Here is a 72,089-nt window from a genome sequence, read left to right as displayed (position 1 = left end):
ACACGTCATACAACCCGCCTTGCCTACCCTACAAGGTTCCATCCATAAAAAGTGCTGGAACTCCGTTCTGGGCGTTCTATGACAAAAAAAGTCCTGGCTATGACCAATATGACAGGTGTATGGGATTGCAGCGCTACCTTGGCTTATAAAGCCTTTAGAAGAGTAAATTCTTTGAACCACTATTTATTGCTGAAGCACTTCATTGCTGAAGCACATTTTCTTCATTGGGTATATTTTATGTATCTAATTTCAAAGGAGAGTGTTTTCCATAATAAAATTCACTCTGGAATACTATTCCTAAAAAGATATGTTTTAAAATCTACTTTACGCACTTAAGAATTAAGTCTCCTTAGAGTTAAACTATTATTCATCCAAACATATTGTGCTATATTATTATTTTACAGAATCATTATTTTTACAGAATCATAATAGAACTAAGGAGAAATTTCCTGACAGTTAGAAGAATTAAGCAGTGGAACAACCTGCCTCCAGAAGTTGTGAATGCTCCAACACTGGAAGTTTTTAAGAAGAGACCGGACAGCCATTTGTCTGAAATGGTATAGGGTTTCCTGCCTGAGCAGGGGGTTGGACTAGAAGACCTACAAGGTCCCTTCCAACTCTATTATTGTTATTGTTATTGTAATTTACTTATTTTGAGCACTATCCAAAATCTTATTTGACAAAGGCAGCAATTAATCCATATGCTAATGCATAAAGATGAAATAAAATGGACACTGCAAATCTGTAATAAAATAACATTATAAGCCATCTTAGTTGGCTAACAAGTAAACTAAGGAGATATTTGGTGTGACTATGGCTAAATAAATGATAATAGTATTACTGAATTATAGTATTGGCTATACAGTTTACCATGAGTAATGGGATCATTGTTTTTCAAACAGTTTGTAAACATAGAATATAATTCATAAAAATAATAGATCTAGGATAGTTATCTTTTTCTGAGGAGGAGAATATTTCCTCTAAAATATATAAATGTTTTGAAAGATTATGATTGTACAAAATACAATGAATTATTTTTAGGGTCCTACAAAATATCCTTATGTGCCTTAACTGAATAATTTGATTTGATAGATATATTTGGTAATATTAAATATACAAACATACTTTATGTCAGCTTTAAGATTCTGTAAAAATCAAAGTAGGAATTTTAGTTTCTTTGACAAAATTCCTATGAATGAATAAACCAAGTTGTTAATTACAGTTTTCTTGTTTTCAGCTATTTTCTTAATGATTTTTTTTCTTATCCACAATACATTACTGAACATATTAACTTGGCCTCATAAGATTTCTGTTCTATCATATGCTGGCAGAATAGTTCTTCAATTACATTATAATAATGTACTGTAATATGTTTTTATGTTTTCAAAAAGGCAAATCTCCAAATCTTGCAAATATTAGGAATGTTGCTTGTTACTTCTGCATATAAAAGTATCTTGTGTCCTGGCTTTTTTTCTACATTCTGGGAGATGGTGGGGAAAAGAAATATAATACTTGGCTCCCAGTGCTGTACTAACATTAGTCACATGAAATGGCATCTTCAGTAAAAAAAACAACAACATGATGATACAGGATGAGGTTCACAATGCCACCTAAGGATTGCTTTGCTTTCTTTGTTTAATTTTAGCAGGATTTCAGGGAATGCTGCAGAGGTAAGCACATAAGAACTAGAGAAAAAGAATAGAGACAGAAATGTGTCACAATCTTAAAAACTATAGAGACTTGGAGGAAGGAAGAAATCTGCTCCCGTAGCTTGTTATGCACTATTATATGTTCATGTCAGGCGCAAGCAACCAGAACCACTTGCGAATTGTCTCAAGGAGAAGAGTTTTTTTTGTTAGACACCTATGTTACACAAATCTCGCCTAACTGTCTGCGTTCTCTTAGGAACAGTCAGATAGGGTTTCTGGGATTCTGTGGAAGGTCAGACCTCCCGCTTTCTGCAATGCAAGGACTCTAAACTCGACCCTTCTTGACAGTTCCTATTCCTTGAATTTCTGGGTTCAGATAATGATTGCTTATTTCTCAACAATAGATTATTTACTGGTCTAAGTGACTTCTGGCATTCATTTAGAAGATAAGATTAAATGATGTTGAAGTCATCAAATTTTGAAGGCTATACTGCAGAAGATACTGTATAATGTTTCTACTTTTGCATCCAAAGTATTGAGGGGTACAATTTGTAGTATTGAACTGTAATACTGATTTCAGTTCAGATTTTGGTTTATATGAACAATGTCCAAGTTAAACACTCTTTCATCAATATGGAGAGAAAGGAAAGGTGTTTCTTTTTTTCTTTCAGTCCCGGGAATGTTTTTTTTTCCCTTTCCCCCCAATATTCCAATTCTTATTTCAAGGTTTTTTTAAGAGAAATCGAATGGTTTCCTGCTCTTAGCCCTCTATACTTCCATTTAATAAAGGTAGCAACAGAAAGTATGGCACATTTATCCTACTGCTCCACTACTTGACTTTCATTAGTTGTAAGAAATGGACTCCCTAGTCTTTTAAAACTGTACTTCTATCTCTTTCAGATAGAAGAGAAAGAATTGGACCCATGTTCTTTCCTTTCTTGCTTAATATTAAGAAAATTACACATAATCTCCAGAGTAAGGTTCTAGTTAGCTTTGCTCTTTTATATTGTTTATGTTTTACATTTTCATAACAAAATCAGAATTGATTCCTTGCCATTTCAGTATGAACCCTGGCATAAATCAAAGCCTGGTTCCTTGCTTCTCTCAAAGTGGGAGGTCTTATCCTCTATAACCTTCAAAACAAAGTTAACTGTCCATCTTGGCAGTGCTTTTGTTGACATTAGGTTGCAACTGAGACCTTTGGCAGGGGTCTAGCCACGTTTGCACAAAATGGTAAGACAAATTGTTATGGGCCATGGTGACTGAGAATAAGTGAGCTATCTGCACTGCATGCAGCTTGTTCATTCTATAAGTGATAGCATCATATTTCATCTGAACTGTGGAACCTGACTGCAAACTCTTTTTATATGCCAAAACCACAATTGATTATTTGTACTTTATTAATCATAGCTTCATGACCCATAAAATAATGACTATTCGGGAACTTTATAACATTGTTTATAAATCTTGCAGGAAATGAAAATGAACACATGTTTTTCCTAACTTGGTCACACTAATCCAATAATCTCTCTGGATGAGGGACCTGATCTGGTGTGTGTAACTGAGACCTGGGTGGGCTTAGAGATAAAAGTGTTTCCCTCTTGGAAATAAGCCCACTTAGGTTTTGGGTTTTGCATCATTTGAAACACCATTGGAGGGAGTATAATTGGTACCCCCAAACAGCTGGAGCTCTTATAGAGGCTCTGATCAGCAGATGTAAGATTCTCTGGCTGAAGCTGGGCCTTTGAAAATTGTTAAGAGTTACTTCTGCCATACTGACTACTGTGCTGCACAGCATCATCCCTGCTTAAGCTGCTAGATTTGGTTGCTGGGCTGGTGGTGGAAACCATGAAGTTGATGATTCTTGGGGGGGGCTGCTTTGTGGGGATGTTGAGTATGGTGTGGCTCAGGAATTCATGGCCTTCATGACAATCATAGACCTGTCTCGAATAATGAAGGACTCAGTGCACACTGGAGATTGCACATTTGATCTAGGTTTTCCTTGGGATAATTGTAATGTGATCTCAATTTGGAGGATATGGCTATCAGTCCACTGTCACAGGCAAATCAGTCTTTGATCACCCTCTGGTTCAAAGGTGCACCCATCCCTGAAAAGAGATAAAGTCTGCTCAATTGGCCTGTCTCAAACAATGTTTCAGACTCTCATATTTCTAGACCAGTTGCAAGTTTTGAAGTGGGGGAGGGGCAATGTGTTTTGTCATCTTCCTCTCCAGTCAGTAGGGGGAGATTATACCCATGATCCTCATTTGTGGGGTGCCTCAAGGTTTACACTTTCCCCCTTTCTGTTTAGTATCTACATGAAACTGCTGAGTGAGGTCATCTATTAATTTAGAGTTTGGTATCATCAGTGTTTGGATAATACCCAACCATAAATCTCAACCCTGGGCTGTGTAGGTGAAGCTTCCAATGTTCTGGCTCAGTGTCTGGAGGAGGTTTGAGTCTGGAAGGGGAAAAACAGATTTTGGCTCAATAATCCTGTTGGAGACCCCCAGCTTTGGGATGTTTTCCCTATTGGTTTTGGATGGTACAAGACCACTGCACGTCCCTGTTCAAGATTGGTGTACAACTTGGGGATCTTCTCGGACTTGCAGCAACTGATCACAAAGCAGGTGGCAGTTGTGGCCAGAAGAGTCTTTGCATTGATTTGTCTTATGTACCAATTGCACCCTTTCCTCAACCTAGAGGCCATTCAGATGGTCATTCATGGTTTTGTCAACCACATCTACATGGAGGGAAGTATGTAGTGGGGTGCCCCAGGGCTCTGGTCTGGGCCCAGTGCTCTTCAACATCTTCATCAACGATTTGGACGAGGGGATAGATGGGGAAATCATCAAATTTGCAGATGATACCAAGCTGGCAGGAATAGCCAACACTCCAGAAGACAGGCCTAGGATACAGGAGGACTTGGACAGACTTGAACACTGGGTGCTATCTAACAAAATGAAATTCAATGGTGAAAAAAGTAAGGTTCTACATTTAGGCAAGAAAAACCAAATGTACAGGTATAGTATAGGGGGTACCTTGCTCAATAGTATTAACTGTGAGAGGGACCTCGGAGTCCTAGTGGACAATCACTTAAATATGAGCCAGCAGTATGCTGCAGCTGCCAAAAAGGCCAACACAGTGCTGGGCTGCATTAACAGAGGGATAGAATCAAGATCCCGTGAAGTATTAATACCACTTTACAATGCCTTAGTAAGGCCACACTTGGAATACTGCATCCAGTTTTGGTCACCATGATGTAAAAAAGATGTTGAGACTCTAGAAAGAGTACAGAGAAGAGCAACAAAGATGATCAGGGGACTGGAAGCTAAAGCATATAAGGAAAGGCTGCTGTAATTGGGTATGTCTAGTATGAAGAGAAGGACGAGGGGGGACATGATAGCAGTATTCCAATATCTCAGGGGCTGCCACAAAGAAGAGGGAGTCAAGCTATTTTCCAAGGCGCCTGAATGCAGGACAAGAAGCAACGGATGGAAACTATTCAAGGAGAGAAGCAACCTAGAACTAAGCAGAAACTTCCTGACAGTTAGAACAATTAACCAGTGGAACAACCTGCCTCCAGAAGTTGTGAATGCTCCAACACTGGAAGTTTTAAAGAAGAGACTGGACAGCCATTTGTCTGAAATGGTATAGGGTTTCCTGCCTGAGCAGGGGGTTGGACTAGATGACCTCCAAGGTCCCTTCCAACTTTATTATTATTATTATTACTATTTCAATGAGCTCTAGATGGTTTCTTAAACACTATTAAGTGGAATGTTTATGTTGATCAACTGATGATTGCTTTTTAGTGTAGGATTCAAAGGAACATGTTCATGAAAGCATTACTTCATTCTGCCATTTCTGTTATATTATTGCCAAACTTAGTGAAAACTAAGTAGATCACAAGCTTGTATATAAAACAATAGGAAAAATACAATTTAAAAAAACAGAGTTGCAATGACTATTCATTCTGTTATTAACTGTAATTGTATGAACTAGTTAAAATGTTATAGTCCAAGTATCAAATACTTAAATAAATTTGTCTTGAATAAATTAGTATGTTTGGCAGAAATAAATACTACATAACTTCAATTCCAACAAGAGCATGCTAGATTCTTGAAAATGGTTGTGTGGAGTCTGTCATCTACGACTGAAAGTGAAAGTGCAGGAAACTCCCAAGTGGCCACCTAAAGCACTGAAATATTGACAACCACTGTCTATGTTGCTTCCTGCATCTGTCTGGTTAGAACACACAAGATTCATGGGAACTGCTTTCCGGAAGATGACTCCCTTGATATATTCTCTCTTTTCAAAAGTAGAAATGCCCCTAAATGTTTTTTCTGCTTCTGTTTTCTCTGAAAACTCTGCATTCTCTGGGTATTCCAAAAGGTTATAATTTCTCTAGAACAGACATGTCAAACTCGCAACATCACGTGACATTGCGCAACGTATCAGGATGGTTTTGCCATTGCCGGCAATGGGATGGGTGTGGGTTCTGCATGATGCGTCCGGCCCATGGGCCGACAGTTTGACACCCCTGCTCTAGAACTTACCATTTGCTAATCATTTCCATAGAATATTTTCATTTTGCAAAATGATTTCAGTCCTTTTTTTTTTTTTTAAGCATTAAGATTCCTGGGAAAGTAAGGAAGGGCATGCTCCAGAATCCAGCACTAAATTACTTTATAGCCCTGTTCCCATATAAGCTTAAGTGAGACAATGTGTTTTAAGTGTTGTGGAAACACCAAAAAGGGGACGTTTGACCTAGTAAATTAACCTCTACTGCACGGGTGTTAAACTCGCTGTGACGTGTCGCGACTCTTTTTGCATTGCTGGAGCTGGGGTGGGCATGGCCTCCACATGATGCAACCGGCCCATGGGCCAGCAGTTTGACCCAGACTTGCATAGAGTTAAAGTAACTCCACCAAGTCAAGCATATTATGGGAGCACCTAAAAAGTAATTAATTAACCTGTCTTCTTGGTCTACCAAAGAAAAAAGACTGCAGAGAAAAAAGACTGAAACAGACTCATTACAGAAATCATTGCAAAGTTTTGTCAGCACAATATAAATCTTCTAAACCAATGTTATTCAACCTTGGTAACTTTAAAATGCATCTACTTCAACTCCCAGAATTCCCCAGCCAGCCACGGCCAGTAGGCATGGACTAATTCTGTCAATAAACCTTACAACACTTTGCTAGCACAAGGGTTCAAGATACTAAAAATAGAGAAAGAGGGTGGTGATGTATTCTCAAAATGGTGGGTTTTGACCATGTTAATGTGATTATAAACCACTCAGTCATTTCACACAACCAGCTGAGCAACATATACATTTTCTGGATGAATAAATATATAAATAATGTGCTGCCAGAATAAACAATGAAGAACTCATTTTGGAAGAACTGTCAGGTGTCATTCTTGGTTTCAGTCCTGTCATTTTGGATCATGAATTTGGATCATGAATCTGTATCTGAAATATCTGTATCTGGATCATGAATCTGTATTTTCCTCTCTGGTTATTGAAAAGTACACAGCATACATGAGAGTTCAGTCTACATCTCAATAATTCAAAAAATTTAGTATTTGCAATTCTGCTAGTTATATCAGAGGTTTTGGGACATATTATCTTTTTTGAAACATTATTTTTACTGTCTTTGATTGTGCCACACATTTTTTTGAAAAAGAGAACTGACCATCTTCTTTTGCTGGTAGCTAGGAAAAAAGTGAAGGCCAGTGTCATACTTTCATTTTAGAAGGAACCTGAGTGTGAACAATTATGTTCTTTGAAAGATTAATTCATATGTTAAAGATAACTAAAAGACAACTTTATATACATTTATCCTTTTAATATAAAATCAAAGCATTTTATATTTTTTTTCAGTCAAGCAACACAGTGGAGTTTTTCAATGAGAAATAAATGAGTTACAAGATTTAAAAAGTACTTGAATGGTAGAACATTGTTTAATTAACTTTATGTAATCCCAGAAGCTGTAGTGTCAAGCATTGTTAAACCACCTGGACATTTCTGAAGTTAACGTCAGCCTTTGAGAAAAAAAAGCAGGCAAAGTATTCATATTTGAGGAGAAAGTATCTGCTTCTCCTTCCTGCAATGGCATCTGGACAATTAAATTTATAACTTACTACTTACTACCAATATTAATTTCCTTATAATATTACATAAAGCAACCATTCTGCCTGGAGTCCCATAAGAAACTTCCTGAATAAGTGAAGACTCCCAGTTATGGTTCCCATAATCATTCTTAAATAGACACGTTGGAGGTACAATGTTTTATAAAAACTGGAACCAAAGTCCTGATGCACAGTATCTGCAAGTAGTTGAATCTTGGTGTAAAATCTTTCCTTTCTTTTCCTGATATAGATGATGGGAGCTGCCTATAAATGATGAGAGAATGGGACCCATCCTGATGGCTTTTAGGAGAACAGATAAGACAGACTTATATAGTTCTAAGAATGTAGGTACCAGAGTGAAGTGATAGTTGTACAGCACAATAGTTTTTATGCATTTGGATTGGGTTTTTTTTAAAAAAATCTTGATTTAATTGACTTCAATTGACTTAATTGACTTAATTGCCAAACATTTTTAAAGTAGCAATACAAATATTGTCAATATAACTAAAAAACAAATCCTGCAAATACTGAGAGATATTCCCAGGGATACATATTTATTTATTTATTACTGTAAATAAGCACTGAAAATGGAAAATGACATCTCAGGAACCTTGGCTGAGATTAAATCCTGCAGTTATTATCACAGAGAGGTAAAGCAGACAACTGATATCAAGGAGACACTCTAGGTGTGATTTTCATAATCCAGAACCAATTACATTTAAAAAGCATTAAAAATTAGTTTCTATTTCTAATTATTATACTGCTTACCACTAGATTAGTTTCTTATTATATTACTAATTTGATTTGCATACCGGTGAATTTTTGGTGAGTCTTCAGTGAAGAGTTCTGCAGATGATTTATCTATTATTTGCTTGTATGGTGAGCACTGTCTTTCTTGGAAGGACTCCTTGTTCTTGTAAGTTGAAGAGGGAATGATATAAGTCACCATACCACAACTTTATATTGCAAAGTTATTATTACGCTACATTCTCTGACTCTGGAAGAAGGGATCCTACCCAGAAACTTATTTTAAAAAGAGAGGGAAAGAAAGACGAAATAATCTCAACTTTCCTTACCTGGTGCCTCTCAGATGCATTAGACTTCAACTCTAATCATGACCATGCTGAATTAAGGATAATCAAAGAGCCCCCTCTTTGAGGGACATGGGGAGTTAGAAATACGACACATAAACAAACAAATAAATAAAAGAATGGGTAATTAATCACAGAACATATAAACAATGGGGATAACACTTAATATGATAACACATTATGAAAAAGTAGCAAAACCAGTATAACTTCTGCCTCATTGTTCTGTATTCACAACTGGGAAAAGGTGAAGAGCACATGGGTTACCTAGAGATAGTTGATAATAACTCTTAAAGTTGTTAGAACAATGGTTTGAAGTGTGATTCACCAAAAGATAGAAAATAAAAAGAATTTGCCTTTTTTATTCATTTAGAACAGAGATCTTCATAGAAAGGGACATAATTTATTATCACATCACATTTCATAAATTCCATTAAAGTGATTTGATGTGCTAGCATCATTTTAATGTATTAAACACAGATGTTACTTGAATTGACAAGATTATACAACTCCAGGTTCCCTGCATTTTCATTTCCATTTCTTTTCAAACTAACATCTAAAATGCAGCTTTTCTCCATGTTTCAGGGCTTGAGTCAAAACTATAGCCCAATTTTTATATAACAGTGATACTAGAGCAAAACAGTCTTTTTATTTTTTATATTGGAGATGAAAATAATTATGCTACTGCTTATCATGAATAATATCTAAGAAGGCCATGCTAAACATTCAAACGTGTTGCTTTACAACAAGCATTCAACCATCACTTTTTTTCTATTAAAACAGCCACATCCTTTGGAAAACTGAAAATATTCTCCAGTTGTCTATTCATTCGCATATGCACAAAAAAACACTTCTGCTGGACCCATCAGTGAAGCACAAAGCTATGCAAGGGCATGTATATGGAGACAATTTTTGAAACAGCCATGAAAGTTTTGTGAAAAAACTTTAACTCTACGGAGTTCTGTTATTCTAACATGCTTTATGAATCATCATTGTTCTTACTAACATTAATCACCTCCAGTTATTAAATGCAACGTCAAGTGATTGCAACTTTCAACTTACTGCTGGCTTCCCCATTGATTTTGCTTCTTGGAAGCAGACAGTGAAGGTTGTAAATGATTCACATGGCCATGAGACACTGCAACTTTCATAATTGTACACTGTTACCAAATGCCCAACTTGTGATTACAGGACTACTGGCATACTATGATGGGCACAACTTCGAGGACTGGCTATAAATCACTCTTTTCAGCATTGTCATGACTCCTAATGGTAACTGAAAAATAGTCAGTAAGTGAGGACTATCTATATATGATGCTGTTGGGGGCCTTTTTATTGAACAATAAATATAAGTAAATATATTCTGAGAAAAAGGAAGAGGAAATATGCTATTAAAAACAACAGGAACTCAAACAAGAACTTTGTATGAGGTCAGGACAAATGCTTGCCTTGGTTCCTTTGTAATAGAAGCAGGAACAGCCATGCTGATAGTTAACCTCTTATGAGGTGAACTGGACAGGTGGAGACTATGAAATTGGTTGTACTAGTCTGAAAGCCCAGGTTATGCATCCTCTCATATCATCATAACACAGCTTATGGTTTTGCACCATATCAGCTTAAGTACTGCGAAATTACTTCCACTCATTATAGAGACATCAGCAAGTGGCATCACCTGGTAAAGAGCTCGGTATTGTTTGCCATAATGCAGTGAAGATAAAAAAAATGCTGTCATTTACTGGTATTATTTAACATAAGCTTTAGACAATGCTCTGCTTTCACCTCAGCACACAGTGTGGAGTTAAAATAGCTGGAACTATATGAGTTTATTTTTATCAGCCTTTTAATATAAGGATGAATGACCAATTCAAAGTAATTAGAGATCAAAAACTGCAATAACAAGAGGAAGAAACAAAATTAATAAAAATAGAAGCTACTGGCAGAAGCAATTAAGACTGCGTAAAGTTTTGATCTAAGTGGCTTTCAATATCATTGACCATCCATTATATCCCTCTGGCCCAAATATTGTAAATAGAAATGGGAGGCATGGTTCTGAGGTGATTCTCCTCCTTCCTCTGTGATCAGAAGCAGAGTGATTGAGCCTGAAGCCCCTGTTTGCGGGCTAAGGAAGATGATCTTGACAGAAATAGGCCACATCAGTTCCCAAAGTGACAAGAAGGAAAAGATGAATCAAGTCCAAAACCAAAAGAAGGTATAACAAGTGACTCAAGCAGACACCTGTCGTGGTATATGGGGAAGATCTGTCTTCCGACAGGTGGAAAAGCCACAACCTAGACAATGGATCAGTCAAGCAGCAACTGAATCTGCCTATGGAATGTGAACAGGGCAAATGACCCAGAGGGGACTTCCAGACTTGCAAGATTGATGTCAGAAGAAGCACACCCAGAAATATTACCTTTAACTTTATTGTAAGGTTACATTAACATAATCTTGAAAGTCTGAAAATACATTTCCTCGCCTTTCACTTTTATGTCCGAGAAACTAGGGAGGGTCTTTTCTGAGATGTTTAGCATGTCAAAATTCCTTCTGCAGACTCAACTGCTGCTTGTCTAACAGTTGTCTAGTCTGCAGCTTTCAACTTGTCTCCCAAGTTCATTCCCACATACCATTACAGTACATTGCCTCCCTAATACAAATCACTATGTGAACTTTATTAATTTAAATTAATTAATTACAACATTAAGTTTTATTCCAAGATTCTTCTATTCTATTTTAACTCACTGGAAATCTAGGAACCTGGAGACTTGGAAAAACAGGTTTCCAAGCAGATTATCTATTTCTGGAAGCTACTTTGGACTCTGTGTTCATGTTCTCAGAAACTGCATTCCTCCTCTGTAGTTATTGGTTACTTTAGCTTATTAGAACTGTTTCATAAATTCATAAATTGTTTGATCAATGAAATAATGTTCTGTATTGACTGCTATATTGTAACTGCTTTGTAGGTTTGTGTAGGCACATAACACGAAAAGATAGAAAATGGCTGAAAACCTGACACATGTTTCTGTTTACTAGTATTGTACTACAGTTTACTAATATTATTATTGTTATTACTGAGTAACTTCAAGAACTCTGTTTTGGGCTTCAGAGACTTGCAAATTTGCTACAGGAGAGACCAACATTGTTTTTTACAGGATTTTTATTGTCCAATTTTCCTGTTTCACACAAAGAATTCTAATGTAGCTAGGGGACACAAATCTTCCTCATTAGCTTGCTCATATTTTCAGTACATTATTGTATTTTAATAGAAACAACATTACAAACACAATGGAAAACTGTTAAGAGAGAAGATTGAGTAGTGCCTCAAATCTGTTACGAATTATCTGCCTAGAAGCACCTTTGCATATAAAAGACATGTTCGTGTCATTACACGTTTCACTATGAGATACAAGCTGTCTACGCAAGGCAGGGGTTTTGTGCCAAAGTTTTCCATGAACCAGTAAGTTTTGGGAAGGTCTTTCAAGGGAAAGATGTAAGAGAAAAGTAGAGATTTAAAAAGTTAGATCTTTGTTCTCGTGTGCACGCACATGTGTGCCTTAGCATGTGGTGGCAAGAACTCAGCATTATAGGATGAGATTCAGTACCTGCTCAGTAGGTTACAGCATGTGAACTCAGAAAACTGGGTTGTGTTTAGCAATGGCAATGCTAATTGTGTGTTGAGCAAACCAGAACCAAAATGAAGCCATGTTTTTGCCCCCACCCCCATAACTTACATACCCCATGAAAGCTGTGTGTGTTGGATGAGAAGGACTATTCCAAACAGCAGCAGCATAAAGGAAAAAAATAATTAAAAATGTGAAGGCTGTAAGATTGGGGTGATACAGTACTGTATAATGCTGACTTGTTTATTGAACTGACCCATTTTTTGAATTCGATCAAAGCAAACAGGCTGAGCTCCTGCAACAATCTAAAACAAAACGAAACAAAACAACTTAAAAGTATTCAAGGATTCGAATGCAGCAACCAGCCCTTCAAAACCAGCCCTTCAAAAACCCCACCGGGCTAAGCGTACCGTACTACTAAGCCAATTCTGAAGACCAAAGAATTTGTGACAGAAACGCGGGCTGTAGTCAAAGACTCCTGAGGCTGAAAGAAAGTACATTCATTGGGTTGGAGGTGGGGCCCTTTTTGCTACAAAAGTGAATGTGAGAGTGTACGGTTCCGGACGGGGAAGTGCGTGTGTGCGCGGTCGATTCACTGTTTGTGGGCCGAAGGTATAGTGTGCGAGTTGGGTTGGCGCGCTTTGGAGAGGGGCTGATGGGGAAGTTGTGCCTCTCGTCCGGGGTGAAGTTGGCACACGCGGCGCTCCTAAAGAAGGGAAAGGGGGTGGCGGGCGGTTGCTCGCAGCCTGCTAGAGGCTCCCACCACTTCTCTATCTCTACGAAGCACAGCAGAGGCTGTGCCTAGGGGAGCTTCGGCTAGTCACACCGGCCCCCACTTTCGGGCGGCAACGGAGGCGGGTCTGGTCGTGGGAGAGAGGAGGGAGGCGGGTCGCGAAGGCAGGAAGGGCTGTGGCTGGAACCAAGGCTGTGACGGGGGCAGGGCTGTGGGACCGAGCGAGGCCCGGAAAGAAAGGAGGATCCTGACTGCGGAACCGGGCTGGGCCGTGCCGGCCCAGGTAAGAGACCGGAGTTGTGGGTGCAGGAAGTGAAAAGGGCGACGAAAAACATACCCGCGCCGCGGCCGGGACACCATGCCGCTTCCATATAGTGGAAATCAAATATCCTGCGAAGGAGATGGGTGTATATTTCCTTTTCCCCACTCAATAAATTAAAAGATGTGTATGCCCCTTTATGAGCCGAACCCGAAAAGGCCGTTTAGCCCAATAGTAATATTTTAGTTCAGGCACGTGCAAAGCGCTTTATGTTTACCTGGGAACAGTTAACCCGCGCGCGCGCGCGGCGAACCCGTGTTTCCTTGTATGTGTATGTCACTTAGATACGTATGGCTTTAATCTTAACGTGATTGGCTCCCTGTGTGTATACGCAAATGGTGGTAAATACTTGCCACTGAGTGACACGTGCAGGGGTTGAATGTTATGTGTGTTATGAACGAGATAAGGGTTGCCCTGTTTTCTTGTGGAAGTTATTTGAGTCGACAGAATTAACGGGGTGCAGTTTTCACAAAGCAGCTGTATATCTCCGATTCTACACGTAAAGGTCTAACACACCACCAATGCGACAGGAAAAATGTTGTTTATCAAATTGACGAATCACTTTCTAAAGAAGTGACGGTAGCCTAGGGCGATTTGAGGGAAGGTGCTTTCAGGGTTCCATTTACAAACACACACTCGGCGCCCCCTTTCCAAAGAGAGAAGGAAAAAGCTATTCAGCCCCCAACTGGAGGCAGAGACAAATTTCCATGGCGTTTTTAAAATATAACGTGGGCATAATGCTGGATTTAGTGGCACAAATTGGCCGGACTGCTGTCTATCTTCTAGCCCGTCTGTAGAGGCAACCCCATCTATAAGAACTAAATTGCATAAGCTCAAAACTATTATTTTGTTTTTGCATTGAAAATAGGTTGCTATGTAACCTTTGGCTCAAGATAAATTCTTGGGCTTATGAACTTTTTAAATCTTAGGTTGGGTGAAGATTACAGCTTTTGTTAGTTTAGTTTACTTTTTGTTGTTGTCTGTTTTTCCTGTTGAGCTGTAAACAGAATATGTAGGCTAGAGAAAGGGAATCTTTACCTTTCAGTTCCAGAAGCAATAAATCTGCATGCAGACTCCCTTCTCTCCCTCTTCCCCAAGTTGTTATGGTCAGTTTCAATTTCAAAGCAGTGTCATTTGGGCAAGTGTTAAGGAATGGGCCTTCTGTCCTGCCTGCCTAAGGATTTGGTGTCTGCCTTTTGCTGTGGCTTTTGATAGTTAAGGTGCTAGCTAATTCAAGAAGCAAGAATTATTTCTCAAATTCTTAAATTCAGCCACTGAAATCTTTTGCTGCTTGTTAAGTTAAAATAATTGCACTTAGGTGTTGACATCACTATATTTCTTTTCACTGTGACATATGATGTGGCCTCTACTGAACAACATACAACTTTCTTAATTATTTTTATTTATTTATCAAATTTATATGTTGCTTATCTCACGGTGTGAGGTAACACTAAGCACATTACACATTTCTTTTCTTTTTTTAAAAAAGTCTGCTTTTAAAACCTGAATTGAAACAATAATGAAATAAATAATAACTTTCCCAGTGTTCTTGCAAGATTTATTTTCACAGGACCAAATGTGAGCATGATTTAATTTGCAGTGTTTGTCTATTTTTTTCTCATATAGTTTATTTAAATGTATACACTGCTTTCCAAACAGTATTTACAGATAGTTTATTCTGGTCCATCCTTAGAGGCAAAGTTATCAGTAAAAGTAATAGTTAGATAATTAACTATTTTGAAAGCCTAAACAAATAAAATGTATTGTCTGATTCAAAAAAGTCCACGTGACAGAAGTTCACTTTCATAAATAGTGCCACATTCATCTGACCTGCCAAGAAGTTCTTTCGCATGGAGGAGAGTGCTTAGATTTGATCCATGGATTTGGCAAAATGGAGGAATCCCAATTCTTTGGGTATGTAGGTCTAAGAAAATGTAAGGGCTTATGGGAAGTCCTTACATTTTGAACAAAAGGATAAAAACCAGAGAAGGATAACCTCATAATCTGTTTTATACAATTTTGCTAATATAAGCTTTAGATAAAATTTATTGTTGCTGTGTTTCTTTTATTTTGTATTATTATTTTCATACGGTAAGGTCTATGTGTATTTTAATTTCTGTAATTTCATATGGTTATTTTGGTTTGGTTTGGTTTTTATCTCCACTTAGGAATTTTTTAACAATGATAAGTAGCATTTTTGTACAAAAAAAATCGCTCCCATTTAGTAAATTTGTTGCTATATCCTATAGCTATATTTGTAGCTACAGTATATCCTAAATCAGACATATCTATGTCTACATCTATATCTATCTCCATTTCTATATCTATATAGATATAGAGTATTCATCTTCAAAGGCCACTAAAATACTGTGGGAAGTCATCCAGTGCTAATTTCCTTGACTAATTCAGGTCTTATTTATTATTTATTTTTAGCAAGTTTTCATATTATTTTGCAATGCCCTGAGTAGTTTTAGGTGAGGAAAAGGTTATTTGGGCAGTCTCTGACAGGGAAATGCAAACTTTGGGGTCTGGAACATATTTGCAATTATAACGGGTTGTGTTATATAAAATGGCCACAACGAAATACTTGCCTATTAACAAAATGGAGTCTGAACATAGTCAGTCACAAATGCCAATTTACTGGAAGTCCAACTAGCCCTCTAGGATAATTTCTATCATCCCATTGGCACCTTTGTGAAGTACCAAATACTTTGTGGCAAATAAATAAAATGCTAGAGGCTGATGATTTCCTTTGTAGTATGCCAGTTTCCTGTTTATGTTTTTTAAATTATTTTTAATGCAATTGGACATTCTGAAAGAAATAAAAATGGGCAACCTTCAAATTCTCTACAACTCTTTGTGAGACCAATTATAAGGAAAAAAAGGAAATTTAAAAAATTATACCAGAAGTTCAAGTTGTGAAGTATGAAATTTAAAGTCATTCCCAACATAAAGACTATGGACTGAATATAGGTATAGATTTAGTATTAAATTATATTCAGCATCAGGCTAAAAGAGATGGATATACCTATCTACCCTGAAAATAAATACTTTCATGCCCAGTCCATCACCTGAAATAGCTGATGTACACAAACATCTGCCTCACATTCCAGATACTGGAACATCTAAAATAATATGGTTGATATGCTTCTTCCTTCCCTTCTTCTGCCTATCACAATAGTGGGCATTTTGGTATTATGTCAGTGCTTTATGGCTGAAGATTTTGTATGCAAGTATTGAATGAAAAATAGATTTTCTGTTCCCTTATACTGGCAATTCTTGAGGAACATTTCAATCTACAGCATACTTTCAGCAGCTGTTCTTAGATAAAACAGATATTTCCATTAGTTGGTAAGTTGATTCCTCCTGCTATTAAGTGAATAATTTACAAATACTGTTTCCTTATATAAATGTGTGCACATTTTCTTTCTTGTTTCTTTTGCAAAGTGTCCTTTAGATTTTTAACTGCATTATTTTTATAAGCACAGATAGTACACTTTTAGCTACATAACTAATTCAATGTCAGTCAGCGCAGCATATGCCATTGAGGTATCCTTATACTGTATCATCCTGTAATCATTGTAAATTCCTTTTAAAAAAAGCAGGAAAATAGAACCATAAAATTATTTTTTTAATATAGGATATTTTGTGTTGTAGGGTTATATTGTTTTCCCCCTAGAGAATAAATCAAAGAGTATTAGAAAAATAATCAAGTTTATCCTATGTTTGATTATAGGGCAGTTTCATGTCAGTTGCCTTATGTCTTATGTCAAGTAAAAGTACTTTTGATTACTTTTATAATTAGATTTATTTCTAGGAAAAGGGAAATAATTCAGCCTTGAGAAAGAGTTCATCAGTGTTGCCTTGTCTTGCCCCAAGTGTAAAGAGAGGGACTTTAACTCATAGTAGGACACCTTTGTTCATATTTGGGCACATGTGAAGACCTAACGTTCTTGAGAACTCTATAATGTTGGGAAATACAGTAAAAAGATTATCAGCAGCAAGTGGGTAGACTCAAATACAGTAGCAATGGATGCATTGTTGGGACCAAGTTGGGGACTGGAGAAAATTTGTATGACTAAGAATTGACACTGACTTGATAGTACATAATTAATCAATCAGTCAAGACAATTTCAGAAGGCCAGATCTCATTGTAGGAGGTCTAGAAAAAAACCCCATTCTTCAATGGAAAAATGAAATCAGAGAACTTCCTTTTTCTGTTCTCTCCTCCAGGCTCTACATATTCAGTTCCTCCAATCTCTCCTAATATATTTTGTCTCATATCTTGCACCATTTGTGTTGCCCATCTCTCGACTCACTCAGTCTTATCAATATCTTTTTTTAAGTGAGACCTCCAGAACAGGACACAGGATTCAAATGGGGTCTATAAAAGCCCTGTATAGCAGGATTATGACCTCTTTTTTTTCCCCTGCTGGTGATCCCTCTAGGGATCTATCCCATAATTTTGTTTGCCTTCACAGATGCCTGGCCACACTGTTTGCTTTTTTTGCAGCCATCTGCCATGAGCACACCTAAATCTTTTTCTTCTGCTGTTCTATCCAATACTGCACCCCCAATACTGTGCTCGGCCAGAGGATTCTTTTTCCCTAAGTTACACTTAAAAACATTAAACTGCAGTTTCCACATTTTGACCAATTTCCCAGCAATGCCATGAAATGAATACCTCCAGGAACATCATACACACCTTTATTATTACACACCTTTGTGTCATCAGCAAAAACCTTACCTAGAAATCCTTCTGTTATATTACTTACAAACACATTAAACAGGACAGGACCTAGGCCTGGGCCTTGTGGTACACTTCTTATGACTGGTTTCTGTTCAGACAGTGCCCCATTAACAATCAACTTCCTATCCTTTGAACCACCCAATGGTTAAGCCCTAGCCTGTACAATGAACTCATCATGTGGAACTGTATCAAATGCTTTGCTAAAACCCAAATCTACAGCACCAATTTCATCCAAACATTGGTGACATAATTAAAAAAAAAATCAGGTTGATGTGACATGATCTGCCCTCAGTAAGAGCAATCTGTTTTGTGTCTTTTTTGGGGGGGGGCAGGTGATTGTGGGGGTTATGTGGCTTTTAGTCTTCTCCATCACTTATCCTTCAATACAGTTTCTAATTTTCAGCTATTCTGAAAAGTAATGTCCTTACCCTTTCGAGTATCTGCTAGTAGACTGGAGGCTAAAACATATAAGGAACGGCTGCTGGAATTGGGTATGTCTAGTTTAACGAAGAGAAGGACGAGGGGGGACATGATAGCAGTGTTCCAATATCTCAGGGGCTGCCACAAAGAAGAGGGAGTCAAGCTATTCTCCAAGGCGCCTGAAGGCAGGACGAGAAGCAATGGGTGGAAGCTAACCAAAGAGAGAAGCAACCTAGAACTAAGGAGAAACTTCCTGACAGTTAGAACAATTAACCAGTGGAACAATCTGCCTCCAGAAGCGGTGAATGCGCCAACACTGGAAGTTTTTAAGAAGAAACTGGACAGCCATTTGTCCGAAATGGTATAGGGTTTCCTGCCTGAGCAGGAGGTTGGACTAGATGACCTCCAAGGTCCCTTCCAACTTTATCATTATTATCATTATTATTATTATCTTTTCATATAACTTTCCAGCACTGTTTCCTTCACCCCAGATTTTTCTTTGAAGTTCCTTCGAAGACCTCAGTAAGGATGTAGAGATCCGTATAAATATTGTTCTTCAAAGATTTTTAATGGATTGACAACCACCCCATGCAAACTGAGATTCTTTTACAATACAGAATGTTTACAGTCGCCTTACATCGCAATACATATCTGAAAAAGCCTTTGCTTCATGCATATTTCTTTCTCTTTTTTTCTTATGTACATTTCCCAGTGCAGCCCTTTAAAGCATAAAATTAAATGTCTAACAGCCTTTTGAGGATACTCTCTGGTCATCTTCATCAACTTATGTCTCTCCTAAAGAGAAACACAGAATATGCAAAACATCAGTAAAGATAGTCCTCAGTTTACCATCAGTTGCTTAATAACAATTCAAAGTTATCTCAGACTTTAAAAAGTTACCTCTGACCTGTTCTTGAAGTTACGACTCCCCTACCCCCCAGCTATGTGATTGCATTAAGAGTTCTTGGCAACTCACATTTAAAACCAGTTGTAGTGTCCCGGATTTGTTCAATGACCATGTGATTCATTTAATGACCATGTGGTTCACTTCACTATACTGACTTGCTTTACAACCATTTTTACAACAATCATAAAGTTAACTCTGCTTACATGGTGCTTTGGCATATGACTGCATTAACTTACAATGTATAATTCCAGGCTCCATTGTGGCCATAAGTCAAGAACTAACTGTAATTACTACTTGAAGATACTCTCAGTCACCTTGCCCATAAAAATATAAATAAACTCCTTTTTTTTAAAAAAAATAGCTAATCCATTTGGTGAGAACTTTAAAAAACATACACTGTTATTTTTTAAGCAGATTTTTGACAAGAGATATAAACATGTTGGTGGGTTGTTCTATGTTCCTGTTTTGCTCTGGAGAAGCTCATTTTAGTGTATGAGACAAATCCAATTGCATGAAAATTTGTGACAGATTAAGTTTCAGTTTTAGCCACATTTCTTGGCCACACCTTCACACATTTGTTGATTCTCAGTTAATAGAATGGATGAATAGAGGAACTAATTTAGTGAGTGACAACTGGAGAAATCCAACAATATCAGCAAGAGTTGCTGTTTTTGCATTATTTTATTATTATTACTACTGTAATAATAACAAACTCTGTTGCGTAATACTCACTGGAGTAAGTCATAATGTAGTTTATTTTGATTGAGCGTGATCTGTGAAACTAGTTGCAGATTAACTCTGTTATGATATTTTTTTAAAAAAAACTTTTTTCTATGTCTTACTTTCTACTTTTGTTCTTGTTTGATATATTCATTACGATGATAATTTCTTCATCATTAAATTACTAGCGTGTAATATAAATGCCATATACATTTCATGAATATATATGACATTTATATTATATACTAATGTAATTCCTAAAACATACAAGTTGTGTCCTGGATTGTGTCAAGATGCAACTACAGCATCTGCCTGCAGCACCTTAAAGCAGCTGTGCCTTTTCTTGGAAACATCTGGCTGCTTTAAAAGGATTGCAGAAAGGTACTGTAGTAGTGGTCTTGCATAATCCAAAACATCTGTTTGAACTTGGACCTGAAGCTGTGTGCAGCCCTGATAGCTAATGCTGTAGTTAATGAAGGCAAACATACATTATAAAATCAAATATGAAAAGTGGGGGTAGAAGAAGATAAAATGTAATGTAATATATGTAAATTATAAATATATAAGAATAGTTTTAGCAACTATTAGGCTGTTCAGTCTGCACTTACTAAAAATAAATTCCCCTTTTCCTATTCTGTCTAGTTTGTGTTAAATATATTCCCAATACATGTTCCAATCATTTAAACAATAAATTGTACTTTTAGTTACATGTTTAAAAAGACACCTTAAGTATTAGGGAAATTATAACAATTTATTGTCACATGCAGTGGCAAATTACATACTTTTTCAGTCCTTTTCTTCATTGTTGTAATCCTGGTAAAGTTTACATCCATGCACCCCAGAGAGAAACTAATGCCAATGCAATTATTTTTGTCAGAATAAGAGCATGGGATGAAAAAATAAACCACCTGATGTAGTTTCTAATTATAATCTCTGTATTCATGTCTGTTATTTACAGTTTAAAAACTGTACATAGTGTCATAGTACAAAGTTGATGGCAGGAAGAATTTGGTTCTTAAAACTAATTGTAAAAATGAAAACAAATGGAAAAATGGAAAAAAAAATCAAGAGCGAGGCCTGTTCTTAAAGGATGACAACTCCTGTGATATTTCCCTATGTAAGAACCTTTCCTGTACAAGGTCCCTCTCCCTTCACACATTTTATACAGGGTTCAAATGATGCTGCTTCTACTGCTAAAATTAATATGTCCCTTTTCTTTTACAGAAAACAAAACTGACTCTGTTAAGGAAGAAAAGATAAATCAGACTACATTGCACAATTATTGATCACAAATGGGTGACAAATTTGAGGAGACCTTATCATTTGATAATGTCTCAGCCTTTATGGCATGTTAGCACGCAGTATTGGGTAAGGTATCAGATTGCATTTCTTTTATGCCAACAAATATGACAAATGGTTGTCTTTCTGTATTGGGTAAATATTTGTGACTATTACTTCATTATGCAATAACTCGAGAAATTGTGTAATATGTGGGTTTGCAAGCTGGAAAACGTACATTTTTATTTTATTTTTTCCTTTTTCTTTGAAGGAGTGAAATATTAAACCAGCAGCCAAGCCAAACATGCACATTAAAAAAATAAGAAACCATAAAAATACATGCATAAGCACAATTGGAGATACAGTGTCCTCTTTTAAAAGGCATTCTAATTTGTTATTTTTCTGCAAGAAGTGCTGTGAAGAATTACACATTATTACTACTCTTGTGCAGTTTTTCTTTTTAAACAATTTTTGCCAATTATGAGATGAAGTTATTATAAGCCAATGTATCAATTAAGAATGATTGAAAGAATGTGCAAAGTAGCCTGCTCTTTGGATGACGATAAAAAATAAAGCACTAAAAAAAATCTTTGTTGGAAAAGTAACAGCTTTGCTTTGATAAGTTCTCCAGCTCCTTTTATTTAAAAATATTCTGTTAGTTGTTCTCATGTTTCATGTGCCCAGCCAGCTGCTAGATCATTACATTTGAGAGGTTTTGTTGGCTAAGTACATTATTGTGCAGGAAGAGGTATTTGGAAATGGAGTGCCAAAGCTTCGTGATTTAGCAAAGTAGCAGGGCAGCTTGTTCAAGACAACGGGTGGACATACAGCATGAGCGTATGTAGAACATACTGCAGTAATATGAAAGACATAGGGGCAAGTCTTGCTGGAAGCAAATCTCCTGTGGAAACTTGGGTGCTTTTTGAGTCTTGTTGCTTGCCTGTGTAGACATTTGTTTCCAGACTAGGTAACATCTTCAGTGCTAGAAAGAAGCAAGTTTGTTCTCTGTTTATATGCAGTAGCTTGACCTGTCTGGGTTGATGGGCAGTTATTTTCTCCTTGGTAGTTCCTTAATTAAAGTATTGTTTACTGCTTGATCGTTGGTCTGGTGTTAATCCTGATATTAATCCATGATTATCTGGATGTTGATTGCAGGTGAAGAGATGTTCTGGCCTGTTTGTTTCCCTTTTAGCTTTTTATTGTTTCTTTTGAATGGTGTGTACATGTTGTTTATCTCTATGTGCCTGTTGATTGCTGATTTGTCTGAGTGCCAAGCTTACAGGAATTTCCCTGCATTTTTAATTTAGCTTGGTCTAGGATTCTCATGGTTTCCCAACTGAAACTATGATTAAGATTGTCCACATGTTGTGAAATTAAGGTGTTTTTCATTGTGTCTTCTGACCACTGGTTAGTGTTTGAGAATGCATTCTGCTAGTTTTCAGCCAATCTGTCTTGTATAGTGGCTCTTACAATAGTTACACTATTGTACATGACTCCTCTTTTTTCTTCTTGGGCTACTAAGTCTTTTGGTGTATTCAAGATACTTTGGAGGGATTTAGTTGGTTTGTGCACTACAAAGATACAATGGTTGTAATAGTTTGTTAATTATTTCTGAGATTTTTTTTGATGTGTGGCAGTATTATTCTTTTCATAGTTTGCATTGGTTGTGCTGTAGTAAGTTGACAAAAACTAAGGAAGTTTTTGATAAAGTTGTATGGATATCCATTTTGTTATTCATGGCTCATTTTTTATATCTTTTGACATTGTGTTGAAAGAAGTGCTTAGAGCCAGGTGTCCCAAAATCTTAAATTTCTTCATTGATTTTGGCATGCAGTTTTGTTTTTATCTTTAGGACACTTTAACATAATTTTTCAGGTTTCAGTCAGCTTTCTTACCTTTTAATCTGTGCTTGTGTGTGTATGTGTGTGTGTGTGTGTGTGTGTGTGTATCTGTATATCTCACTAGCGTCTTAATGGTATGTAACTTCCTTCCTTTGTTTTTAGCCCCCCCCCTTCATTTTTTCCTCTTTCCTCCTTGCCAGTTCTCCCCCCCCCCTCTTCTCAGCTGATCTATATTCCACATCATTCACATAAATATATTTTAGGGATTCTTCCTCCTTTTTTTCCATCTATCTCCAGGTCCTTTTTAAAGATTTTTGTTCTAATCTTAGCACATCTCAAAGGCTGCTGATGCATTTTCTGGTGCTATATATTGCTGTTTTCACTCTCTTCTGACATTTGAAAATAAAATATCATGTCACAGATTTGATATATTTTTGCCCCTTTTCCTTGCTCCTCATAATACCTGAAGTGGAGCTGTTGCACATTTCTAAAAACTAAAATTTGTTTGATAATTATAGGTGGGTTCTGTCTTTCCTGAAAATAAGAGCTGTTTCTATCCCATGAACTATGTACAGTAGTTATATTAATGAGACAGCTAATTCATTGAGGCCAAACAGTAGTTCATTTTTTTCAAAAGGCAAAAGTTTTATACAATTTCTGGGTTAATACATTAATATTTTTTAAAGAATGATAATACATACATATATGCATGTATACATGTACTGCTGTCTAAGCACACTATAACATATACAAAATCATAATAAGAATTATTATACTTCTTCCTGGGCAATCATCCAGTCATTTGATGAGACAGATAAGGCACTGGTTATCATAAAAGGGAGTAGTTGATATCCTACCGCAGTATGATTGTCATGATTTTCTTCATAAAGCCATGAAGGAGCCAAGATTTGTTAAATTATTGCATGTATAGAATACAATCATTACCAGATAATCATAGATATTTATGATACTGGTGAGTTATTCTATTCCTATTGCTGCTGAACTGTGATTGCCTTTAGATAGCAGAAAAGAAATCTGTAGCCTGTCCATTCATGAAATTCATTCTGGCCTTATATTTGAAGTTTCATGTGCTCTTCCAACTTTCCATGCATTTTTAGGATGTGATATTACATCCTTAATGCTGGTTATAGAGAGAAAACTGGTCTTGAGGAATTCTTTGCCAGAACGAATCGATGCTGTACCAAGCTAGGCATGTGCCTCATTTAACATTCCAGGATTACTATTTATCTAGTCATCATATTATTGTATAATGTATTATGATTACTGTTCTGTTTCCTATGTAAAGGCATTGAGACGAGGCAGGAGTAACAACAGTCTTCTCTTTATTTGCTCTCCAACAGAACTAACACAAAATGGCACAGATTCCTTTTATACCCCTTTGCAGGGACAATGTCAACCAATCAATGCAATGGATTCTCCCACCTTGCACATGCGCAGTAGGCTGGAGACAGCCTGTCTGGTCCCAGGCATCCATGTGGTCTGCCCAGGCCTCTCTGCAGCTTCCTGCACCTGCTGAGTCACTCAGCAGGCCCAGGACATAACACCCCTCCCCCCTTATTTCAAAACATAGTACTTAATATTTTACAATACTACAAATGTAATACCTTGTCACTTCTTTATTCACAACACAATGATACTTACTATTGTGCATTACTATAAATCGAACACTTGTTCTTTTGAGTGTGTTCTGATTTCTAAGTACCCATTAAACCTGCCCACCTCCTGACAGGAATCTTACATAGTCCTGTAAGTGCTTGGGTGGACCTCTGGCTCGCTCTGACCTTCTTGGAGCTGTTGTGATTGCCTGGCCTGCAAGCTTGCCTGCCAGGCTTGGCAGACCAGGACTTTGATGCCCCCTAGACTCAGGCGACCCTCCATCCTGCTGACTGGCCGGATCCTGTAAACCCAGACCAGAGTTCCTTGGTGCGGTGGAATTCCCCAAGTCCACAATGTACCCCTCTTGGGAGCACTGTCCCGTGAGCCCAAAACCAGCAGATGGAATGGCCTGAACAGCCGGTTGTGAGCAATGTCCCATGGACCCAGTGCCAGTGCCACAGTCAGGAGCTGCCTCATTGGCACAACCCTCTACTGGTGCCTGTGAAGTTCCGCTTTCACAGAGAGACTGCGGTCCACAATCGTAATCATGGTCCTCCTCCCCCCCGAGAGCAGTCAGGATCGGAAGTGTGGCTTGGAAGCCTCCAGCGCAGTTGGTCGATGTGTCGACATAACACATGACCATCATCCAAGGCCACTTCGTATGACAGCAACCCAGTGACTTTGCAAACCACTGCTGTCACCCAGAGATGTCCAGGTCCATAGTTCCTTGTCCAGACCGGATCACCCACCTGTAGTCTTCTAGGTGCCCGTGGCTGTGACACCTGTGAAGCCACCCGGTCTGGGTGCAAGCTGTCTATTTTTGTAATGAGTCTGCGACCCCAGCGGAGTTCAGCTGGGCTTTTTCCAGTGGCTGTGCAAGGTGTGGTGCGGTAGCAAAGAAGAAAGTCAGCTAACCTGTGATGCCAGCTTCCATGAGTGATCTTCTTTAAAGCATCTTTGGTTGTGCGCACCATACGCTCAGCCTGGCTGATGGATGCTGGATGAAACGGTGCGGATGTGGCATGACGGATCATGTTGGCCTGTAGAAAAGCCTGAAACTCAGAAGAAGTGAATTGGGGTCCGTTGTCGGAGACAAGGACATCTGGAAGCCCATGAGAGGCGAAGATCCCTCTCAACACCTGGATGGTCCTGGCAGTAGTAGTGGAGGAGACTGGAACGACCTCTAGCCACTTGGAATGGCTGTCCACGAGGAGAAGGAAGAATTGCTCCTGAAAGGGGCCAGCGTAGTCGATATGAACCCTCGACCAAGGGGCATGTGTCTCCTCCCACCTATGTACAGGAGCCTGAGGCATTTCAGGCCTAGACTGTTGGCAAACACTGCACCCGTGGATCTGGGCCTCAATCTCTTTATCAAGCCCACGCCACCAAAGATGGCTGCGCGCAAACGCCTTCATCCAGACTATTCCCAGATGTCCCTCATGCAGAGAGAGCAAGACTCTAGTCCTCAATGAGGCTGGGATCACTACCCGCTAGCCCATAGGACACACCCCTTGAAGGTGGATAGCTCATGTTTCCTCTTCCAGAAACTTTGGAACTCTGTGCCAGGACACGTGTCAAGCCATCCTGACAATACCCATGTTAACACATGTGCTAGCATGTGATCAGTGGCTGTTTCTGCAGCCACATTCCTAGCATTGAGGGGAGACTCAGGCAGATCCTGAATGGAAAGTATGTGATTAGCTGAAGCAGAATCTGACTCTACTAGCTGTAGAGTAGTCTGCTAAGGCCATCTGCATGGCCCATTTCTTTGCCTGGTTTGTGAACCAGTGAGTAGTCATATGCAGAAAGGAAAATTGACCATCTCAGCATTCTAGGAGAGATGATGTGTGGGGTTTGCTTGTTGGTTATAAACAATCCCAGCAGTGGCTTATGGTCTGTGAAGACCATGAAATGGCAACCATATAAAAAGTCATGGAACTTTTTTATGCCCGCTACTATGGCCAAGGCTTCTCTGTCAATCTGCGCGTAATTATGCTCAGCAGATGAGAGAGTCCTAGAATAGTAGGCTACAGGGACTTGTGTCCCATCAGCCTTTAAGTGACTTAACACAGCCCCAATCCCATAAGGGGATGCATCACAGGCTATGTGCACAGGCAGTTGCTCATTGAAATGCGCTAGAACCGCATTTGAAGACAGCAAGGCCTTGACCTCTGCAAAACTCCTTTCATGGACTTTTGTCCACTGCCATGGAGCCTGTTTGTCCAAGAGCTGGTGTAACGGCTCAGCCACAGCCTTGTTAGGGAAGAATGAATGATAAAATTTAACAGTCCCAGAAAAGCCTGTAATTCGCTCTTTGACTTGGGACTTGGGGCCTGCTGAATTGCTTTGAGCTTAGATTCAGCAGGATGGATGCCTTCAGCATCAATAAGGAACCCCAGAAACTCTGTGGAAGTGACTCCAATTTTACATTTGTCTTGCTTTAGCTTCAGCCCCGCTTGGCGGAAACGCAGCAAGACGGCCCTGAGCCTGTCAGCCAGATTTTCAGATGATTCCCCAGCGATGAGGACACCATCAAAGTAAGGGCAAACTCCTGGAATATTGCGGAGTGTTTGCTCCATCACACTTTGGAAAATGCCCGGGGCTACGTTAACCCCAAACTGCAGCCTTTTAACCTTAAATGCGCCCCGGTGCATTACAATTGTTTGGGCCTCTGCCGTTGCCTCATCAACTGGTAGTTGTTGATAGGCCTGAGCCAAGTCAAGCCTGGCGAAGACTCGGCCTCCTTTGAGGGATGCCAGAATGTGGCTCACCACAGGCACCGGATACGAATGCTGCTGCAATGCTTTGTTAAGTGTACACTTATAGTCCATTGGACTTCTCCATTGGCCTTCAGTGGCGTACCTATGGGAGTTTCCCATGGACTACTGTCCACGGGTTCTAGAATCCTCTGCTGAAGCAACTTGTCCAGCTCTGCGTTAATTTTGTTCAACGCGAAGGGCACCCAACAAGGCTTAATCCTAATGGGGGCAACGGATGGGTCTAACCGTAAAGCAATGGGAGGCCCCTTGTACGATTCAAGTTCTGGACTGAACACATCAGCAAACTCCTTGCAAACTACTGCATTTGCAAGCTGTGAAGTCCGGTCACTTGAATTTCAGGGGCCTCGAACCAATCGAGTCCAATGAGACTCATGCGGTCATCCCCGACCACAACTATGTCCAACAACCCCTCAAAGTTCCTACGCTGCACCTTGAGCGTGGCCTCCCCCTTCACACTGACTTGGGAATTCTGGAAGTCAGTAAGAATTAAATTCGACGGCCTGAGTTTGACTCGCTGGCCACTTCTGCAACAAATTTTCTTGAAAGTGTCCTGAGATATGATCAATAAAGCGGATCCTGTGTCCAACTCCATCGAAAGGGGAACCCCCTGCAACTTGATGTCAATGTGAAGCTTCTTTCTTAGCGGCCTGTGGGCCCCAGTTTTAAAATGCTTCTACGGGACGCACAAACACCCACCCTATTCTGGCTGGGAACCCTGGTATCTTTCTGAAGCAATTCTTCTGAAGACCGGTCCTTCTGGCGACCCAAACAGACGGTGGCAATGTGGCCTTGCCTGCCACATGCACGGCAAATGGCGGAGTGGAAACGGCAATCGGAGTGCTTGTGGCATCCCCCACATCCGAAACACCAAGGGAATGAAGTTGCCTTGTTGCGCTCTTGGGGCCTTCTTTCTGCTGGCTGCTGCAATCGGTCAACCTCCATCTCTGTATCCTGTTCAGATACCTCTTGAGCGACCTCTTGATGGACTGAGCTCGATGTTGGAGGGTTCTTGGCAAGTCGCAGGGCCTTCACAGCTCCGCCTGCTGCTTCATCAGCTGAAATCTCTCTCAGGGCGTCCTGGAAGGAAACATCTTCCCTTGCGAAGATCTTCTGTTGCAGCTCACGACTTCTCAGTCCACAGACTAAACGATCCTGAAGCCTTTCTTCCAGGTCCTTGAATTCTCATGGCCTAGCTCAGTGTTTCTCAACCTTGACAATTTTAAGGCATGTGGACTTCAACTCCCAGAATTCCACAGCCAGCAATGCTGGCTGTGGAATTCTGGGAGTTGAAGTCCACATGCCTTAAAATTGTCAAGGTTGAGAAACACTAGCCTAGCTGCTTGTCGCAACGCAGCAATAAAGTCCGCAGCAGACTCTCCAGGATGCTGGTCCTTCTGCTCGAATGCGTGTCGCCATGCAATCACCGAAAGCTTTGGTTCAAAGTGTTCTCGCAACATCCTCTTTACCTCAGCATAAGCGATGGATTCAAGAGGTGCTGGGGCGACCAGATTCTCAGCAATATCGAAAGTCTCTTGCCCACAGACACACAGTAGCGTAGCAGCTTTAAGACCGTCCTCCCGAACTTGGTTTGCCCGAAAGTAGTTCTCTACCCGGGCCACATAAGAACTCCAACGTTCCGGATGAGCTGTGTCAAATTCTGACAGACAGCCTAGCTTGGACATTGTTACTTCCCGGCGGCCTCGTCAACGCCTCGTGCTGCAAGACTTGAGAAGGGGTCCCTTTCTGTCGAGCTCTCCTCCAGCATTCTCGTACTGGCAGGCAGAGTCGCACTCCTCGGACGCCGAACTTCCCAGCGCTTCAGGCCTTCCATGGTGAGTCAGCCTATCTTCTTTTTGTTGTTTCCCTTGCAGCAGATCCCACCCTCATTGCCAATGTTCTGTTTCTGATGTAAAGGCATTGAGATGAGGCAGGAGTAACAACAGTCTTCTCTTTATTTACTCTCCAACAGAACTAACACAAAATGGCGCGGATTCCTTTTATACCCCTTTCCAGGGACAGTGTCAACCAATCAATGCAATAGATTCTCCCACCTTGCGCATGCGCAAGAGACAGCCTGTCTGGTCCCGGGCATCCACGTGGTCTGCCCAGGCCTCTCTGCAGCTTCCTGCACCTGCTGAGTCACTCAGCAGGCCCAAGACATAACAATTACTACTAGAAAGAAATTGATGACAAAATATATTCTACTGGAGTGATTATAGTAGGGTCTGTTCCCAAGTCTTTTTGTTTCTAAGAAGTTGAGGTTTGATTCAGAGGGATGATATAAGCTCTTTTGGATGATATTCCCTTTAGCTTTTCATACAAGGTATGTTCTGCATCTTATGGCCAAGCAGAAGGGATGCAAATGAAAGAGCTATACAAATTGTCCTCGAGTTAGGATTGATCACGTAGCAACTATCCAAAGTTACAACATCCCCCCAAGGTACTTATGACTTGGTTCCAAAGTTCTGATGCCTCCCCACCCGTGATCACAAAACTGCAGTTTGGGTGCTCAGCAACTGGCCCAAATTAATGCAACATCCCACAGTCATATGACGTGGTTTACGATTTTTTTTTTTTACCAAAACCCAGCATTTACTTTTGGGTTTTGGCAAAAATGCCCATAGTGAACAATGGCTTTGCTTAACGACTGTAGACTCGCTTAATGACTATGGTATTTTCATAATGACTTCTGCAATAAAGGTCATAAAATCTGCTCAGTCTTTTTTATGACAGTCACAATTTAGAATCATAATGGGCTAGCTCTGTTATGGTCATAAGTCGAGGGGTATTTGTATTGCACTTTTTCTTGAGGGAGAAAATTGTTCCAACATGTATCTGAATCTATCTAAATTAGCTGTGATATCTGTTTAGTTTAAAAAAATAACATACCTTATAACAACATATGTCTTAATTTCTAGTTGGTATCTGGGAATGTATAGTATTATACTTAGCTAAATGTCAGGCACAAAGGATCAGGACTATACATTAAATTGCAGTTCAGAAGATTTATTGCTCACGTCTATACATAATAATATAGTCAACTAAAGTTCAGTACTAAATTGATGCCAAATAAGGATCAATGGAATTCAAGAGGTTTCGACTTTTCTGGTAATGTAATGACTCTAACCAATGACATGCTTAACCCCATACCTCAGTTCTGCCTGCTCTTCTCCTACACTAACAGACATTTTGTCTGAAATGTTTATAAACATACATATGTACAATTTGTAACTCTTTTGGTATAGTGTATATGCACTACTGTGAGAAAGTAATGAAGATATTTGATTTAGTCAGTAATTCCAAACACACACACACACACACACACACACACACACACACACCACAGGTGCAAATCTTAGTTCTCCAACATTGGAAAATTAGTTAATTCTTTGTAGATTCCAGAGTGCTACTATTATTTCAAATTATTGCAGGAAACAACTGCTCTACTGTTAATCTTGAATATCTCATAATGAGAGAGATATTGGCCTATTAAAATCTAGGATTGTCAGTAGAACAACTTTATACATAATTATGAGATCCAATTTATTTGATAGTTCTCAGGCCAATTTGACTTGGCAGCCAAAATACATTTTCATTTATAATTGTATATTCCTTAAAGAATGTTAATTTTTCTCTTAGAATACAGATGCACTGCAAAGATAGCAACTTTTTTTAATGGTTTTGTAGTTTCCTTCCAAATTTATTGTAATAAAAGTAACTAGTTTTTAAGGACTCCAAAGATTTGGCTGGCTTGTTCAACTCATCATTTGACACTCAGTACTAACCTTTTTTCTATGTATTCCACTATTCCCTAATCTAAAATCTGTTTTGCTGATATATTTTAAAGTCTCTCTTTAGTTAAGCTCACCTTCTGGCAACTTCAGTGACATGGCCTTGTGATAGTCTTGGCAACAGTATGGAAGTACTTTATATTACCTTCTTCCAGGTAATTTTTTTTGTCTGAATTGCTTACAGCCTAGAATTGACTAACCCAACTCTGATTAGCTTCTGAGTCATTTAGGTCATTTAGGTGCCGCAACCTACTTATTACTGCATTCTGCTTTAAAATATTAATACTCCTTTCCACACAGTTTTTTTTGAAATGATGATGATGATGATGATGATGATGATAAACATGCACACCCACAAAATCTTCAAATTGGACTTATTCCAAATATAAATTTTTCATATGATTTCTATCTCCAATCTTCCAGCCTTTAAAACTGGAAAAGAACAACTTCTAAATAAAATGAGGAATCAAGTCCTTGCCAAAGATATGAAAAGGGCCAAATAATAACTTTCCATTGTATCATAATGTTTTTTAACAAGCGTAACTTGAAGTCTTAAAAGAAACTGACTTCAAAATACTGGCCCATTAATATAATTGAAAATCTGGAAATTAAACCCCAAAGAAAATTGGAAGATTTGCCAATCCCTTTAAAAACTTAATATTTTACCTCTTGCTTAAAATAATAATTAACAGGGAGTCCCTCTCCCCTTTCTCTCCCTCTCTCTCAGTCTTAATGTTATATTTGTCTTCTCACGAGGCTATTACAATTTTCAGGTATCTATTTATATCAGTATGACTCTGTTAAACAATTTATATTGTTTAAGCAAAGAAGTTTTGTTTACTTAATAATTATTCCAAGGTAATTAAGAAAGGTTATACAATAAACCAAATCCCCTTAGAAATTTCTCAGGTAGTCTAGATCCAATTGAAAGCACAAACTAGTTACTAGTTACTAAAACAAGCATAGGTAGATTTTTAATGTTGTGCGCCCCTTGGAGTCACCGTGCATGAGTTGGATAGTCATATAAAATGACAGACAGACAGACAGACAGACAGACAGATAGATAGATAGATAGATAGATAGATAGATAGATAGATAGATAGATAGCCAGCAGAAGAAAATGGAAGAGACGGAATTATAGTTCCTGCACTTCAGATGGAAATGATTAATACTTGACATTCAGTAGTATGACAACAGATTGGGAGGAGGTATCTCAGTATGTGACAGTATGTGACTCTGAATTGAGTCATTGCAAAATTCAGAATAAAGTACTAGGACTTTAAAGGTCTTAAATTGCCTGCCATCTTTGCTAAAGTTTCTTTAGTATGTAATATACACATACTTTTAGAATTGTTATGGAATTTCTATAGTTTTTCAATTAGGTATTCATGCCATATGATTTTTTTTCATTTGTGAATAATATTTAACTAGTATGCTATATTTAGACTTCAGCATTATATTTGTATTCTCAATGCTATCCCTTTTACTGTTCTAGAGTAAAGCTGGTAATCACCCAGCTTTAACAAAATCCATATTTTAGATATGTTTTATTTTCCTTTAACATATCATTCCATGCCCAAAGTATAATTCTTCACTATTAGATGGATATTAATAGCATGCTTTTTCCCCTTCCCCTGGAACAGAATCTACACTAACAGATATTTTGTAAATAATTGTGATGGCAGGACTTGTCTTTATTGTACTTGCTCAGTAGGGTTTGACAGTGAGTAGAGTACAGTATATTTGTTACAATGCTAATATGAGGAACATGCTAGTGTGTAGTATTCTAAATTGGGAGAAGTAAGTGGCGTGTTAAAGGTCATGTGTATTTTGCAACCTATGTCAATCTGGACTCCAATTACTAACCTGTCACTTTTCTGTATCTGTTAGTAGGCTATGTACTTCGGCAGACAAATATTCACCCCAGTCATTTATGTATTATCTTCACAAGATCATTGCTACATGTTAAGTAACAGCAAATTTCTAGAACAAAAACATCCCATCTTCATCATTTTCCTACATATAAGCCCTTTCCTGCAGGACAATTCACAGTCCATTGACTTCCTAATAAGTGTTTATAGCAGTCTGAATTCAGAGGAGAAAATTTGATTTGGAGCAAACAGGGGTGCTAATGTGCCATCTGTTAGCAACTCCTAAAAGCACTCATGAACATTTTCCCTTCAAGTCTGAGGTACAGCACAGAGTTACTTCCTAATATCTAAATTTCTAAGAAGGTACCTTAATATTGTGTCCAGTAACACTTTTAACATTCCTTGGCATCTGCCCTTTTCTGCTCTATTTAATATTTAATATTCTCTTTAAAAAAAGTGTTGGCAGGTATTGTGAAGCAGAACCCTGGCCTCAAACATAGTATGCACTATAAGTATGTTTCTGGGTATCACATAGATTCTAAAAGCATCCTTAGAGAATAACATTGTGGTTAACTTTAGCCCAGCAGCTGGCTTGCCTTCTGACACAGGGACGCTTTGTGAATGACAATACTGATCATAGCAGTGATGTTGCAATAGTACCTATACACTGTAATCTGCTCTCAGATTTTCAGATATGTCTACTGATCACCAATAGTTCTGAAATCCTAATTTGACTTGCCTCCATAAAAATTCTTCTGATTCAAACCCTAACTCTGCTGAATCAAGAAATTATTTTTATTTTTCACTTTCTCTCTCTCACTTGCACCCCATCCATCTCTGATATGTGAATGGTGTGGCTAATTTAACCTTGCTTGCAAACACATCTGCAGTCTGAAATTGCTTATATAGTGGTATCTTGCTACTCAACTGCTTTGAAACGCATCGAATTTGGTACTCAACACATTTTGAGATGAACATTTTGTCCTGTTACTCATTGTTTGTTTGGTACTTGAACTTGTCAATATCTGCTGCCTTGCAACTCACTATTTTATTCCTTATGGGAAAAATACATTTGGTACTTGTTTTTGGTACTAATTGCGCCTCCCAGAGACAATTAACTATTAGTACCAAGGTACCACTGTACAAGAACTGTACAGTCATACAGTTTAGAAACTTTATATATATATATATGTATGTATGTATATGTATATGTATAATACAAAATAAAAATGCGAACACCAGGAGAATATACGACAATTAAAAGTTTAGTAAAAACCTTAAAAACCTTTATGAGCCTAATGAGGCGAAACGTCCCCATGGTGGTTTGACACGGAAACGCAGCACAAATAAGGATAGAAGGATAGTTAAAGGGGTTAATGAGGATGTTACAATGATTGGTTATCATGGCCCTGTCACGAGATCTAGGGCCCGGATGCAGGCATCGGCTTATTTATAAATGCGTTTCCCATTGATTAACTTTGTGCCCTGAGGATGTCGGAAGGATCCGATGAAAGCTTGGCCCCTATGATTGTATGCTTTTAAAGGTTTTTAAGGTTTTTACTAAACTTTTAATTGTCGTATATTCTCCTGGTGTTCGCATTTTTATTTTGTATTATGGATATTCCCAGGAGTCATTCGTTTGTCTTCTATGTATATGTATATATATATGTATGTATACACGTATGTATATACATATATACATATGTACATACATATATACATACATACATACATACATATAATCTGTGATAAAATTAGTGGAAAAACCGACATTTTAACATAGAAAAGCATTGGGAGAATGTGCTGTAGGAGTTGATATATGTTGCAGTGATTGTGCAAACTGCCGTTCTAGATTTGCCCAAGCATGATATATTGATCATTTGTATGTGGAAATATACTGAGAAAATATACTAGAAGTACTGAGATCTCTCTGATTTCTTTACATATACTATGGGTATCAGTGCATTGAATTTCAGTCTTGAGTGTTCTAAATGAACAACACAAAGGCATTTAGGATTTGGAAGAGAAGCAGCTAAGAGGATGTTTCTTCTTTTGTCTTCTGTTGTTGTCAAAACACTGGTGTGTTATGAATTTGAACATTTATACCAGATATTGTACAACTTTTTTTTAAAAAAAGTTGTTAGTTTGGGCCTTTGCCTTGCTACAGCCTATGAGTTCCCAGATAAATTTCTGTGGAGTACAGGGCAAGCCCCTTTATTCTAAATTATTTGGCTACTTACTTTTGCTACTGTTGCTATCAATTTTAAGTTCTGATGCTTCAAGGAAAATGACAGTGTTCCAGGTACACCAAAGATTCATTCACAGGCACTTGGTCTGGTTGGGAGTTTCTGGTTCAAAGACTTGACTAACAATTCCCTTGCCCCATAGGTATAATAGTGGGTTTTCATATTCATAAGCTTTTTTTCAGAATTTTTTTTTCATGTCTGGACTTGGCAGTAAGTATTATTGTGATATATGTAGGAAACATTTTTTTTCTGTTACCGGGTAAAGGAATTACTTTGAGGTAGTGATTTCTAAGCTAAATGGCAGTTCCTTGAATCCTAACTTCATGTGTTTTCAAATATTGTGTAGTTTGTTGAAAGAGACAAAAGGATATTCAGGTATTTGAATCTTTTGGTCTAGGGCAGAGGTAGGCAACCTCGGCTCTTTTATGACTCATGGACTTCAACTCCCAGAATTCCTGAGTCAGCATAGCTGACTCAGGAATTCTGGGAGTTGAAGTCCATGAGTCATAAAAGAGCCGAGGTTGCCTACCTCTGGTCTAGAGTTATCCAATCATGCTGTATTTATAAGTAGGACAAAATACAGTACTGCCTGATACTTTCTAGTGTTCTCCAAATTTGATTTTTGGTACTGGTTTCAGTTCAATTTTTAATTTCATCCTCAGATTTTGAAATTTAGAAATGTTGCACTTTTACTTTTCTAACTCCAACCTTGTCCAGTCTTTTTCTAGCCTTTGTTGTAGGACAGAAATAGGCCAGCCACTTCTGGAAGAGGTCAAAGAAAGACAATTTGGTAAGAGAATAGGGCTTTAATAAATGCTTGCTTGCTTGTGTCAGGACAGCTATAAGCATCTGTCAATTGACAGAAGGTGTGTCACCTTTTAACTGTTTCTTCCTGTAAGGGAAGTGTTGGAGGCGGCAACTTCTTACAAGCACCACTTCCTGTACGATATGGCTAGAGTCAGACTGCTGATAAAACAGGTTCTCCCATCTGACTGACCCAGGCAGTAAAATAACATGTATCCTACATTCATTGGCAAAAGCATAAATACCCACACCACAATTTAATATACTAGAAGGCTTATTCCCTGTTTATTTTAATCTGCCATTTGACATTTGTACCTTTGGCAAAACAGGTTGGCTTTACAATTCTGTTTCTCATGGTACACTAAAGCCAATAATACCGCTTTAATTTGATCTTGGTTTATAATCTGACAAAATGACCCCTCTCCTTTTAATTGCATGCATGCATGCAGTATTTTAAATCCTGTTTATAACCACTGCTTTCAACAAACTCTTCAATATCTTAGGTGCGGAATATGTTTTTATTTTAAACATTTTGTGTGGGAGTCAGTATTTTCATATTTCTTTTCCCCAGTTGATAAGCATTTTGCTTGTTTTCCCAATAAATTTATATTCAATTCCCAAATAGTTATCTTGTTTTGAAAATTAAATAAGCTGTGACCTTCCTTGGTGGCCAAACATGCCTGCTTATGCAAGCTCTGCACTTATTATCTCCCCTTTTTACATCCTTTCTTCTTCAGCATTTCTTCTATGTCTGTACAAATGTTAAGGACGGATTTTAAAGGGCAGGTTATTTTATTTGGGACAGGGGTAGGGAGTTGTGTGTTCTGACAATCTTGAACCTCCCAATTCTCCTTTTCCTCTTATATAAGAAGTTGAAGGGGTTTGAAGGAGGGCAGCAACTATGGGGTTTTCTTGATAACTTTGGCATTACATTGCAAAACCTAACCAAATTTAACATTATTTGGTTTGAAAATAGATGCAGGGGAATCACTTCTCACATTATTTGTATCCCACAATTATGAGGATGGGCATAGTCTAATACCTTTCTGCCATCTCACTTCTCTCTCTCCACCTTATATGTGTCCACACTCAAAGCAGGATGCTGCATAAGCCATATGCTGATTGTGCAATAAGTCCAGTCAAAAGTGTTGGGGGTGGGGGATGGGGACAACAAAATGGGCTGAAGCAGTGGTGGCGAACCTATGGCACGGGTGCCAGAGGCGGCACTCAGAGCCCTCTCTGTGGGCACACGTGCCGTCACCCCAGTCCTAGGCCTTCAGCTGGGTTTTATAAAATCTTTTCACTTTAGGCCTCCACCGCCGTGTGCAAAAAAAAAAAAAAAAGATTCAATCAATCAATTTCAACTTCTCAAAAAAAGTTCTTGCAAAGTTGAAATTGGTTGATTGAACTTTTTAGTCCCACCCAGTCTGCCGTTACCATCGCAGCCACGCCCACCCAATGGGACACGCCCACCAGGAACTCGACGATGCATAAGTGGGTTTTGGGTTGCAGTTTGGGCACTTGGTCTCTAAAAGGTTCGCCATCACTGGGCTGAAGCCTTTTGCTTGTATGGCATGGTTGGGATAAGATACATAAAGCAGCTAATAAAAGGTTGCAAATTCCCCGGGGTCTATAGCTAGAACTATTGGATCTTAAAATTAATGGTAAGGCATACTAATTTTACAAATGCATTTAATGCAATGTAGAATGTGGAAATAAGATTATCTCTGAATGTGCTTTAATATGCATGTACAGGTAATCCTAAATTTACAAGTATTCATTTAGTTACCATTCAAAGTTACAATGGCACTGAAGAAAGTGACTTATGACCAATCCTCACACATATAACTTTTGCACCATTTCCATGGTCACATGATCAAAACTCAGGCACGTGGCAATCAGCATATATTTGCCACGGTTGCAGTGTTCTGGGATCTTGTGAATGACATCTGCAACCTTCCCAGCCAGTTTCCAACAAGCAAAATCAATAAGGGAAGCCAACAACTGTGTAATTCACTTAACAACTGCAATGATATGCTTAATAGCCATGGCAAAAAAGGTCATAAAATTGGGCACAACTCATGTAACAACTACCTTGCTTAACAATTTTGGTCCTAATTGTGGTCATAAGCCTAGGACCACTTGTATGTTAGGATCTTAATTTAAGTTTGTTTGGGATGAACCCATAGTTCTAGTATTTGCATGCTACACTTTCAAGTTCCTTTTTAATGATAGGGTTTTCTCTGTATTTTGTTTTAAAAAGGAAGTAATTACATTCATTCACATGGTGAAATGATTGTTAAAAAGAGTTACATAGAGCTGTGTTAGAGATAATTTTGCATAAAGGAGAAGAATGCCATGACATAAGGTGGAAAAGTGGTTAGCTTCTTTTTTTAAAACATATATTTTTATCTGTGAATATGCTAATTGTGTAACTAAAATATGTATCATGTTAATTTGACCTTTTTGTAAAACATAGGTGTTATCCAAGCCTGTAACACAACTATAACTTGCCTAACTTTATTTTGTGTTGCATGCTTATAGGAGATGCAACAGTTGTACAACTCATCAGGGTTTTTTTTTTTCATTTCATCTGTAACAACTGTACACTGACATTTCCTACTTGAGGACAGAAAAACTAAGCCTAAAATATTCTTCTGTTCTAGCTACTTCATTTTAAAAAGACATTAAAAAGACAATTTTAGATGTACTGATGGCCACTAGTTTAGATAGTTTTGAAAGAGGATTAGACAAATTCATAAAGAATAATGTCTCTAAACATAGATATTCATCTTGCTACCTGAAGGCCTCTATTTTGAGAGGCAGCAAATTATGCTTTAAATATGAGCTGTTGAGAAGTAGCAACAGATGAGTATCTTTATGACTGTACTTGAAAATCTTCTAGAGGCACTATGATGATCTCTGATGTTATAGGTAGGTGTTTGGCTATTGTCATGATCATGATAGTTATTGAACAAAACAATGTTTTCCAGTGAATGTTTTCCTGTTGAAATTAGAAATAGAAAGGTTCACGTTAAGGTCATTTTATTTATTTATGGTCAGATCCAGTCAGTATTGATCAGAATTGAGGGGAAATCACGTCTGAAGCTCCTATTGTGTGTGTGGTCCCTCAAAGCTCATAATATTTGGATGGGGAGAAATGGCCTCAAGTGGAACCCTGACAAGATGATTTGGATCCCTGGAACTTGGAGATGTTCTATTCACAGAGTCACTCGGTCAGGGAGATCACAATTTCTAAATGTGATATAAATAAATAAGTTGCATCTTTAGGCCTGAGTGCAGTTGCACTTCCTCCTCTGACAACTGATGCACAACTTGAAGGTCTTCTTGGACTCACAGCTCCTGCTTGAAGAGCAAATTGCATCTGTGGCTAAGAATGCCTTTGCCCAAATCCATCTTGTACCCAGTTCCTACTATGGATATATGATGTGTCCAAAAATATATGTAACTGTTTGTAGGGGGGGGAAATGTAAGATGAAAGTAAGAATCAGAATCTTGGGGGATCTCTTGATAACTGATGTTTTATAGGAGGCAATCCACAACATGATAGGTATTTTATGAATGACAAGCCTTCCACATTTTTGTGAGGATATCCACAGTATATTTTCAGAATTCTAAATGAAAGTCTAATGCTATGTGGGAATCATCTTGGGAGACAGGAGGAAGAGCCAACAGTCTGGTAAAAATCTGAGCCCGATGGACAGGTAGGAATGAAGCTTCTAAGAAAGGCCTTTCGCCAGTTTTCAGGGGAATAAAAATAAGGGTAGGAAAAGATACTTTTAGACTTGCAGAATTTTGTTATGGTAACTTTACAATAAAGCTGATCTTAATTTTCATGACTGGTACTTTTTGATGGACTGCCTCGAAGGACTGGATGTATGTATCTCATTTACAGAATGATGGAATGAGGAAGCAAGAAATAAGGCAGCTATAGTAACATGTAACTAGGCTTCCCAAGTATTTGAATAAGATACCTTTTTTGACAAAAAAAATATATAATGCAGATAGACCCCCCTTGCCTCCTAATGCTTCCCTTGTACTTTTAGTATTTGGTGATTGAAATAAAACACAATGACCAAAGCTATAACAAATTGAGTAATACTTTAATTTGTATTTTATTAATCACAATACTAATTGAATCATGGGGATATTTTTCAGTCTGAGAAATATATTTTCTTATTTATTATACCACAATATTTAATTAGAACACATCTTGTTAATGCTGCCCTTTTTATTATGCTGTGATTGTCTCTACAGCAGATCTAAGTTTTTATTTATATTTCTTGTTGAAGTCATAAAAAAACAGATTTTGCATACAAAAATTTGTTATTAAAGCCATAAATTGCCCAGTTTTTCCTTCCCCATTAGCCTTAAAGAAAATCCCTCCTCTGATGGTGATGTTTGCTTTGAAAAATAATGACTGCTGGGTCTGATCTACCTATTTATATCAGGATTGCAGCAATAGTAGAACTAATTACAGATAGTTCTTGTTTAGAAATCACCTCATTTAGCAATTGTGTCAAAGTTATGACATTGATGAAAAAGTAATTTTACAGCAATCATCACATTTACATCCTTTATAGGACTGTAAAACCAAAGACAACTGAAGTAAGAACATGAGCATGGTTGCAATTTCACTTAATGACCGCTTTGTTTAACAACTGAGTTGTTGGTTCTAGTTCTGGTTACTAAACTAGGACTACTTGTAAATTCTTGCTTGCCTCTGGTTGAATGGGCGTTTCTCCCTTCTTCTCTGCAAAGATCCAAGAGCTAAAAGGCCTGTGAGCCAACAAACGGGACCTTAAAAAACGGGCACTGTGCTGACCAGAGTGAGAGAGGGGTTTACAGGGTAGACTCTGCCAAGGAAAGTGATAGTTGATGATAAGTAACCCCGTATAGTTTTCTTGGTAAACTTTGTGCCAGTAAATAATGTATATAGTAGCACATACGGGCAGCCTAGAGGAAAGAGGAGCTGATACTGTTGTCTAGTTTCTCTCCTTTCCATCTCATTGCAGGCAAAAGGTCCATGAATCTTCTACAATAACTCTGTAGCCTCTGTGGCTTATAGCCCACATTTTAGGAAGGATTGGCCCAAAAAAAAAATTAATGTTCATATATCTAAACTCAAAACAAAATACATGATCATGTCTATTCTGTATTAGGACAGTAAGGAAAGATTGTTTTGTCACCATTGTAGCCTTGGAATATTGCCCAGACAAGTTTTTCCTAGTACTGTAATTTCGAATCTAATCTGTTTTAGCTCTTCAAGAATCCTTGAAAGTACATGTTTGCAAAAAGACTGTTCTTCTGAAGGACGAATTTCAGCTTATAAAGCGGAGGGCGAGAGCTACGGACTTAGTTGGGTGCGAGGGACTTGGTTGAGTGCAGCAGTCTTCTACTGCCTGTGTGCTCAATCTTTGGCCATATATTGGCTGAGAAGAAGCGAAGAGGGAAAGGTCTTACTGCAATAGCTGCTGCAGAGTGACTAATAATTGGTCAACTTTAATTGATTCAGGTACCTCCAAAGGGAGGAAATATCACCAATATGTAAGTAAAGTTTGATTTCTTGTTTCTCATTCAGATTCAGCTTTGGACAGCATTGTATTCTTACTAAAGGAATATCTTTACAATCTCAGTGTTTGTTTTTCAGGTGTATTTGCTAATAAGGAAAAGAAACATTCACTCTGGTATACAAGAAAGTTTCCTCCAACTTTGATGGAACTGGGTCTAATTTTTAGGAACTGAAACTTTGAAAAGCTTTTCCTTGGCTTTGCTTTTGGAAAACATTTTGTAGGATATGCTATTCTCTTTATTTCTCTCCTGTCCTCTTCTCCTCAAAAAGCTTAATATTATGGAGATAGGTAGGTAGTTTATCTGTGTACGTTTGGCTTTTAGAGTATAGCAAATAACGGTTGCCTCTGTCAAATCAGTTGTTCAATTCTTTTTTAATACGTTATCTTCAATTTTTAGTTTCAGGAATACAATCACTAACTTTGAAACAGAGACGCAGCACTAGAAGGAAGTCAGCAGGAGCTGATTTTTCCAACTCTACTCTGGCATTAGTCTTCTGAGACCACTGAAAACATCTCTTTTAGGTTCTGTCCCCTGATTAATAGGTTTAACAGAGATCTATTCAAATTTCTTCCTCCTCAGGAAGGTCTTGAAGATATTTGAGGAGCTTTCAGAGAGGGTACTTAGGAGCTACCTTGAGAAGGAGGTGTAAAGTTGAGAAGCTCACTTTCTTCAGAGTCATTTCATCAGCACAACAGTAGATGATAGTAGCATGTTAATCAGGTATTTTAAGAAGCAAGAAATACTTGCTCCTTAAGAAATACCTAAGAAATACTTAGATATTATAAATTTGGAAGAAATTTAGAAAGTATACTGGACTTAAAATGACCCAGAATGTTAAAGATAAATATTTTCAAAACTTGAGACTATTTAAGGAGGTTTTCTCTTTTTTCATCAGTGGTACTTTATTCATTCCTGGGTTTTTCCTTGCCTTTACAATAAACATCAAGTGGGTTTTTTTTCTTCAATTCAGTCTTTCGGTAACATATCCAGTAGTTTCTGGCACTCTTGCTAGACACCTAAAAGTGTGTGGGTGAGTGTTGCTGTTGAATGATGGGGGGGGGGGGAGCAGGCTGCTGGAGACAGCTGATGTTCTAGAAGGAAACTGTTCCTTCCTGTCAGGGCAGCTGGGAAACAGCCACAAAAGCTATAGGCCCAAGTTGCTATTATAGAAGTGTAACTACTTTTGGGCAATGGCTTGTATTAAGGCCTTGTGAGTCACTAATGTAATACACCGGTCTGTCTGATATTTGATGAAACCTCTGTTAGGCAGGTACTAAATCCAAAGATATATGTCAAAATCAGAGATGAATGATATGTAAAAGACCTTGCCCAAATCGCCCAAGAATGTATGGTATAACGTTGCAGCTGGATTAAAATTTTAGATTGAGAGTGGAGAGGGGGGGGATTGCTTTTTTAGAAAAGTCTTATTGGTGAGGGATTGGGCAGCTGTCCAAATTTAAAGGGGAAAGAGTGATTCAGAGTGTGCATTTTACAAGCCTAGGAAAAAGCTTAAAAGAATAGTAGGCAGGTGCTATGCATAGACCAATGTGTATTCCAAAATGGCTTTTCTTTTTTAAATCTGAATGGTTGTACAATCTTATTATTGATATATGTTTAAATGTGTATATAATAGTTTATGCCTAACCTATATCAAATTTTGCAGCACAATGGAATCCCTGAAATATATTATGTAAAATGGGTCAGAATTGCCTGTTGATCAGCAGGTTAGTTTTTCAAAACCAGAGCAGATCTGGACCACATATTTGATTGGAGAGAGAGCAACAAAAAAGTTGGCAGGGCCAAGCCAGAGACTGTGGACAAATGACCAGGTTTAAAAAAAAAATCCCTATGAATTTTGTGCAACAGCTAAGAATGCTATTGGTTTTTTTATTCTAATCATGTTTCTTTCTCACTCTTAGCCACAAGACCTGGAGGAGCAATATTACTAAGGGATTGGAAAGAATTCCAGAAGCAATGCTTTTATGCTTTTCATACCTTGTTTTCATTAGGAGGTGCTAAGTTATGGCCGTGTGGATCCAAGCTCAACAACTTCAAGGAGACGCTCTAAGACAAATGCAGGCCTTATACGGACAACATTTCCCCATAGAGGTTCGCCATTACCTCTCCCAGTGGATTGAGGCACAGCCATGGTAAGTGAGTATGAAATCTGGTTGTCCAGCAGCATTTTCAGCCTTGCAGAGGGATGGTATGGAATGGGATATTTATCTTTTATGACGGAAACAAACTTTTGTCCTGCATTATACAGGAAGCATATTATTTTAGCTGTATTGTTTTGGTCTTGAATATCAGTTTACTCCCCTCAGATTACCTTACTGCAATGATAACCATCATTAGGCAATGTGATCACATAACATCATATTATACAACTGCGTTGCTTATTGGTGAAAATTATGGTTCCAGTTGTGGCCATAATTCGAGGACTACCTGTTCCAGAGTTTCTGCCCATTGTATGAACATCCAGAAATGGCAACATATGCTGCCTTTGCCTTCTCATTTTGACCCAGGTTATATCAAAGGTTGTTGTTCTCAGGTGAGAGTACTCACTTTTCTGCACATACCCATCTCTGCTTTGTGATCTAATTTTCAGGGATTCTATAGACCTTGACAATCCTCAGGAGGGTGTCAGAGCTGCACAATTGTTGGACGGACTGATCCAGGAACTTCAAAAAAAGGCAGAGCACCAAGTGGGCGAGGATGGCTTCCTTCTAAAGATCAAACTAGGCCATTACGCTACTCAGCTACAGGTGAGTTACAAAGGCTGGGAGTTTGGAAGGTAAAAGAAGGCGTTTTCAAACTTTGCTGTGAGTGAAAGGCTAGTTTCTCACTCTTTCTACCCATTCTTAAGTTGTTCACTTTTTCTTTATAGAATACATATAAACACTGCCCTCTGGAGTTAGTACGCTGTATTCGACACATCCTATACCACGAGCAACGACTAGTTCGAGAAGCTAGAAATGTCAGTATGATTTATTTCCTTTTGCATAAATGTTTCTCCTTCCTATATTAGTGTGGCCAAATATATTTCTTTGGCAATAATATCCGTACTTTTTCTAAATTTACAGAGCCCATTACTAGCTAGCAGCATGGCTGATGCCGTGACTCAAAAGCATCTTCAGATCAACCAGACTTTTGATGAATTACGCCTGATCACCCAGGACACTGAGAACCAACTGAAAAAGCTTCAGCAGCATCAGGAATATTTCATCATCCAGTACCAAGAGAGCCTTCATCTACAAGGTATATCTGTGGGAATAGAGGAGGAATAGTATCTCATTAACAAAATTGAAATTCTAATACTAATATCCAGCCTTTGTAATATGAATATTAACATATAATGATGAAGTAATAGAACCTACATTTGAATATGAAAAATTCCACTCTCAACTCTGGCATCTCCTAGTAGGACTAGAACAGACCTCTGTTGAAAATCCTGCAGAACCAGTTTAAAGTGAAGTGAGCTGGATGGATGGTATTCTTTCCTATGTTCTTCAACTGGATTTTTAAAGGAAGTTGTACAGGTAGCCCTTGACTTATAGCCAGTCACTTAGTGATTGATCAAAGTTACAACCAACCTAAAAAATGGGACTTACAACCTGGATTCTGACGATCAGGCCCCCTTCCATGGTCATGGGACTGAATTTAGGGCACTCATAGGCAGCATCATATAATCATGTTTTACAATGGTTTTGCTGAAAACTGGATTTCTGTTTTGTTTTTTTTTTGTTGCAAAACTGAGTCCATAGTGAACCATTAGTCCGCTTAACGACTGTGGAATTCACCTAACAATCACCATGTTCACATTACAACTGTGGTATTCACTTAATGGCTGCCACAAAATATGTTGTAAGATCGGGTAGGTCCTGTGTGATCAACATGTTTTATCATTATGACATACAGCCATAATGGGCAGTATGCCAAGGACCACTTATAAAGCGGCCACACAGATAAACTTGAATGCAAGGAGCTCCCTTCTGGTAGGTGGGAACTGACAGGTAATTTGAGGTAATTCAAGGCAAGGCCTAATTTTATGCTTCCTTTCTAGCCCAATTCACTCAGCTCTCTCAGCTAAGCCCACAGGAACGTATGGTCCGTGAGCCTACTCTGCAGCAAAAAAAGTCATCTCTGGAAGCTTGGCTACACCGGGAGGCTCAGACACTGCAACAGTATCGTGTAGTAAGTCCCACCTCCCAAGTCCTAATTCTGACTTTCTATTTTCTTTCCTATTAGGCTTTTGTTGTTGTTGTTGTTGTTGTTAATACCATATTCAAAATGCTTTTTGTACTCCTCAGGAACTGGCTGAAAAGCACCAGCAGACACTGGCTTTGCTTCGCAAGCAGCAGACTATAATCTTGGATGATGAGTTGATCCAGTGGAAGAGGAGGCAGCAACTAGCAGGAAATGGTGGCCCTCCTGAGGGGCCTTTAGATGGCCTGCAAGCATGGTAGATAGCATGAGAGGGAGCAGGGGTTAGAGAGGAAAGAAGATGTAGAAGAAGAGCAGGCAGAGCTGTGGGGAGCGGGGAATTAAGCACGTCATCAGCTTAGAGTCATTATGTTACCACAAATGGTCTAAGTCCAGCCCTCCTGAATTCATGCTTCTTTGCCTTGTGTTCATCTCTGCTTTAACTTCCTCCACTCAGCTATCTCTTCCCCCACTCTGTGCTTTTGGTCACCCTGCACTGCAATGCCTACTCCTGCTGCCCACCACTATCCCTTTCTGCCCCCAGTTCACCTTCACCATCTTCTTCTTCCCACTGCTCTCCAACAGCAGAGTGTAGGACAATCAAAAGGGTGGGGGCAGATAGCCAGGTGGGGAGAGTCGAAGCACATGCTGCAGTCATAAATGTGGGCAAGCAACCAAATTTTGATTATGTGCTTCAATGGCTGTAACTTTGAGCAGCAATCTTAACTACAACTCATTCAGCACCATTGTAACTTCAAACAGTCACGGAACAAATGATAATTAAATGAGGACTACTTGCAAGTTGTATCTGTAAATGATTTTCACTAATCCCATTATATATAAGCTAAATATTTTGCACTCCTCTCTATGAGAAGATTATACTGCCTATAGTATGTCATAAGAGTGCTTGCATTCAGCTTAAAATAGTAGCTGCTATAACTAGTCCCTACTTCCTGATATCTTTCCTGTAGAATTTTCAGGATTGCATCCTGGCCTATAGATTGACAGAAATAAAAACCAGAAAAGGAGATTACTATTAATCTCAATTTGGAACGCTTTTTAAAATAACCTTCATCCTTGCCTCCTCTTTATGTCTTCAGGCTCAAGGCTAATTCAAATTAAATTTATGGTTGATCCAACAATTACATTGTGCAGCATATCCATAACATTAACAATCCACAAGCAAAATGAAATAATCAAATTAAAAACCATACTTAACAACCATACATGGTTACTACACAACAGGGCCATTTATTTTTATATGATTATCTCTTGAAATGCAAAACAACATTAATGTAGAATTGATCCAGTATCCTAACTTAATTGAACCCAAATAATAATAAATAACAATGATGGATAGTGAAAAAAATTGCAAAAGGTAGCCCATAGTCTGTGTATAATCCAATACTTCTCTTGAATTTCTAATCTGAAATAGCTGTCAGATAGTTGTTTTAGGCAATTTGAGCTTTGTCAGCATAATGGTTGGAGATAGCGTGTCTTGGCTTCATTAAGAAATATATATTGTGTTGGGATCATTTTCCCTAAGGCTTTTTGTGCTCCTCATCACATACTACTTTTCCTAGACCTAACTAACCCTACATATGCTCCCTCTTCTTTTCCTAATTCTAAAGTTGTTAGTCTTTCAAGAATGAATATGTTAGTCTTTCAGGTACCACAAGATTCTGTGACACTACTTTCTAGCATCTAGTTTCTGACCAACTAGAATATAATGAGTTTCTTCCCTAGGTGTGAAAAACTGGCTGAATTCATTTGCCAGAACCGCCAACAAGTACGCCGTGCTGAACACTTATACCAGCAGCTGCCTATTCCTGGACCCATTGAGGAGTTGCTCTCAGATGTTAATGGCACTGTCACAGACATAATTTCTGCTCTAGTCACTAGGTAGGATTGTGTTGCTTTCTACAGAGACCTTTTATTATTAGAATGAATTGTTCTTTCAATGCTTTTTTGCTTGTCTAATGTGTGTTGTTATTACCCAACTTCTTTTGCCAGTTGTGGGTTGTTACTGTGATATTTGAGTACAACTAGTCCTTGATTTAGGACCATTTCTTTAATGAGAGTTCAAAGTTATGGCCTCAGAAAAAGTGATCTATGACCCATCTTCGAAATTACAACCGTTCGACCACCCCCGAAGTCATGTGATCACAATTTGGGCTCTTTTTTATGACAGTTGCAGTATCTAGTAGTCATATAATTGCAATTTACAACCTTCTCAGCCAGCTTCTGACAAGTAAAATCAATTGGGGAAGCTGGCTTTCCTTCATTCACTTAATGACCTCAGTAAAAATGGTGGTAAAATTGGGCCTGGTCATGTGGTGACTTGCTGAAAGGCCATATCACTTAGTAGCCAAAAATCCAGCCCTGATTATGATCATAAGCCAAGGTATACCTGTAGTTTATAGATGTGGGCTGTTTTTTGCTTCATTGGGGTTTGTAGTTTGCCATTGTTTTCTTTGCTGATGAGCTGTATATACTGAGTCACAAAAGCTAGGACTTTTTTTTGCAGCCTTTCACCTTCTGTAATGATTGACTTGATCTCTCCCCCCCCCCCCCATCTTCTCTCCTTATAGCACATTCATAATAGAAAAGCAGCCTCCACAGGTGCTAAAGACTCAGACTAAGTTTGCAGCAACAGTACGGCTGCTGGTTGGAGGAAAGTTAAATGTTCATATGAACCCCCCACAAGTAAAGGCCACCATCATCAGTGAGCAGCAAGCCAAAGCTCTACTGAAGAATGAGAGTACCCGCAAGTATGTATGTTTCTTACAGGCTAAGGAAGCAAAGGAAAGCAGGACAATATTAATTTCTCCTGAACCCGCTTTCTTACTACTTGCTATCCTCCATAAGCGTGGCTTTCCAATCCCAGCACTTCTGAAGGATGCTGCACTAAGAAGATGATGTGAAGAGTATAAATTAATAAATAGAAATTTGCCATTAATATTCTTAAACAAGAATATAATCATGGGCAAGGTATCTAGTAACTTTCACTGTTTACCCAAGATGCTAAATTATTAAAAGCAAGAAAGTTAGTCTGAATTTCAACCTAACCTTCAGGGCTAGAAGCTTTAAGCCTTCTTATTTGATTGCTTCTTTGCCACTCTTACAACCTGTGACTAAGCCAGCTTTCATTACTTATATCCTTGTCACAGTTTGTCAGTATTTGGTTGGAGAAAACTTTCACCTGAGAAGGTAGAAATTTGGTGAACATTATAGGAAACATTTAAGCTTACCTAAAAGATTAAGACAAGGGCAACAGAGGAAAAAGTGATTGCTTTGTTTTAAGTAATTCAGTGTACATTATATATTCATTTGCTTATAATAAATGTCTCAGAATTCTGAAAAGCAGATTTTATTCAGCCATGATAACCAATCTAAAATGTCCACTGGATGGAGCCATATCATCGGTATCCCTCTGGTGCAAAATTAACACTTTCAGTGGGATGATAGTGAATCACCAGTGGTGTGTTGGCTTGCATTCAACTAGCTGCCATTTCTTTCTTTTGGCAGTGAGTCCAGCGGTGATATCTTGAACAATTCCTGTGTTATGGAATATCATCAGGCAACTGGAACACTGAGTGCTCATTTCCGCAACATGGTGAGAGATGCCTTCACTGATTCACACTATCTACTTCCAGCTCCACACCCCACTGTTTATTTTCCTCTTGAAAATGTAACTAAGGGAGAAAGCCTCATCACTATTGTAGTCCAACATCTCCTAAAGATTGACTCTAGATTTAGCCTTTAATAACTTGGTGTGGAAAGTAAAATTACAAAGTAAATTTCCCCTGGATGATCTGAGTATATAACTGAATTCATGCTTTTAGTCTTGAGTGTTATGTAGACTTTTTTGACAATCTGTTCTCTGTCTCCTGTTTCTTGTGTCTACCTTTATTATCTCATCCATCCACAGTCCTTGAAGCGGATCAAGCGTTCAGATCGTCGTGGTGCTGAGTCAGTGACTGAGGAGAAGTTCACCATTCTTTTTGAGTCTCATTTCAGTGTAGGTGGCAATGAGCTGGTATTCCAGGTGAAGACATTATCTCTGCCTGTGGTGGTAATTGTGCATGGCAGCCAGGATAATAATGCCACTGCCACAGTGCTGTGGGACAACGCTTTTGCAGAGCCAGGACGTGTGCCCTTTGCTGTGCCAGACAAAGTGATGTGGTCCCAGCTGTGTGAGGCCCTCAACATGAAGTTCAAGTCTGAAGTCCAGAGCAGTCGTGGACTCACCAAAGAGAACTTCCTCTTTCTTGCCCAAAAGCTCTTCAATAGCAGCATGAATCATCTGGAAGATTATAACAATATGACTGTCTCCTGGGCTCAGTTCAACAGGGTAAATAAGAAACCAATTAACAATCAGATTTTCCAGAAAACCACTTTGTGGGAAGTAGTTTGGCCTGCAGGCCTTTCCATCACGATAACTTTCTCCCCAGTTTTTTTTTTTTTTTCATTTCTCATCTGCATCACTGTCATGTGTTCTCTTTTTCTCTCTGCTGCTCAATCTGCTTTTGGGATAAAAAAGGGACAATTCAGTTTGTAAATGTAATCCTGAACTGTCTTGGAGCTACACCTGCAGCTGATACAATAAATAGCTAGTCATGTGAATGCAGATTTATTTCATGCCTTTTTCAAAAGAACATCTCTGTCTTTAAAATCACCAGACCATCAGCTGATTAAAAGAACTTAGTCTGTTGATGGTCTACTGAGAAACTTTTCTTTATAAGTACATGAAAAATTTTGTTCTTAATAAAGAGAAGAAAAACCTAAGTATTGGAGTTCAGTTTCTTGCTTTCTCTTAGGCTCTTTGGTAATCTCTTCATCTCAGTCCTTGACCTGCAAAAGGGAATAACATTAATTTACCTCACAGAAAGGAGGAGAACAATAAAACAGTTTTACTATTAAACTTAATGATAATCCTAATTATGCTAGAAGAGTTCATTCATGCAACTAGTGAGGAGAGAAGAAATCTGTTTTGACAAGATTAAAAACCAAATGAATAAATTCATATATATTACTTTGATAACAGCTCAGGAATACTGAGTTATTTCTTGCATAATACAGACTAAAGTTGTATTAATCAGACAGTGAATTTTGAACTCCTAATTTCTTAGAGCTCATTCTTAACATTAAATAGGCTCCCATTAAACTTGGAGGTTGCTTGTTTTCAAGACAGTCTCAGAATTAAATCATTTGCTAAGTGACTCTGAGGGGAGAACAGGTTAGGATTTACAGATAATACAAAAGCTGCACAAAATGTAACAAAATAAAAGATGCCCACAATCAGGTGAAAAGAAACAAAAAAAATGATGCTTAAAAGTTTGTGAGACTTTCTGAACTTTCACTATTTCTGCATAAATGTGGCCTAAAACACAATTTATTCTCCACATAAGTCTTAAAACTAGATAAAGAAAATCCAGTTAAATAAATGATTTAAAAATATATTTTAATAAAAAAATGTTCATTTATTTATTGAGAAAAATGATCTAAAGCTACATGTTTGTGTAGTATGCGAACCTTTGCTTTCAGTAACTGGTGTACCCCCTTTGGACAGAAATAACCTTGACTAAACATTTCTGGTAACTGTTGATCATAAGCTTGGAGGAAGATTAGCACATTCCTTCTTACAGAACAACTTCAGTTTATTAGTTCATTAGACATACATCAAAATCCTTCTTGAAATAATTTAAACACTGTCTCATAATATCATCATATGAACTGTCTTCTTGCATCAGCAGAAATATATTTGGGGATTGTATATAAAACATAAAGTTTACTACATGCATGAATTTTGTACAACTTAATCAACTGTACAGAATAATTGAATTCCTTTTAAAAATTGAGAGTCACTCAACAGTGCAGAAATAAATAATAATAATAAAATAAAAGTCTCCCATAGTTAATCATTCAAATCCATGAAGGTGCCAATTTTTTCCCCCAACTATTGTTCCATCAGTTTGGAGTCACTTAGCCTTAAAAGAATGTGTATTATGTTTCTGATGAATACGATTGCCTGTGTATTTTGCTATAAATCTGTTCTTTCTCTAATATATTAGTACAAGATCAGAGAATATATAAACACCTCCAATAACCATAGAAAGATTTCAGATCCATATTTTCCTTTCTTTTCATTTAACTAGGAGAATCTTCCAGGGCGAAATTATACATTCTGGCAGTGGTTTGATGGAGTGATGGAGGTCCTGAAGAAACATCTGAAGCCTCACTGGAATGATGGGTAAAAGTCCTATTCCCCATTCCCCTTCAACTTATTTTTCCCTGTCTAGATACTTTGCTGGCTAATTTCTCTCTATCACTTCCGCTTCTCTAGGGCTATTCTAGGTTTTATCAACAAGCAGCAAGCACATGATTTGCTAATCAGCAAACCAGATGGAACTTTCCTCTTGAGGTTCAGTGATTCTGAAATTGGAGGGATTACAGTTGCCTGGAAGTTTGAAAATGGTAAGTTCTTTTTCAACAACATTAATACCTATTTTGATCACCATGAGAACATTAGATCAGAACTTTTCTAAACAGATGTGGCACAAACAGTACACAGTTGTTACCCATTGTTGCTGGAATTCTAGGCCTCACCTGCTGTATCTATTGTAAGAATATCCTGTATTTCCTGCAATCCATAGAAAAAAATCTTTAAAGTCTGCAAGATAGTCTCTGCATATTGAGCATATATTATTTTATCTGATTGTGATCTGGGGTTTTTGCAGCTGAGAGAATGTTCTGGAACTTAATGCCTTTCACCACCCGTGACTTCTCCATCCGCTCCCTGGCAGACCGCCTTGGTGATCTCCCATATCTCACTTATGTGTATCCTGACAGACCCAAGGAAGATGTTTTCTCCAAATATTATATGCCAATCACTTCAGGTATTTGCAGGAAAGTGCCTAATTTTTTTCTGACCATTGCCTTTTCCAATGGATACATATATACATAATACTTTCATTCCCAGCAGAGGAACAATTTCAAATCCTTTCTCCTTTGGCCATATAAGCTGGATTACAATGATATATATAATTTTAGAAACATCCTTGGTATTACGGAAAATGTTAAAAATATTACCAGAAAATGTTTAAAAAATGCACTATTAAAAAGAGAGGTAAATGCTAGTGCAAAGGGAGAAGGCAGAGGTACAGCTACATTGGAGCTGCATATTTTTCTAAAAGATGGAGATAGTGATAAAGACAATTAAAGTAAAACAGATATTTTTCATGACTAGTTTTTGTTCTTTGGTGAGGAAGGAAAGGTTCTCTTAATGTCCATGTCAGTTGAATAGTTGAGAAGAATAAAATGTGTTTCAATTTACTTACTTATTTTGAGCAGTTTCAAAATATACTTATATGCAAATCTTCAACCTGGATTTTTCTCAAGAAAAGATTTGCAGAGCCACAAGGAAAAGGAATGGTGTAGCTTTCAGAATGAATATTGTACAAACAAAGCAGACAAACCAAATTCATTCTTTCCTCCTTGGGAAGAGTTTCAGCATGCATCGCTACTATTTCCAAAAGGGATTCCTATGTAAAGTTTGTCTTATACAGTAACTATATATGCTTCTCTCTCTCACACCCCATCTCCTTGGTTTTGCAGCAAAGGCTATAGATGGATACGTAAAGCCGCAGATCAAGCAAGTTGTACCAGAGTAAGTAATGTGGGTTGAGAAAATGCATTTTGATTTTTTAAAGGGAGGGAGAAATAAGGAAGAAGTGGTAGCTATTTACTTTCAATTGCAATTCTTTTTTTCCCAGCTCTCTTTTCAGAGTTATCTTTTCAGCTAGGAGTGCCATAATTGTGCTAACACCCCATCTTCAGGTTTAGTTATTCCATCTCCCAACGGGATTTATAATTTTAAAAACTTGAAGCAAGCAACATGAATCGAGTTTCCATTTTGCTAGCTTCAGTGCAAAGATAGGAATGAGAAAAAAGTTGATATTAAGGTGTTGTAGCTTGATGATTGCACTTTCTAAAAAAAAAAAAGGAGTTTGGGTTCTCTGTGCAGTTATGTCTCTGCTTTCTGATTCTTTTCAGACCAGGGTGATTGTGGATATTTATTTCAAGGAAGGAATCTGAAATGTGTATTCCTGCTTTCCATAAAATCATCCCCAAACAGTTTATGTTCTTCTTACCATTGAGGAATCCATTGGTGTCAGGCAAAAATCTTTCTCTGTTTCTGCTCCATCTGTTGTAGGTTTGCTGCCTCATCAGGAGACTCTATTGGTGTAGGGACTTCCTACATGGAACAAGCATCCTCACCGGCTGTTTGCCCTCCTGCTCCTCACTACAACATGTACACACAAAAGTAAGTGAGGCAAGACCTTTGCCACTGAAAGTTCTCTGCTATTGTAGCATGTTGTGTTTTATAGCTGAAAACATACTAATCTTGCAACATAAATATTCCGTTTGCATGTTCCTCCATCTGCTTTAAGAAAGAGGTTGCTGTCATATCACTGCCCAGTTAACTGAGGTTGGAAGAGACTGAGGAGTTCATCAGCCCCCTGGATGGGGAACGGAGTACATAAAAATAAGAATAATATTAAGAATATTAATATACTTAATAAGAAGAATGGTATTTGAGGAGAGACAGTAGTGTCCTTGGGCTCTTGCAGCTTTCATCGGAATAATAAAAGAAGTCTCAGAGCATTGTGCTGGGTGTCACCCCTTTCTTTTTTTTTCTTTTTCTTTTATTAAAATTTTTATAAAAGTTTTACAATATAATTCCTTCCTCCCCAAAACCCACCCTTCCACTCCCCCCTCACTCCCCCCCTTCCCAGAGCCAATCACAGGGTTAACAATACAATAATCATACTCTATCTAACATTAATCAACTATTAAAATAACAAATCTATAACATCCTTTAACTCTCTTTTAAACAAATATACTACTATTAAACACAATAATTATAACATCATATTAATAATTAGAAATAAAAATAAGTAAACTATTATAACATATAAACTGCATTAATACTCCAAGATTCACTCAAAAACCAAATGAAACTTTTTAGTCCCATATTTACTCTCAATATAATCTATGGTGTCACCCCTTTCTTGATGCACTCAGAAAAGGGACTATACCTGAACTGAAGTGCTGCTTGCATCATTTTGACAAGTGCCCTGTTCCCTCTGGGGACACCACTGTCCCTCTGGGGACACCACCTCATTTAAATTGCCACTAAACAGCTATTTGGAGAACAGTGTGATTTATGAAAAGGACATAGCATGGGAATGTTCCTGGACACCACAGTGGCAAACATTGTAAAGCTAGTTCTGCCAACTCCTCAAATCTCCAACTGGTTACTGCCACTCATGGAGAGAGCTTGTATAGTCTTATAGTGGGTGTTCTATTTTTGAATGCTGTCCCTATACAGAAAGAAAAAATAAATAAACCGGGAGAAAATGAAGAGGCACAAAAAGTGTGGCACACCAACATCTCGCTTATGATCCCCAGAGTTTCCCCAGAATGCATGGAACTTAAATTTGAGCCCTATGGAGAGGATATTTTGCCACTTGGGGAGTGATAATAATGTACCTTAAGCTTTACAGGTTCTTAAGACACCCATTTACTCTTGCAATGCCTTCCCCATATGTTTCCTGTTTTGGGGAGTGTGTCCTTCAGCATTCTACACAAATCCTTTTGCATTCCTTCAGTCAACAAAGGTTCTGCACTATAACTTATCATTTCCTATTGAAATAATTTTTTTAAAATTTACACAGAGATTTCTTTTTAATGCAAAAGGTGACATCTTTATAAAGTGATCCTATACGCACTTACCACAGTCTAAAATAGTAAATTCGTTCAATTCAGGCTTTCCCCACCTGCTTTTGTTGAAAATATAGCATGTTACCTTAACTCTATGGGCAATGTTTAAATTTCATCTTACCTGTGGGGTTGGGTATCCCACTTCTCAGTATTTCCCTAGTAAGAAAAAAGATGAAAACCTAAGAAATCATGTCTATAAAGATTAAAAAAATGTAAAGGATTAGGAAAAGTCATAGCCCTCCCCTCTCTAAATTGGAGGGGGAAAATGAATGAATTTGAGAGGACTACACATTTTTCTAAAGCCAGATCATTAGAATGTCTTCCAAACAGCCTCTTGAGAAAGTTTTCCGAAATAGATTTCAAAAACAGCTTTTTTGGAATTCACAGTTTTTCTCTCTTTCTCAGTCCTGACTCAGTGCTGGATCCAGAAGGAGACTTCGACTTGGATGATTCAATGGATGTGGCACGACATGTGGAGGAATTGCTGAGGCGCCCCATTGACAGCCAGTGGATCTCCCATAATCAGTCTTGATCCTGCCCCTTCCCTGGAGAGACCATGAGGCAACTGTGAAATATTAGAAGCACTTCCCTGAGGGAGTTTGTAGCTGCTGCAAGAATGGGTTTCCTCACCCTGTGGGGAATCTCTGGCTGAGAGGGTAAGATACCAAAGGGACAGTGGGTGCTGTTTCTCCCCTCACCCATGTGGGGAAGGCAGTAGAGTGTTTTGCTTGATTTTCCATCTGCTCTTCTGAGAAGCTTGCCTCAGGCTTTCCGCTTCTGCACACCGTCTCCTTCTGCCAAGCTATCATTTCATTTATGCTGGGAACCCTTCTCTTTCCTCCTCCTCCTCCTCCTCCTCCTCCTAGAATGTAATACACACTGCCCTTCTTGTCTAGAAGCCTTTTGGTATCTGGGACAAGAAGTGACTGAGCTATGGAGAGTAAGCCTTATTCAAAGTCTTGTCATTTAATGTCTGATTTATTTCTATTCTTTGCTCCTTCCAAGATATGCTTGTGCCTGCATTTGACTTACGCTTCCAAGGTACATGCCTGCGTGCAGCATTCTGTGTAAAAGAGGCATTCAGTCTGGGAGCATTGCTTTTTTTTTTGAGCCTTTGATGCAGTGCAGTCCACCCCTGCCTGAGTGCTCTGGAGCCCTTTTTTTGTAGGCCTACAACCCACTTCCAGCTTTTTCAATTTGCCTTGTTGCAAGATGCTTACTTACCTCTAAGTAATTTAGTGCTATTGGCTTTTGACATGTCAGATGCTTTTTTCCTACGAATCAAAAATACAGCAGATTGTGGAGGATGCTTTCATTAAAATACAGAATTACGCTTAGAATAATGGTTTCCCTCTTCTTGAATTTGAGGGCAATGACTGGAGAGCAGTTCCAAGGATTTGACTGCTAAGTACAGAGGAAAAAAGATCTTCTGACTTCTAAATGTCCCAACAAACTTTTATATTTCTCTTCTCTCCCTCCACTGCCTCCTCATTAGGCTGAACAACTGGGAAAACAGATTCATATATGCACTATTTTTATACCTAGTATTCAGTAAAGCTCAGATTATTTTAACAGTTACAGATTTTACATATATATATCTGTGGGCCAGGTGCTATATTTAGAAAAATGGTCCAATTTCTAGTCCAGCCACAATTATATTTTTGTTGGGATTTACAAACTACCCAACAAAAGTCATATGGGGCATGGGAGAGCTTATTTAAAAATATAAATATTAGGTAATTTTATCTAAGCAAAAAAAAATTTGCAACAGAGGAGCTTGACTACTTTTTACTCCTCGGGAGCTCCCCCAACTGCTGATTGAGCTAAGAAAAAGCATGTTATATGTACTTTGCCCTGGCGGTAACTCTTATAACAACTGTTTGAAGGTTAGAAAATATATATCTTTAGGGTAAACAAAGTCTAGTCACTTGGAAGTCATCCTTAAAGATCAGATATTGTTGAAACAATTTCTTGCTTTCTGCTAATATTCTGTTCTCAAACAAGTCATTTCTAGGAATAACTATGATACTCTTTAGGATAGTGTATTCATTATAGTGGAATCATCAGCAAATGCATCAATAGCTATTGTCTTTGGAAAATGAATTTTCCCCACCAAAATTAGGGTTATTTGCTTCACTACTGTAACTCACCTCTCTTGCTAATACCTGCGACATAAGTAAATTTCTCTCCTAACTCCCTGCATTATTTTGAAAAACTGGTAGTTAAAATTTATATATATATAAAAGCTTTTTCTTCTGCATAAGCTTATTATACTACTTAACTATTTTTAAAGATTCCTTCTTATCATAATACATTTATTTTCATCTTCTTTCACTGTGCAGTGATACAGTCATTGTTGCAGTCAGCAGTAGTATCTTACAGTATCTTTAGTATAGTCATAAGAAAGTCCTGAGGACATATCCCAGGACCATACAGTTATTCTACAGTAATAATTTAGTCTCTAGCACAAATTAAATATTTGAACTTTATTTACATTGATTTCAATTTTTTCATTCATAGTTTTGAAATCCTTCTCCTGATAGATTACTTTTTTCTCTCATTTTTGATTAGTCTTTTCATTGCCTTTATTTGAATGACTGTGGGCAATAATGCTTCTCAAATACCACTTTCTAAACTGGGATAGAATGTTCCTGGGAAGTATCATTTATACCCAGTTCAAAATCTTGTCATATCTTAGGCCAAACTGGTGCCCTCCAGATGTAATGGACACTAATACTTATCATTCCAGCTAGCAATTTATAGGGGTGGCTGATCTAGCCTCAACTTCCTTATTTTATCATCCTTATATGTTAGCTGACTTTCTTTCAAACTAGTTTCCTGTCTCAAGATTCTTTTGAGGTTGCACACAAACATCCTTACTGTCCTTTAAGCAAATATTAATAATTTTATGTAGTTATTGTATCAGCACAATCTTACAAAATCTATTATTAAGTTAGTAATCAATGGGATTCACTTCCAAATAAAAATACAGAGCAGAGATGGTGAATTTGCAGAGGTGGTGAATTTGCAGTCTCCCAGATTTTCTGGTTGCAGTTTCCAACATTTTGAACCATCATGATCAGTGGAAAGGGAAGGATGAGACTTGCAGTTTTCTGAACTACATATGAATCACATAATTCATAATTTCCCATATCTTATTTTAATGATAAGTCATAGCAGCCTGGTTCACACACTGCGTTAAGCCATAAAGTATGGTCAACGAATCATAACTGTGAAGGTTGTACTTGTCCAAAGCCAAATCAACCAGGTTATGATTTAGCACAATGTGTGGACCCCAGTTTTAATATATTTGCTGTTGTGTCTATAGTAGAAAACTGTCTTCAGCAGAGGAGTCTCCATTTCAGAAATTAAATTTTGGATTTCTGCACAAAAATGATACATTCTACTCCTGAGTTAAGGCCCTTTCCTGATCATAGTGGCATTTTCCACATATTTTAATTTGCATTTTTTATAGACTGCATACAGTACCTGTAACTACCAATGTGCTCATCAATCTCTCTCCCTGATATCTGTTAAACTTACTATACCATTTGACATTTATTTTAAAAAGAAAGAGAAATAAGACACCAGAGTGCTCTAACATTACCTTTATTGCTGGAAGTAATTCTGGACTCACACGGCCACAGAGACAATTCTTAGAGATGATGAGTGGCTGGCCCCAATGCTCTGGAAATATGTACATCTCTCCAGAAAAAAATCAAATACCTACGTTAAGGTGCTAAACAATCACCATTTAGTCTTGGATTGATGAATATTTGTAAGAGGCTGTTTGTACATGAGCAAGTCTACTTTGCATCTACTTTGCTGAGCCTGCTCACAATATGTTTCAAAATCTCACACATCTACAGAGGCTCCCTACTGCTCATCATTTACATGACTTTTAGAAACCTGAGGTTTTATTGAGCCGTTTCCTCCATAACAAGAACAACTCTCACCTTAACTAAGTTGTGTTCAAATGCCATTGGTGGCTGTTCAAGATCAGCACATAGAACTGACCCATAAGGATGCTTTCTGCTATATAGATTGGTATGCCCACTCAAAATGAAAAAATATCTGCAACAGAAGTATGTTGTTAATGTTAATGGTGCTTCTGTTTAATTTAGTATAAATTGCACACATATTCTTGGTGGACTGTGCCTACTTCATTTTCATTAGTCCAAATGGGTCTGGCTATTGTTTCATCGCGTGGAGGAAGATATCCATAAAACTGAGACATACAAACATTGCACTATTTTAAAGAATTGTTTTGCCAAATGTTTAAATGGTATACAGAGTAAATTTTTCTGCTAAATATATTGTTTGTGTTTGAAAAAAACTTATGAAGCTAATGTATTCATTTTTGTTTTAAACTGTAAAAGGGAGAACAGCCTCAAGATATATTGCTTAAATGCTTTTAAAGGGGTTTTTTTTTGACACAAAAGCCATTTATGTGAAAAAATATCCTTTTTTGATGAAATTATCCATGTTTTGAAAAAAATGTTGTTATCTTTGTGCTACAATAAAGTATTGTCAGGGTAGTAATGACTAATGTGGTTTTTAACTCCAGATACCCAGTACACTCAGAGGGAAAAATATTGTGCCTGTAACTGAACAAATACAATAACAATTTGGTTGAAATGCTCATAACAAGAAACACGAGCTACAGAGTTTATGTGCTAATAAATATTTGCAAAAGAAGTCCTTGAGACAAGTGGGAGACACAATGAGGCAGATCTGTATAGGTATTACATCATATCAGTATGGCTGTTTCACTTGTCAAAAAAGTGACACACTTCACACACCTGTCTTAATGCAATTTGGGTTTTTTCCCCTCCTTGAGTAATTTTAATATAGGACTTTTGACCATTTCAACTTTTGCATACTGTAAAATAATACAATGTATTTCAAAGTTGTACCACTATTAGCCTTATTTGTGGTCTATTTAAGAAACAACCAGCTGATAATGACATTTTTCCCAAACAGCAACTATGTTTTTCTTTTTTCATTTTGCTGCTTTTTTCAGGCTGCAGCTGAATTTTTTTTTAATATGAGCACATGATGTTTTACATATGAAAGTTGTGTTGATACATATTGTGCCACACAGAAAGCAGTTAAAACTATTACTTTTTAATATATTTTAATTTTTTGGTAACTTTGTCCTTTACATGTGAAAATTCAGCTACATTACAGAAAAAAAATGGTGCCTAGGCATATTATAGGTTTGTGTTTTAAGGCAATAATTCAAACAATTCTGTAGTGCTATAAGACACCGTGGCTTATTTTTGAATAGCCACACATAGATTTGTAGAGATTACTAAACCTGCATGACCCCTTCTATGTTTTCTGTGTTCCAGTTTCCTATTCCATTGCCACCAATTTTCAGTAAGTGGAGAGGAAAGCATTCGGCTTAGAAAAAAATGAATGAGATTTTATAAATGGGAATAGATTAGTGGGTGGGTGGGCTGGTGGGTTGCTTGGTTGGTTGATAAATGGGGCAGAATCGTGCCACAGTAACACATATTGCTGCATCCTTTGATTAGTAAAGAATATTGCCCTTCCCAAAGCAAATCATTTCTGATATTTCTGACAGCCATTTTTGGACATTTGGAACAATTTGGAATATTCTGCCTCATGATTCGCAATTTCTCTGTTCTCTGGGACAAGTAGGAAGAAGAATGAAAAACAGGCTAGCATTCTTCACTTGTATTCTTTTAAGCATTTTGCCTTAGAGCATTGGACTGAGCACTAACACACATCGAGAATAAGTTAAAAGCAGCCACTTGCATTCATTTTAACAACTTGCTTTCATTTTGCTTTATGAGAAGGGCATTCTGACAGTGGCTATATAATGCCTGGTGTATTGCGAACCAAAACTATGCTCACATCAGATGTGTATCTCTATTTCTACTCATTTCCCATTCCTTGCAACAGAAGGCAAAAAGAAATTCATCCCTGCCATCTCATATGTTAAACAATGCAGTCAGCAGAGAGCACTCAAATGTTTTTCTTTTTTCACCTTGGACAGGCATCTGGGCAATCTATAGCCAGGTGGTTTGTTCTCTCTAACCTACAATGGCGAGATCTCCAACTCTTTCTGCAATTTCAAATGTGTCAAAAAGAGTCCTTCTTCCTCACAGCAGAGCACACAGTTCAGACCAGCCAATGCTGACATTGCCCTCTATAAGTTCCACCAAAACCTGTTTGTTTTCTCAGGCACAGCTGATTTCTATATAGGCTGTGTTTACTGACCTCAATGGTTGTATTTGCATGTCTGAGTCATTTAAAAAAAAAGTGTCCAAAGGTGGCTGGGGTAGGGGTAGGGGGAGAAGAGGATGAGCAGCCAGCTTGCTTTGATTGAAAAACAAATGTTATTTGCATTATACATTGGTTTCTAGCGACACCTATAAGAGCCTTGCAGGGACCTCTGGGTCTAACTGGGAGCAGCAGTCTTTCTTAAGTGCAAAATCAAGCTGTGGTCTGTGGTCTCCTAAATGAGCAATGAAAACCCTGAATAAGAAGACTGAACTCTCATGAGGGAATAGCATCTATCCCCAAAGGAGTCTGATACAGTGCAAGCAAGAACCTGTTACCTCAATTGTCTCTCTATGCTGGACAGTCTTAATCACAGTAATTATATTGGCAAACTTGCAAAAATTCTCTCAAAGAAAAAGTTTTTGAAATAATTTTTCCTTATTTTTTCTTCAACTGTTTTAAATCAGCTATACTAGTGTTTTTCAGCCTTGGTGATAGTTAAGATGTGAGGACATCAGCTGGCTGTGGAATTCTGGGAGTTGAAGTCCACATGCCTTAAAATTGTCAAGGTTGAGAAACACTGGTCTACACAATCAGGCAAATAAGGCTGTGCAAAGGTCTCAACTATACTTCCCATCCAGTTCGGCATGATAAGTCTCTTTGTGCCATTTAAGTTTAAACATCTTAGCTGGCAATTTCACAAAGAGTCCTTTGTCTGAAGCTGCACTAAAATGGCTCTTGAGTCCCAGCCATCTGCAGGAAGGAAGGAAGACAGAAAAGCGGTTTCACCTGGCAAGGAACATGTAAGAAGAGTTACATCTTGGGAAACTGGAAGTGATACTGCTTTAACTTAATCTTCTTCAACCTGTTGCCCTCTGGATGTACTGGTATCACAACTCTCAGACTATCTCTGGCAGCATGAAGAATGGAGGGTTGCCTTAACTTGTATTGTCGGCATACTGTTCAATTCTGGGTCCCTGAAATGCTTGCTTAAGCTAGAGAGTGGTTAAATGGTTTATTAAATAGTCCAAACAATCATTTAGGCTACTGGCTTGCAAAGTCAAATTCTTTTCTAAAACATCTGGAGAACTATAGATCACAATATCCCTCCCCATCGGCCATCTTGAGAGATGCTGTTGGGAACTATGGTTTAGCTGCATTTGAGGAACCCATGCTACCCACCAGTGCACTTCATTGTTGCATTCACAATATATACTGTAATGCTATTAACTGAAAAAACTTTTTCCCACTCCTTATCAGGAGAACTGAAACAATTTGAAAAGTGGTTGGTATTTGCTCCCAGTGGTTTTTAACCTGCTCTTGGGCCAAAAAGGCCTTTACAGCAGACTTCATTAGACCTAATATGTTGTATGAACCGAACCAACTGTGTTTCATTGAGTAAGCTAGAATTAAACAAACAATGGCTTAATACACTGAACATTCCAAATGAGGTAGTATTTTAAAAAACAACAGAGAGAATAGGACTTAAAGGTGAAAAAAATCTCAACCTTGAGCACCACCTCTTAAAATTAAGTCTTCATTCTTAAGTAATAGGCAGCTACTTATAATTCAAGAAAATAAGAAATCTGACAGGAGTAATGGACTGGACCTATTTCCTACCTTATCTCCTTCAGCTGCTGCCACTTGATGAAATGGCAGTTGCTGGTTATAGATGGGGGGGGGGGAAGAGGGAGTTGTTTTTTTTCAGGTAGACTTTCTTGTATGGACCTGCAAGCATGGAGTTTGATAAATACCATAGCTGGTGTTCAGGTTGTTGACATACTTTTTCGAACAGTATGTGGTAAATATGAATGATCTCTGTGACCAAACTAAAAATTTTCTTATAAATTGACAGATAATAGGTTCATATGCTATATAATATGGTTTGCTGCTTTTTTTATTTAGCATGTTGTATAATTTCCAACACCACTGCCATTTGAAATCATGATTTATTACCTGGCATATTAGACAAATTCAGCCAAGAGTGCTTTATTATATAAACTAAAGCTATCAGGTATAGGTTGCAAACATATAAATGACTTCTAGATGGCAGCAAAGAACTAGAATTTTCTCTATCTCTTTCCTGTTATCTCATGGTCTTTTGGACTTTTTGCATCCCAGCTTTAGTATCCTTAAAACAAACCTTCTTTAGTGATGGGTAAATTTAGTCAATAGTCTTGCTTGTTTAACCTATTAAGTTGTTTAAAAGAATAGCATGTTGATCAAACCTTGAGTGCAACATCTCAGCTACACTTTGTATCCAATGTTTGTTCTTAGATAATATATATCCCAAAACTTTAGTTCCTTATTTTGTGCACGCTTGGAAGTGAAAATTCCTAAGGTCAGCAGTGATTTTATTTTAATTGTAAAATGTCCTACACAAGAACAAAAACAAAAGGGATTTTTGCTCCTTTTTTGCTCACTAGTGAGTTTCAGCCATTTGTTTTGGCTGTTGCTTCTGCAAATGTATATATAATCTGGACCCTTTTAGTCAGAGTTGACTTCTGGCAACTGACTGGACAAGTCCCTGCAGTTTTCTTGGAAATGGTTTGCTTCTGTCTCTTTCTTAGGGCTGACAGGCAGACCGGTACGCTCCCACAGACCGGTATGCTCCCACAGAGCGGGCCTCCTCAGGGTGCCGTCGGCCAAGCAATGTCGGCTGGCGACCCCCAGGGGGAGGGCCTTCTCTGTGGGTGCCCCCACCCTCTGGAACGAGCTACCCCCCGAGATCCGGATAATCCCGGATCTCCTAACCTTCCGCCGCGCCCTCAAGACATGGCTTTTTCAGCAAGCGGGACTGACCTAGGGNCTAGGGTGAATTTTAAATAGGGATAATTTTTAATGATTTTAATAATGTCACAGCTACAAATATTTGGTTTTAATTGGCTTTTATAGGGGAAATGTTGTGTTGTGTTGTTAGTGTTGTGTTATTTTAATATGCTGTGAGCCGCCCTGAGTCCCGTGGGGAGAAGGGCGGCATATAAATTATGAAAAAATAAATAAATAAAAAATAAAAATAGTGGCCCAAAGTCATCCAGTTAATTTGATGCCTAAAATAGAACTAGAACTCCAGCCTGATGCCTTAACTACTGCATCAGACTGACTCTTGCAAATATATGTAGCGATGCTATAATGACACAATTATCTTTGGATGCATTCTCCATGATATAATTATTCAATATTTATGTAATTTTCTTAATATTCAGGTAATTGAGTCACTGATTAATAAAAGTTTGCAGAAACTGCCTATATAAATTTATCGGTAGTCAGGTAGAAATTTTTTATTACAAGTGGCAGGCAAAAAAGAAAGCAGAGCACAGGAGGATATCCTGTGGCCATTGTAAAAGTAGCTAACGTGGCTACCATTGGACACAATTGGTCCCCAACATACCAGAATTGCTCAAGTATTCTAATCCTGGTTTTTACCAGTTCAGACTTTGTGTGTCATGCAAAAGCATTTATTTTCTCATTTTGACCATTATTAGTTAATAATATTTTATGGGCTGGTAAAATGGATTTATTTGAAGATGATTCTACCTAGTAAAGGTGAAGTGCCGTGAGATAGCTTGTGGATTAATGTTTTTTTCTTAATTCATGCCTTAATTCTCTTTCATATAAATCATGATTTATCAATGCCATTAAGTCAGTGTCAGCCCTTAATGAATGCTCTGATAGACTTTATCCAGGATGAATAAATCATATATCATGATTTAATATTATATGCACAGATGCTGTGATTCAAAGCATACCTAACATCCCAGATGTAGGCTTTGAAGTTATACAGAATTTGTTGTGGTTATAAAACAGAAAATGAGATAGGAGATATGGATGGAGTACAGAACATTTAGAATAATTGGGCAGAAGAGAATCAATAATAGCCTCCTCATAGTTCAGCTCTAGATTTGATTTTAAATGCCAGCATTGCATCCTTTACTAAAATGCTTTGAATGGAACTACCTGCCATCTGGAATTCTTGGGCAATCGCTAAGTTTACAGAGGTTTCCCATCATGGGCCCTCTGGCATCACAAAATAATAAGGTAGCTATGTCTAACTGGACTGTCATAATCTCCTTCAATCAGAACTAGCCCTGCTATTCAACAGTGAAACAGATGCTTCAGGCAGAAGGCTTTGGGAAAAGCAACACAGTAGAATAGCATTATATGTGCCACATGGTCTACCTTGCTGCCATAAACTGATGCTGTGGGAAATGTAGTCCTGTTGCCAGTCTAAAAATAACATTCAGCAGTTAGCCAGATAAGCCCCAGGGTACGGAGCCTGGAGAAAAGACTTTATCCTTAGGTAGTCACAATTTGGGGGCCATCACAGGATCTTAAATGGAAGTGAGAGTCTTGATGAAGATCTCTTGATGAAGAAACTGCTCATCTCCCAGTATAGCTTACAAGGGCTCACCAGCAGAGAAGGGGACCAACTGAAGACACTTTGTCCATGGACTCCAAATACAAAACAGCCTTGTTAAGGGAACTGCCCTTCTCAAGTCACAGGCCATCTGTTTGTAAGATGCTGCTGTGATCCCAGCTACTTACTTTTGAGGAATTAACTCTCAAGAAAGGATATGGCAATTTTGACATTGTGTATTCAAGATGATAGATGTTGAGGGGAGGGTTGATCATGTACAAGGACTTAAGACAACTTGGTTAACACATTGTGCTAAGCTATGATGTGCTGAATAATTATTGTGGCTCACACAATGTATTCAGGTGTCAATCAAATATTACAAATCATACTTGCAATGGGAAATGGGAAATAAAATATGCTTGATTTGATTTGGGATTAGGGTGAGCCCAAATCATTGTGACTGTCAAGAAACCAAACTTAAGATAATTATGCTTCATAGTGCCTTTATGCTAACCTATCCTCCCCAGATACATTGAACAGTAGCTATGGTTAATGATAAGGAAGATACTGAATACAAAATCTGGGATTTCACAGGGTTAAGGTAGGTAGTAGTAGTTTGTATAGGAAATTGCATTAAGACTGTTGACTCAATACTAAGCCAGAATATGAGTTTATGGTGCCAGATAATTATAAGGCAATCTTTCCATGGTGCCATGCTCCGTTGTGTCAGATTGCATCTCCCATAGTTCCCAATCGTTATGGGTGCTTGTCGTACTACTTTGGGAACTATGGGAGTTATTTTCCTGCCTATCTAGAGAGAATCAATTTAGGAACAATGGGATTGTCTGTGAGTGGATATCTGTACATTTTTCCTGAAAATACGTACATCCTTTGTGGATAAAAATGTTAAATTAAGAAACTGCTCCAGGGAAATTCTTTAAAAACTTTTGTCTACTGCGACTGTATAAGCCTAATTTAACTGGCAACCCTATTAATAATAATAAAAAAACACCGCAGTGAAATAGGAGAAAGGATATCCGCAATTCTACGCATCTGCCCCACGAAGCGTGTGTAATACGGGGAGGGAGTCTCTGGCCTTGTTTCAGAAGAATGAATATCATTCTATAGGACGCCAAAAATCGATGATGGGAGCGGAACTCCAACCCAGTATTGTTAGAAGGCCCGATTCTTACACGGATACACTTATCTCCTCTTGGCAGCTTTCGGTTAGATCGCCTGCGGCGTCTCGGGTTTATTCCCAGTGACATGCAGGTCATTTGATCCTGATAGCAGCTGCTGGCTGAGCGTATGAACTGTTTTAACTGAAAATAATTGCATTCGAACTACATAAAAGAAAGGTGTGCTTGTATATATTTTAGCCTGGCATTCCCTAAATCATGGCTTGATTTTCCAATCAAGTGAGAAGCGGGTCTGTATGTGGAATAAGACTAATGCGACGGCGGCGAGTGGGGAGGGGGGGTGTCGCCTTTATAAGCGCACGTTCGAATTTAACGCCCGGCACAACCGCGGCGAGACGTGGCGTGGCGCTTGCACAGGCGCGCGCGGCTCCACCACGCGGGGCCGCAGAGATTGAGAGGGGCGGCCGTGCTTTGCCTGGCCCCGCCCCGGCCATCCCTCTACCCCAGCGGCGGTAGCGTCTCTTCGATCGTTCCCTGCGTCCGACCCTCCTTCCTTCGCCGGCAAAGCAGAGCAAATCGAAGCGAGCAAGGCACGCTGACGCCGGAGCAGGAGCGGGAGCGTTTGGTGGCTGGAGACGCACAAGGCGGAGGGCGCCACTGGGGCAGCCGCTGAGTACTCTTGCCGGGCCGGGCCGGTGCGGTTGCTGGGAGCCCCTGGGGGGGATGGCGGACGGGACTCCTTGTGTTCCTCCTTCGGGGTCGCCCCGGCCCGGGCCCCCCCGCGTCCCCCCGCAAGAAGAAGGTGCTGCGGCCGCTGTGGAACCTCTGGACGACCTGAGCTCGCCATGTTCCGTTTCGGGTAGCTCCGCGGGTACCAGCCGCGACAACTCGGCCGAGAGGGAGCCCCCCGGCGTGGCCAAGGCTGCCCCTGCCGCTGGCATTATGAAGGTGGGTCCCGATCGCTTGCGCCTCTTCCCGCCCCGCGACCCTTCTGTAGTGAGGCTCTTGCTGTCGATTCTTTCGGCGTAACATCTCTTTCCTTTATAAATAGGAATCCCACTGGGATTTCCCACTACCTCAATCCACAAGGGCAACCTACCTGAACTTAAACCAATCTCCTCCAGCCCGCAACCTGAATATCTCTGGTTCTGCCCTCATCTGACCTTCTAAATTAACCGAGGGACCCACCAGAGATTTCTAACCGATTTGTTTTTCCTTCCATGCAGCAGCGTCCCTTATTCTGAATGCCCTTTACTTAACTTCCTCCCATTTCTAAAACAACAGGTTCTGAGACTCTTGCTATGAGTAGATGCGTGTATCTGGGTGTGTGTGTGTGGGGGGAATTCTTTGGTTTTTGACTTTGTTTGCTAAAGAGAGAGGAAAAGGCACTCTGCATGTGCACAAAGGTGCTGTCTCCTCATTCTTGTCTGATATTCTGAAGATTGATGTGGATGTGAGTGGTGTGTGATCAAGAAAGAGATTGGGGATTCAACCCTACTTCTGATTAATACAATCTCTCTCTGCAAAATTTCCTAACTATTCTTTATTTCATATGCTCAACCCAGTCTGAACATTCACATTAGTTCATATGATGGACTTAACCAGGTCAGTTCAATCTAGGTACTCCATTTAAAGAGTATGCTACGCTTGTTTAATTCAATCTTGGGATTGTTTTTTGTTTGTTTGTTTGACATGTACAAATCCAGTCTATTTGTACATTAATTCAAAGTCACGTGTATTAGTCAAATTCCTAAAATGGGTAAAGTCAGTAACCAGGTTAAGTGTGTTAGGTGAACCCAGCTTCTTTGTTACCTGAAGCTGGATTGCTACTCTGTCTCACCCTCTCCTGCAGAAGACTGCTTTGAACCCCTTATAATTTTTCTTTCTCCCTCCTGTAATCTCCTTAACTCATTCAGAATGTTTATGTGAAAAGTCATTTCACATACTTTTATCCTGCTGTTTTGAAGTTCTACTAGAGATGCATTTGAAAGTCTGGTTCCTATATGTATAAATGTTGTTTGATTTTTCTGTGTTAGTTCAGTGATTATGGCTGAGCTAAGTTGAGCCTCTGAGCCCACCTCAAAAAACTAATGGATTTGAACTGGTATGCATATTGTGACTGTCATTAATATTGGTTGCAGATCCACATGCCATAGTATTCTGCTATTGTAATCTTTTAAGTAATGAAAGACCAAAAAGTGATTCAAGTGGAAGATTTTTTTCATCCACTTCACTTTTTTTGGGTAACCCTTCTGTAATTATCCTATTAGTGCTGCCTTGCAGGATTATCTTATGTGAGAATCACATATTCAAGCCACTTACACAGGTAGTCTTCAACTTATGACTACAATTGGAACTGGAATGTCCATGTAAGTTCTTGCAGCCATAAGTCAAGTTGGATCCAATTTTACAACAATTTTTACAGCTGCTGTTAAGCAAATCTTCATGGCTGTTAAGCAAATCTTCATGGCTGTTAAGCAAATCACATAGTTGTTAAGTGAATTCAGTGTTTCCAATGGACATTTTTTTTTGCCAGAAATCAGCAAAAAAGGTAACAAACACAATCACACAATTGCAGGACACTGCAGCTGGTTTTAAATGAAAGCTGATTGCCAGGTGCTTGAATTGCAATCACATGACTGCAGGGATGGTGTGTAATGGTGAGTACAGATTTTAAGTCACTTTTTCCAAGGCTGTTGTAATTTTGAACCACCATTAAATGAACAGTTGTAAGTTGAGGACTACCTGTAACATGGCTCTCCATATGGGAATTGGTGCGTGCAATCGCTGCCATTTTATTTGCAGTCTTGAACTTGTATAATTTAGTTGGGGTATCTTTCACATGTTTATATTTCTACACGTTTGTGGAAAGGCACATGGATGGCAATCAGCAGTCCAACACCTGAATTATTTCCAATGGCAAGAAGTACATTGAATTCAAGTCTTGCTGATGGTTGTGAGTGTTTTTTTTAATGAACGAGGTGCATATGGTGTACAATAAATAAAGAACATAGACCTATGAATTGGCTCATTACGAGTTCATCTCCATAGCTAACATGAGATTTCCAGTCTATGTTTGTAAGGAATTAAGGATGATCATTATTCTACTTTAACAAACCTGGTTTACTTTTTCATATCATATTCTTTAATATTGTTTCTCATACCAGGGTGTTAGCATGTTACTAGATCCCTGAATCATATTCATTAGGAAGGGAACCCCAAGACATCAAACCACCCCAAAAATAATTCAACTGAAAGTCATGAAGGCCAGCTTCTGCAGCAGAAGTGAGAGCCCCACACTGCTCCACAATGTATGAATCAACTCAATCTCCTGAAGGAGTGTTATCTCTGGCTGCATATGGTGATGAGGTTCCCCCCCCCTCCGGTTTTCCAGCAAAGCTTTTTACCTAGGTGTGATCCATTCAATTGGAAGAGCCAGATCGTGAGCTGAATCACCGTCATTCCTTCACATGATCAGGTGGTCAGCCATAAAGGTGCTAGCCTATCAGATAACAGGAGATATCTTCTGCAAATTAGCCAAAGCCTTGTAGGAAGACAAAAATTGTTTTCTGTCCTTGAACCCCCTTCCCTTTTGTGAAGTGATCTCAGGTTCCCTTGAGCTATTTATGTCTTGTTTACTCAAACTGACCGGATCAAGGCCATTTCATTTTGATGGAGCCAAGGAAACAGAGGGTCAAGGTCACGAGTTTGAGTTTAACGTGATCTTTATGAGTTGGTGGGAGTTTGTAATCCTGTGGGTCTCAGCTCTGTGAAAAATCTCTTCCTAGAGGTTCTGCTGGTTTCATTCTATGACAGATGAGTCTGAATAAAGAAGGGCTGTCAATGTTATTTGATGTGTTTGGGGCATTAGTGCACCTTCACAACTTGACATGTTATATGCTGGTTTCATTCAATGCAATGAATAATTGCCTTTCATGATTGCAGCCTTCCCAAGGCTTCTTAAGGTAGAAACCTATATCTCTTATAAGAGATTAACAACGCCTTAAATCAATTTTAATGCCATATTTTCACAAAAGAACTGATTGAAAGAAGCCAAATCCATAACAATAAAAGCAGCCTGAGCTACCAAAAATGAGTGCAGTATATTAAAAAAAATCCAGATAAAAGTAAAACTAGTCATCTTTAAAGCATTATTAAAGGTAAAGTCAGTGCAGAGTGCCTTGAGTAAAAGTT

At 38.5% G+C, this 72,089-nt stretch overlaps 2 protein-coding genes across 2 annotated transcripts in view; both read left to right on the top strand.

Annotated features, from left to right (window-relative positions):
- Positions 1-44,176: 44,176 nt before the first annotated feature.
- On the top strand, positions 44,177-56,980 carry LOC107282650 (signal transducer and activator of transcription 5B). Its single transcript, XM_015810460.1, has 16 exons — positions 44,177-44,308; positions 44,767-44,923; positions 45,046-45,135; positions 45,242-45,416; positions 46,222-46,352; positions 46,469-46,620; positions 48,108-48,263; positions 48,953-49,132; positions 49,890-49,977; positions 50,293-50,715; positions 52,520-52,614; positions 52,708-52,838; positions 53,102-53,260; positions 53,979-54,030; positions 54,577-54,687; positions 56,553-56,980. The coding sequence occupies exons 1-16, from the start codon at positions 44,181-44,183 to the stop codon at positions 56,677-56,679; spliced, it is 2,355 nt and encodes a 784-aa protein (XP_015665946.1). The 5' UTR covers positions 44,177-44,180; the 3' UTR covers positions 56,680-56,980.
- Positions 56,981-68,618: 11,638 nt separating this feature from the next.
- LOC107282598 (inactive phospholipase C-like protein 2) overlaps positions 68,619-72,089 on the top strand; it is a 54,855-nt gene continuing 51,384 nt past the window's right edge. The window contains exon 1 of the mRNA XM_029283048.1: positions 68,619-68,843. Within this exon, the coding sequence (XP_029138881.1) occupies positions 68,619-68,843 (225 nt within the window). The remainder of the gene's footprint in view (positions 68,844-72,089) is intronic.

The sequence above is a fragment of the Protobothrops mucrosquamatus genome, unplaced genomic scaffold (assembly GCF_001527695.2).
Source record: "Protobothrops mucrosquamatus isolate PMUCROS unplaced genomic scaffold, P.Mucros_1.0 scaffold10, whole genome shotgun sequence".
In the NCBI taxonomy this organism is placed as follows: domain Eukaryota; kingdom Metazoa; phylum Chordata; class Lepidosauria; order Squamata; family Viperidae; genus Protobothrops; species Protobothrops mucrosquamatus.
The sequence above is the reverse complement of the archived record's forward strand: the minus strand, read 5'-3'. Positions and strand labels throughout refer to the sequence as shown.

What these genes read in the sequence shown, in the direction of transcription:
- LOC107282650 (XM_015810460.1), top strand. Translation starts at nt 44,181, where the DNA reads ATGGCCGTGTGGATCCAAGCTCAACAACTTCAAGGAGACGCTCTAAGA. An exon ending in TGGATTGAGGCACAGCCATG is followed by an intron (nt 44,309 to 44,766) that starts GTAAGTGAGTAT and finishes TCTAATTTTCAG; the next exon opens with GGATTCTATAGACCTTGACA. An exon ending in ATCAAGCAAGTTGTACCAGA is followed by an intron (nt 54,031 to 54,576) that starts GTAAGTAATGTG and finishes CATCTGTTGTAG; the next exon opens with GTTTGCTGCCTCATCAGGAG.